At 37.0% G+C, this 70315-nt stretch overlaps 2 protein-coding genes across 2 annotated transcripts; one reads left to right on the top strand and one right to left on the bottom strand.

Moving 5' to 3' along the window:
- The first annotated feature begins 16131 nt into the window (after window positions 1-16131).
- Window positions 16132-22805, top strand: LOC104084536 (sugar transporter ERD6-like 4). The gene is made up of 18 exons (XM_009588421.4): window positions 16132-16596; window positions 17418-17480; window positions 17558-17647; window positions 17744-17803; window positions 17921-17986; window positions 18093-18158; window positions 18236-18311; window positions 19916-19980; window positions 20063-20155; window positions 20342-20422; window positions 20513-20597; window positions 20914-20960; window positions 21164-21226; window positions 21306-21365; window positions 21468-21533; window positions 21630-21689; window positions 21895-22009; window positions 22364-22805. The coding sequence occupies exons 1-18, from the start codon at window positions 16384-16386 to the stop codon at window positions 22477-22479; spliced, it is 1485 nt and encodes a 494-aa protein (XP_009586716.1). The 5' UTR covers window positions 16132-16383; the 3' UTR covers window positions 22480-22805.
- A 12889-nt stretch (window positions 22806-35694) lies between these two features.
- LOC104084537 (protein RADIALIS-like 4) lies at window positions 35695-37014 on the bottom strand. The gene is made up of 2 exons (XM_009588422.4): window positions 36665-37014; window positions 35695-35941 (listed from the first exon to the last, which is right to left on the bottom strand). Exons 1-2 carry the CDS (start codon window positions 36931-36933, stop codon window positions 35917-35919), a joined length of 294 nt encoding a protein of 97 aa, XP_009586717.1. The 5' UTR covers window positions 36934-37014; the 3' UTR covers window positions 35695-35916.
- Between the last annotated feature and the right edge of the window lie 33301 nt (window positions 37015-70315).

The raw sequence follows: 70315 nt of genomic DNA on the forward strand, positions 1-70315 counted from the left end.
CGGGGGCCTTTGAAATCCCGACCCCCAATTTCCTTGGTTATTGTTCCACCCCCCTTGGTTGTTACCTTCCCAATATATTTGACTATTGCCACTCCAATTGCCTTGGTTATTTTGATCATTCCAATTTCCTTGATTGTTTTGATTCTTCCAATTCCCTTGGTTGTTTTGATTGTTCCAATTCCCTTGATTACCATGAGGTTGCCATTGTTGTTGATTTGGGCCTTGAGAGTTAATTCTTTGCCCTTGGAAGCTGTTCACATATTGTACTTCCTCCTCTTGGTCATTGTAAGATTCATCTTAATCAACCCACTATCTTCTTGCACATAATGTTCCGCACAGTTTTGCACTTGAGGACCCTTTTTCCTTCTCCTGTTTACCATTATATTAACTCCCTCCATTGCATTTACTTGCTTAGGACCTTGAACTTGTTTAAGTTGGGCTTTGGCTAATTGATTCATTGTGGTGGTCAACTCGGCAATTGCTTGCCCATGATCATGCAATTCTTTTTGTAGGTGAATCACGTTTGGATCATCGTGAGGAACATTTGCTATACTTTTCCATGCCAATGAAGTATCCGACATTTCATCTAAGATTTCACAAGCTTCCGCATATGGCGTTGTCATAAAATTTTCACCGGCAAGTTGGTTGACCACGCATTGATTTGTAGTATTGACCCCCCTATAGAAAGTTTGTTGAATCATAGCCTCCATCATGTCATTGTTTGGGCACTCTTTCACCATAGTTCGTTACCTCTCCCATATCTCATGCAAAGGCTCATTGGGTTCTTGTTTGAATGCTAGAATCTCGTCTTTGAGAGTAGCCATATGCTCGGGAGAAAAGAACTTGGAAATAAATTTCTCCGTCAATTCATCCCATGTATGGATGGAATGGTTTGGCAACCTTTCTAACTAATACAAGGCTTTCCCCCATAGAGAGAAAGGAAATATCCTCAACCTTAAAGCATCCTCGGAGACGTTTGTCTGTTTACTCCCCCAGCAAGTGTCCACAAACCCTTTCAAGTGTTTGTACGCATTTTTATTCAGAGCCCCGGTGAAGAATCCACGTTGCTCTAGCAATGTGAGCATAACATTTGTGATTTGAAAGTTGCATGCCCTAATGCAGGGTGGGACTATGGCACTTGCATACCCTTCATTCGACAACAGCCAGTGTGGAGCCGCTCTTGGTGGAATTGGGGGTGGAACGGGAATGTTATCTAGAGGCGGTCGGCCTCGTCTATTTGCTTAAGGTTCAAGAAGAACCTCTTCAACTTGGTCATCTTCCACGTCCACATCCCCCAAAGGCATGTTTCCGAGAGGATCATTGTTGTTGATAGCCATTTTTTCACCTACAACTGTTTCACCAAAAAGATTAGTAAAACTGAAGGAAAAGAATACAATTCACACATAAAACCAAATATATAGCTAAATCTGTTTTTATGCTCCCCGACAACGGCGCCAAAAATTGATCTCGTCCAAGTCACACCTCTATTCGGGGTTGTTAAATGGTCGATTGCAATAATAATACCCAACAAAGAGTCGGGATTGAATCCACATGGTGCTTAGATGGGATTAGTGGTATATATTTGGATAAAGCACGTGAAGTATCTTGGTTGTACTTCCACAAATAGGGTTTTGTTTTTACTTTTAAAATTACGTTAAGGATTACAATTCTAAAGATATAAAACTAGAGAATATTGTTTTTGGATGATTTTTTAAATATATAAAAAAATCCTAGGGGTATGACCTTCACCTAGGTGTTTGCTTAACGGGTTGTAAACTTTAAAGCTTGTTTTGTTGGTCGGGGTGTATTATAGCAATCACCACTCAAATACCCACTTAATACCTCTCGGTAAGAGAGTGATTTTGTCCAATTTGGCTTTCTCAAGCACAAATGGGTATTGAACAAAACAGTTGATAAAATGCTCAAGTCGGGTTTTACTATCTTTAGGTTCAACCCTTTAACTGGGACTATCAATCTCTTGATTTTATCCCAAATTCTTGTTAGCCAAGTTTTCCTAGACTAAGTCTCTCTTTCTCAAGCAGAGACCAAGTTAAATAGGCATAAACTAATGTTTGCAACCATTAATTCTATAATTAAAGGCAAGAGCAAGGCTAAATAATAAACACACAACCATAAACAAGACATAAATCAAACACCCATTAGGTTTTCACACTAGGGTTGGGTCACAACCCTAGCTAAAAATTTAGCTACTCATAATGGGTATAGAGGAAAATAGAGAAGAAAAAAATGATAAAACTCATATTGCAAGATTAAAAGATATAATTCCAATGTTAAATCACCAAAATAAGCTAAAGTTGCCTAAAGGGGTAAAGAAAAAGGGCTACAAAACTTTCAATATTCAAAAACTTTGACCTAATTTTGTGAAAGTAGTTTATTTATACAAAGCTAGAATTTTCGAACAAAATTGCCATTTCGGAAGTTCTACGGCCGCACAATTATATGTGCGGTCCACACTTCTCTTCATATCTTGACAAGAGTTGATTCTGCGGCCGCCCAATCCTGGATTGCGGCTGCATCTCTCATGTTCTGTGGTCCGCACAATTCTGGGTGTGGCCGCACTGGGCTCTTCTGCGAACCGCATATTTCGTGAGTGTGGTCGCATAGCTGTTTCTGCGGCCGCACAATTATTGTGCAGTCCGCATTTCTTCTTGAGCTTGAAATGAAACTCTCTAAACTTTGGCTCTTACATAGCTTCTACTGCCGCACAATAATTGTGTGGTCCGCACTTTGCACTGAGGCTCTGTTGATTTTCCTTCATATTCTGCGGCCGCATATAGAAATCTGCGGTCCGCACTTGAGCTTCTATGCCTGATTTTTGTCCTTGTTCAAATTACTCCTCTTTGAGTTGGATTTCATCGTAGTGACTCATTTTCTAAGTGGTCAAAATTTCCACTTATCAATGACCACACATCCATCTCAACATCCTCTTTTCAGCTATATTCAGCATCTAGACATGAAAATTCTTAACCAGCACTCCTGTAATGACATGATCGGTCGTTTCGAGATCTAGTGCATCATTCAGTGGTTTGAGTCCATGAGTAGCTTCACTTCGGGTATTATGACTTGTACGTGTGGTCGGAATTGAAATTAGGTAAATTCGGAGTTGATTTGGAGAGAAAATTCTAATTTCAGAAGCTTTAAGTTGGAGGAGTTGACTAAGGGTTGATTTTTGAGTAAACGGCATTGGAATCAGGATTTGAAGATTCCAACAGGTTTGTATGATGAATTTGGACTTGGGCGTATTTCCGGATCGGGTTTGGGATGACCCGGGAGCATTTCAGCGCATATTGTGGAAAGTTGGCATTTTGAAGAATTTCATAAATTTGGGTCGAAGTGCATTTCAATGTTATTGATGTCTGTTTGGGATTCCAAGTCTGGGAATAGCTCCGCATAATGATTCTGGCCTTAGAGGCACGTCCGGAAGTGGATTTGGAGGTCCGTAGGTCATTTTGGGGTCATTTGACGAGGGTTGGCAATTTAAAGGTTTTTGGGAAAGTTTGACAAGGAGTGGATTTCTTGATATCGGGGTCAGATTCCGATTCCAAAATATGAAATAGGTCCATAATGTGAATTATGACTTGTGTGCAAAATTTAAGGACAATCAGACATGATTTAATCGGTTTCGGCATCGAATGTAGAAGTTTGAAGTTATAAAGTTCATTAAGCTTGAATTGGGATGCGATTCATGGTTTTGGCATTATTTGATGTGATTTAAGGCCTCGAGCAAGTTCGTGTCATATTTTGGGACGTGTTGGTTTATTTGGTTGAGGTCCTGAGGGCCTCGAGTGGATTCCGGATGGTTAACGGGTCAACTTTTGGACTAAAGGAATGATGATGCAGCTGGTATCTGGTGTAACCACACCTGCGGGGTTTTGTCTGCAGGTGCGAAGCAGCAAAAGCGGCCAAGAGGAGGCGCAGAAGCGGAATTGGCCCATTTTCTTACATTCTCTCTTGGTTCGGCGATTTTTGGAGAGCTTCAAGTGGGGGGTTTTCATCATCTATGTCAAGGTAAGTTATTCCCACCTATTGTAAGTTAAATACATAGTTTTTATACGGATTTAAGCATGAAAATTTTGTAGAAATTTGGAATTTTGAATAAAAACTTAGAAATTGGTATTTTTGGATTTTGACCACGAAATTTGACATGGAATTGGGAACAAATTATATATTTGAGTTCGTGGTCTTATGGGTAGAGTATATCTTCCAAAACTTTTGAAATTCGGGCATGTGGGCCCGAGGGTTGACTTTACCGACTTTTCGAGCGAAGTGCGAAATTGTTATAAATTGATTTATTATGAGTATTAGAGTATATATTTATGGATTTGCACATTTATTGACTAGTTCTGGAGCGACGAACATCGGTTTAGGGTGTTAGAGTGGTGCTGGAGCTGGATTATGGAACTTCGGGGCAGGGTAAGTCTCATGTCTAACTCTATGAGGGGGAAACTACCCCTAGGAGTTGTAATTGGTAACTTCTACTTGTTACGGGAGCTACGTACGTACGAGGTGACGAGAGTCCGTACATAGCTAGATTCATGTTATTGTACGGGTCGAATTAGGTTCACACCATATTGTACTTGCACTATAGAGATTATCTTTGCTCGTTTAATTCTTTTTTTTTTCGCATTATGACTTGAGACTAGACATGCGTAGAGTGATAGACTCGTTGTTGTAGAGACTTCACGAGTTTCATGATTAGTCATGAAATAATTGTACTCCTCTTATGAAATTGTGTCCGCGATATATATATATATATATATATATATATATATTGTATATTTCATTGAAAGGTTTTTCTTTAAAGAAATTATAACTCACACGTTTATTCGTGAGTGTGGTCAAGGACCCGTTAAAGTTTCTTATTCTAATGGTATCAGGTCGTTCGCCTCGGCAGGATTTATGTATCACACTCTTATGGAAGCGGGTCGTTAGCCTCTGCAGGTTAATAGATGCATCTATGGTTCGTGTCGTTCGTCCCTCGCCAGTGCACAAATTATGATGGGATCGAGCCGTATGCCTCGGCATTTCTATAAAATATTCTCATGAAATCGTGCGTAACATTTGGCAAGAAGACATTGTATCTGTGAGTTCTTCCTGATTTGAAGTATAACGACCCATTTTGGTGAGATCTACTATATATTTATATATATGCTCCGGTTGAGGAGGAAATTTGCTAATTTAGAGTTTGAGCCTATTGTAAAGAGGAGAATTGTACCATGTATTTATACTTGTTTATTTTATTTATTTAATCTGCCTCATATTTATTCACCTCTTTACTGTACTTGATATTATTGGACCACTAGTGAGTGTCGATGTCGACCCCATCACTACTCCTCTAGGGTTAGGTTAGATACTTACCGGGTACAAGTTGATTTACGTACTCATACTACACTTGCTGCACATTTTTGTGCAGGTACTTTTATGTCTGGTGGTCCTTTGGACATGGAGGCGCGGATGATGCGGGGACTTGCCATGAGCTGCATTTCATGTTACGATCCGCAGCCAGCAGGGTCTCCTTCAGAGTTATTTATATTCCCCTGTCCAATTTATTTTTCGGACATATGTTGTATTTTATTTTACTTCCTAGTAAATGCTCAGGCACTTGTGACACCAGATTTTGGGGATAATTATGGGTTGTTCCGTATTGTTATTGTGAATATATTATCATTTACTCTGAAAAATTTTATCTCTTACTATTTAATTGAAGGAAATTCACGATTTCAAAAATACTAAAATGAGTAATTAAGTTAAACTTTTATTGTTGGCTTGCCGGACAGTGGTGTTAGGCGTCATCACGACCTTTGATGGATTTTGGGTCATGACAGCATGGTATTAGAGCGTTAGGTTCACTTAGGTCTCACGAGTCATGAGCAAGTCTAGTAGAGTCTCGCAGATCGGTACAGAGACGTGTGCATTTATTTTCGAGAGGCTACAGGCTGTTAGGAGCACTTCCCTTCTTGATTCCTCTTCGTGCGGTTTGATTTCCTTTGAGGCTTATGCCTTTATTTTCTTTCTACTTGATCCTATACGACGTGAAACGCTTGTTAGCAATTATGAATCGGGTAATTTTAATGGCACCTGTAGTGCAGCATATTTCTCCCTGCATATTCGATTGGGCTAATGTCGTCGCCTTGCGGAAAGATATTCTTTTGTTCCAGCTCAGTATCGGTATTTTCTATGGTTTTGAGACTGTGCACGGGTTGCTACGATGTCTATGAGTTGTTATAGCACAATATTGATGTAATGGTAGGATACTTGTCTACATGTCGGGGCACTGAATGATTCGAAAGGAGGTTTTTCTCAATGCATGATTCAGAGGTTCAGTGTTTTATTTTCGGTGGAGGAAAGGCAATCGGACTACGAATGCTCAGGTTTGGGTCGATGGGGTAACGAGACTTGGTATTTTCGAGCGTGGTGGAATCTTCACCCGTGATGTGGTGTCGTCATCATTGATTTAATGTGTTAAGCTCGCCGGTGTTTTGGCCTTCTTCAAAATCGCCTTTGGGTATAGTAATGTGAATGGTGCCGGGGAAGCGGCTATCAGAGATCGCGGTGTGCTGGGGTTCAAAATTGAATCGGTGTTCCTCGTGTTGATGGCTCAAGAAGGATGATCTTCGGAGAGGTTTAGAATGGTAGCAATCTATTGGTTCAAGTGCTACAGAGATGGATTTGATTTACGGCAACAACTGGGCATCTATGAGGAAGGACATGTAGGAGGTATCTTGCGGTGGTTAAACAAAAGTGGAAGAGTGGCAAAGTAGCATATGGGTTCTGTGGTAGGATAGCTACACGCCTTGAGGAAAGTTTAGAATGATTTGGGATTCATGGTGGACAGTGACTAGGTCTACGAGCTTAATTTGGAATTTTGGCTGCTAGATATAGGAAGGTTGGATACGACAGAAATGAGTTGCTTGATATAAAGAAGGATACAACATGACTTTGGATTGGAATGTATTGTCGCACCTTTAGTTGGTGTCCATGATGAGTGAACGGACTTGTACAACCGGTGAATGAGCACGGACTCCGGATGGTTTAAGGATTTCATAGTAATTGTACTCAGCGCAGCGTCATTGGAAGGTGTCGGCATGGACTTTCCATATGTGGGTTATCTCTTGTGAGCATGCTAGTGGTTGTGTGGTGTTGATGAAGCTTCTACAAAGAATTTTACTGGCTATCCAGTAAGCGGTCGAATATGTGAATATGGCCAGTGATTCAGAATGTTCATGAAATGTTTAACAGGAAGATTCCGAGGAATTTGGCGGGGTTAATTTTGCGAGATCGTGTTAATAAGGAAGAAGGAATTTTGGTGGGTTCCGGGGTTATGCAATTGTAGCTTCAAGCTAAGTGGGAGATTCCCACCGTCTACGATTGGATTGCATGGTTGTCTACTTGTCTGGTTATCAGCATATTAGCGGGTTATTACGACTAAAGTAAGAAAATATTAGTGGTAATTTGAGCAAAGGATTTGGGGGAATGTGTGCTATATTTGGCCTTGTTGATTCGTGTTCAGGCTTTGGGAAGACTTAAAGTTTATGCTTCGTGTAGATGTGATGTACAAGTAAAGTGATTCAGTTGGGTGCTTCCTTGAGAGGGTGTTCATGTGCTAGCAGAGCCTTGGAGTTTGATCATATTTGGGAACAAGTCAGAGTGGGTAACTCTCAACAACAGTCCTAGTGGATTCAAAAATTTAAAGTCCGGTGCCTAAGGATTTCGAGTCCGTAGTATGGTTAAGTATCGAGCATTGCAGCGGATTACAAAAAAAAGGCTTGGAGTGTTCTGTGTTATCATCGATCTACGGTGTAGCACTGGAGGAATGGGAGAAAATAACTTTGGATTCATAAAGGAAATATCAGAATGGGTGTACCAGTTGAAGATGAGAATGTGCGCACAAGGAGGGTATGAGATGGTTTGTGGGTTTTGAGACAACGTGATCTCGTGAAATAGGGTCCTTTTGGATGAGTGCGAATTGGGTTCGTCATGTTTTGAATGGAGCTATTATTATTACTAAGGCAAGTCCGGAGTAAATTAGAAGAAGTCAGATCGGTTAAAAATGGTTGAATCGGCATGATGGTGGCAATGATCAGTTCCTTGAACGTGTTAAGTTTTACAGGTAGTTGTGGCGGTACGTGCGAGGCTTGACGACCATTGTAATTGATTTTACTTGGAGGCATTCGAGTTATTATGGCCTGTTATGTGTAGATGGATCTCGGAAGAGCCATGGTGGTTTAGACCACTACTTGGGGTTGCATTTTCTGCGGTTATGAGAATTCGGTCGCGTGTTGCAATGGTTCTCTTAAAATGAGTTAAGTGAAAGGTTGCTATATGATGGGGTGTTTACCCTATTGGTGGGTCAGGGATTATTATGGAATTCTTGTACTCTCACGTATTGGCATGTTAGGTGCAGTGAGAGGCATGGAAATTAGAAGCTGGGCATCGAGGTTGCGGTTCGGTGTTTACAAGAATGTCACGAGCTCAGACTAGCAGGGAGGAATTCAGATGGTTAGAAAAAGATGGTATTGTCTTTAGCGTCAACTGAGATTAGTGTCCTGTGTAAGAGACCTTGTGTACTGATTTGTGAACCCTTGAGAGGTTAATTGCCCAAGCACGGTAAGATCAGAATCGGTTTGAGGTCCGTTGATGGGTCCAAATGTGGATGTGTACTCTACACTAGCCTGGGTGTGTTCGTTCAGCATAGCATTCCTTATGGAAGAGTATTCGGGCGTGGGATGTTAATTTCGTTGCCAGCTATTTCATGTAATACTCTATTGTGACATGTGGGTTGTGAAACGACTTGGTTATTTGTACAATGTGTTGAGGTCATGCGTAGCGGTGGTGTTATGTGAGCAGGATAGCCCTTGAGATGCAGATCATATATTGCACCTTAGTTGTGTTGGAGTTTTATAGTGTATGATGCTACCCATCTCCCCAGGATTTGTATTATGCACTTAACGTGCTTATGGTTGATATTCGGGCATTTCGTGATTATAAGCGTTACAGCTCGATGTGTGTTTTCTTTAGATTATTATGTGTGAATCGGTTGGCACACCGCCATGGGTATGTTGTTTGGATCGGGTGGCATGCCGCCACGGGTATGTTGTTTGGATCGGGTGGCACACCACCACGGGTATCATGATTGGATCGGGTTGCACACCGCAACGGTGTCATATATGGATTGGGTTGTACGCCGCAACAATGGGAGGTGGAGTACAGTTCCCTATATCTATTCGCGTGTGTTTTGTCCCTCATTTTCTGAGGAAGGTTCATGACATATTTTCAGTTGTTTAATTAGTTATGTAGGTTGAGTAGTTTTTTCCAGATTTCGCTTTCCTTATGTATCACATTCGAGTTTGTAGCTTGTGGGCACATTGTGGCATCATATGAGATTTTGGCAGTATCTGAGGTAGCTTATTGCATGAGCAGCTTATATTGGGCGAGACAAGATTATTGGACCTGGGATCAGTGCGATCAAATTTATATGAAGCATATTAAAGATAAAATATCGTTATTTGGTTCATAATGAGGTAATGGTTCTTGTCAAGAGGAGAAACTCAATAATTTGTTGACTCGACAGTTGGTTATGAATTTTTACACATCTCTTCCTTTGTGCCAGCATTGCAAGAGTTGGAACAAGACTTATATGTGTCATGAGGTGTGTTGTGGGCATCAGATTCATGGAATTTTGGCTATTGTTATCGGATAATATTATTATGGTCATGTGAATTATGCAGTGCATGGTGTGAATTCAACAAAGGTATGCAATCATGTATTGGTGCATCGTGTAGTGATTTATACGGTGTTCGTATGTTGGAAATAGGCCTGGTGGAGAATTTCAGATGTTGGAATTTGGCTCTAAGGCTTATTTGACTAAATAAAAGGGAGGACTTTTCAGACTGGCTCAAGCTAATGTTCTCAACTGGGTTGTGGTAGCACGGTTAGGTGCACGAGGTGTTAAACAGTAATTTTGGATAACTCCAGAGCAGTTCTTAGCACGTTCGAGGACGAACGTATGTTTAAGTGGGAGAGAATGTAGAGACCCGACCGGTAGTTTTAAGCTCTAGCGCGTCATTCAGCAGTTTAAGTCCATGAGTAGCTTCACTTCGGGTATTATGACTTGTACATGTGGTTGGAATTGAAATTCGGAGTTGATTTAGAGAGAAAATTCTAATTTCAGAAGCTTTAAGTTGGAGGAGTTGGCTAAGGGTTGATTTTTGAGTAAACGACCTCGCAATCGGGATTTGAAGGTTCCAACAGGTTCGTATGATGATTTTTGACTTGGGCGTATGACCGAATCAGGTTTTGGATGACCCGGAAGCATTTCGGCGCCTATTGTGAAAAGTTGGCATTTGGAAGAATTTCATAAATTTGGGTCGAAGTGCATTTCAATGTTATTGATGTCCGTTTGGGATTCCGAGTCTATGAATAGCTCTGCATGATGATTCTGGCCTTAGGGGAGTGTCTGTGGGTGGATTTGGAGGTCCGTAGGTCATTTTGGGGTCATTTGGCGAAAGTTGGGAATTCAAAGGTTTTTGGGAAAGTTTAACCGAAAGTGGACTTTTTGATATCAGGGTCGGATTCCGATTCTGGAAGTTGGAGTAGGCCCGTAATGTCAATTATGACGTGTGTGCAAAATTTGAGGACAATCGGACATGATTTGATAGGGTTCAGCATTAAATGTAGACGTTTGAAGTTCTAAAGTTCATTAGGCTTGAATTGGGATACGATTCATGGTTTTGGCATTGTTTGATGTGATTTGAGGCCACTAGCAAGTTCGTGTCATGTTTTGGGACGTGTTGATATATTTGGTTGAGGTCCCGAGGGCTTCAGGTGGATTCTGGATGGTTAACGGATCAACTTTTGGACTAAAGGAATGATGAGGCAGCTAGTATCTGGTGTAACCGCACCTGCGAGGTTTTGGCCGTGGGTGCGGAGCCGCAGAAGCGGACAAGAGGGGGCATAGAAGCGGAATTGGATGGGGAATGCTGGGACCATAGATGCGGTCAAGTTCCGCAGAAGCGGGACCACACCTGCGCACGAAGAGCTACAAAAGCGTGGGCGCAGATGCGCATGAGGGCCGTAGAAACGGCCAGCGACCTTGGCTTGGTTTCTTGCAGGTGCGAGACTTGGAGCCGCAGCTGTCGCAGAACCGACCTTCGCACCGCACAAGTGGAATTCGTTTCTTTAAAATGGGGTTTTGGCCTATTTTCTTCCATTCTCTCTTGGTTGGGCGATTTTTGGAGAGTTTCAAGTAGGGGGTTATCATTATCTATGTCAAGGTAAGTTATTCCCACCTACTGTAAGTTAAATACATAGTTTTTATACGGATTTAAGCATGAAAATTTCGTAGAAATTTGGAATTTTGAATAAAAACTTAGAAATTGGTATTTTTGGATTTTGACCACGAAATTTGACATGGAATTGGGAACAAATTATATATTTGAGTTCGTGGTCTTATGGGTAGAGTATATCTTCCAAAATTTTCGAAATTCGGGCATATGGGCCCGAGGGTTGACTTTATCGACTTTTTGAGCGAAGTGGAAAATTGTTATAAATTGATTTATTATGAGTATTAGAGTATATATTTATAGATTTGCAAATTTATTGACTAGTTTTGGAGCGACGAGCATCGATTTGGGGGTGTTAGAGTGGTGTTGGAGCCGGATTATGGAACTTCGAGGCAAGGTAAGTCTCATGTCTAACTCTTTGAGGGGAAAACTACCCCTAGGAGTTGTAATTGATAACTGCTACTTATTGCGGGGCTACGTAGTACGAGGTGACGAGAGTCCGTATGTAGCTAGATTCATGTTATTGTCCGGATAGACTTAGGTTCACACCATGTTGTACTTGCACTATAGAGATTATCTTTGCTCGTTTAATTCTTTTATTTCACATTATGACTTGAGACTAGACATTCGTAGAGTGATAGACTCGTTGTTGTAGAGACTTCACGAGTTTCATGATTAGTCATGAAACAATTGTACTCCTCTTATGAAATTGTGTCCGCAATTTTATATATATATATATATATATATATATATATATATATATATATAATGAAAGATTTTTTGTTAAAGAAATTATAACTCACACGTTTATTCGTGAGTGTGGTCAAGGACCCGTCAAAGTTTCTTATTCTAATGGGATCGGGTCGTTCGTCTCGGCAGGATTTATGTATCATACTCTCATGGAAGCAGGCCGTTAGCCTCTGCAGGTTAATAGATGCATCTATAGTTCGTGTCGTTCGACCCTCGCCAGTGCATAAATTATGATGGGATCGGGCCGTACGCCTCGGCATTTCTACAAAATATCCTCATGAAATCGTGTGTAACATTTGGCAAGAAGCCAGTGTATCTGTGAGTTCTTCCTGATTTGAAGTATGACGACCCATTTTGGTGAGATCCACTATATATTTATATATATACTCTGATTGAGAGTTTGAGCCTATTGTAAAGAGGAGAATTGTACCATGTATTTATACTTTTTTATTTTATTTATTTACTCTACCTCATATTTGTTCACCTCTTTACTGTACTTGATATTATTGGAACACTAGTGAGTGTCGATGTCGACCCCTCGTCACTACTCCTACGGGGTTAGGCTAGATACTTATTGGGTACACGTTGATTTACGTACTCATACTACACTTGCTGAACATTTTTGTGCAGGTACTTTTATGTCTGGTGGTCCTTTGGGCGCGGAGGCGCGGATGATGCGGGGACTTACCGTGAGCTGCATTTCATGTTACGATCCGTAGCTAGCAGGGTCTCCTTCAAAGTTATTTATATTTTTCTGTCCAATTTGTATTCCGGACAGATGCTATATTTTATTTTACTTCCTACTAAATGCTCATGCACTTATGACACCAAAATTTGGGGATGATTATGGGTTGTTCTGCATTATTGATGTGGAGATATTATCATTTACTCTGTAAAATTTTAACTCTTACTATTTAATTGAAGGAAATTCATGATTTCAAAATTACTAAAATGAGTAATTAAGTTAAAGTTTTATTGTTGGCTTGCCTGACAGTGGTGTTAGGTGCCATCACGACCTTTAATGAATTTTGGGTCGTGACAACTCCGTTTCATACAACATAGTCGGTCTAACCACCACTCTATAAAACTTGCCTTTAAGTCTTGGTGGCATATTCTTATCACACAGAACCCCAAAAGCTGAGCCTGCATTTCATCCACCCTGATCCAATTCGATGAGTAACATCCTGATCAATCTCCCTGTTGCCTTGGATTACAGACCCAAGATATTTGAAACTATCCCTTTTGGGTTGACTTGTGTATCAATCTTCACTTCCCCTTTTGTTTCAGGCATCCCATCACTGAACTTGTATTCCAAGTATTCTATTTTCGACCTACTCAACTTGAAACGTTTAGACTCCAGCGTCTGTCTCCAAACCTCAAACCTTGCGTTATCTCTCCCCCCCCCCCCCCGCATCTCTTCAATCAGTACTATGTCATCAGCAAATACACCATGGCACCTCCCCTAGTATGCATTGCGTCAGCACATCCAACGTCAGGGCAAACAAAAACGGGCTGAGAGTCGACCCCTGATGTAACCTCGTCTCCACAGGAAAATGTTTCGAGTCACCACCCGCACTCCTCACCCGAGTCTTAGCTCCCTCGTACATATCCTTAATCACCCTTACTGACGAGGCCAATGTGTATTGGAATTTCCTGCTCGTACTCTGTCAAATTCTAGTATAGTTTAAGATATCGTCTCACAGAGACTGAATAATCTATAGTACAGAGTCGTAATATTTTAACTACTATTTGAGAGAATCAAATTGATGAAAAGTGAGAGAAGTTTAAAACTTGTTAATTACTTAAACAAAACAAATAACTTTTGAAAGATTTATAATATTAAAAAAGAGTTGGGAGTCATTGAATTCACTTGATAATATTACTATAATAAAATTTCAATTTCTACATTTATTTCTCTAAAGAGTAATTGCTTATTTCTAATACAATTATATTTTGCTCACTAAAAAAATTACCAATTAATAACACTCTGTGAGAATTATGTTAATTAATCAACTTAAGACTAGTGACGTTTACACCGAAATATTTTTCTTGCTTGACTTGTGCTAAAAGAAAGTAAAAACTTCGTAAGAATATTTTTATTAAATATCAATAATATTGCCTACAATAATTCTTCTGTGAGAATTAAAACTGAGGCAAGCAAGATTACTGACTTGAAATAATAGTTTACTGAAAAATTACTTTCACTCTACTATTTTATTCATCAGTTATTATATATTAATTTTGCTCCGCGAGAATTACAAAATTAATATATGAATAACTTAGAGATAAAATATATAGAAGTGATAATAGAGTAATTAAAAACCATCATTTCAGCACAGTATGTAATGTAAATAAAAAGTTTCAAGCCAAGAATATATAAAAACTGAGATAGTATTATAAAATATATCAAGTTTCATCAACTATCCCAACGAAAAGAGATTACTCCATTATGGAGTAAGAAAAACTAAAAATGATATTTAGAAGATTAGAAATATTTAAAAGACTAAGTATTTTTACTACAAAGAAAGAAAACCAAGATTAGTTCTTGTCTTGCAAAAGATTGGATATCCTTATACAAAGAGAGCTTGCTATTTATAGGAAAAGATGAGTAGTTTTGTCGTGTTCTAATTTTGTAAATGTGAAATCCATATATGCGAAGTGACCTTTGAGTACGTAGATTCCACACATGCATCTATGACTCTTTTTCTTCCCTTATTGACTTTATGAGTTAGACTTGCAAATATAGGTTCCATGTATGCAAATGTGACCTTTGCGTATATAGATTCCACATATGCATCTATAGTTCTTTTGCTTCCATTCTTGATTTCATGGGTTAGACTTGCAAATATAGGTTCCATGTATGCGAATGTGATCTTTGCAAATATAGATTCCACACATGCATCTATGACTCTTTTGCTTCTCTTCTTGACTTCATGAGTTAAACTTGCAAATGTAGGTTCTATGTATGCAAATGTAACATTTGCGTGTATAGATTCCACATATGTATCTGTAGCTCTTTTTCATCTCTAATTATCTCTTTCCAAGCCCATATGTATATTCCACATTTGCGAATATGAAGATGATGTGTGCAACAGTGGCTTTGCTTCATTCTCTTGTCTTTTAGCCTTTTTTCTTTTTCATAATTTCTTCTTCCTACAAGATTTGTTAGAAAATAAGCGAGGATAGGATATCATTATTCATATTTTATTTTAATAACTTATTTTTTTTACATATGAAATTACATGAATAATTTATATTCATCACTTACGCTATTGGAACAACGCTAACCTCCAAACATCTCCATAGGACCTCCATCGAGACTTTGTCGTAGCCTTTTTCTCTAGATCAATAAACATCATATGCAAATCTTTTTTTTCTTTTCCGGTACTGCTCCACCAATGTCCGCACAAGGTCAATAACTTCGATAGTTGACCGCCCTGTACATCAAGTTGTATATGAAAGAGAATAAGAAATTACTACTACCAATGAATGTAGTACTATGAATAGGATCATAGTATAGAAAGTTACCTCTCCTCTTGCATTCTAACTTCAAGAATGCAACTTGTACAATTAATTGATCTAATTTTCACTCAGTTATTAACTCAGATTATTACTATTATTTTTGTTCAAACTTGACCTGAACAACTAAATAATCAAGTTTTTATTCACGAAAAATTTGATAGTACAAACTGTTCCTCACTCGTACGATGAACAAAAAATGATAATCGCGTAAAGGAACATACAGGATGAACAAAAATGTAAAATAGGGAAAAGGATCAAAATTATACTTTTACTATATAAAACATTTCGATTTTACCTACCGATGTATTTGAGGCCGTTCATAATTTCAAACTCAATAGCCAATCGTCCCTTATTTGTTACTGACTTTAAGAGCTCCTACTTGAAATATAAGGTAGTATAATTTTAGATCATAGTCAAAGCAAATAGTTAAATTTGGACTTTTCTCTCAAAATATCTTGACACGAAATGAATTTATCTAGCTGGCTAAATATTTTTTTAAAAGTTGTGAATTCATTCAGATCATTAGCTTATTACAGCCTAAATATAGTCCTATAGTATGCAAGATTTTTGCAATATCATCTCTCTGTCTCTCTCTGTCTCTGTCTCTGTCTCGTCATCTTCAGCAATATCTGGCACCTTTAAACGACAAACACCAAGAAAATTTTCTAATCTCCACATTGTGATGAACAACATTAGTTGTCTAAATACTAAGAACTTACTGCGTCTGATCTACTACTACTAGTCAAATACAATCTTGGGGGGTATTAAATTTCAAGAACTATAGCAAAAAGGGTCTCCAAAGAAAAAGATGAGTTTTAGAGAAGAGAATAATGAAGATGGAAGAGGAGGAGGAGGGGATCTGAGGAAGCCATTTTTGCATACTGGAAGTTGGTATCGTATGGGTTCAGCACAGACCTCTAGCATGATGATGGGTTCTTCTCAAGTCATTCGTGATAGCTCAATCTCAGTTCTTGCTTGTGTTATGATTGTTGCTTTGGGTCCACTCCAGTTTGGTTTCACTGTAATACCCATTCTTTATTCCCTTACTCCTTTTTGCATTCAAGTTATTTCCTTTGCTTTGATACTAAATGTCTGATTATCTGTTGATAAATTGCAATTTCCATAAAGATGATAACTTTGAATGACAGTGAAGTGTTTTGGATCAATTTGGATAGAAGGTTGAATATTTAATGATATTCTTGTAACTTGAATCTGTAGTAATTCTAGAGATTGAAGTTTCCCTTATATATTCTGCACTTTCTTGAAGTGTTTTACCTTTATTTTTTAGTGGTAAAAGGATCAATTTTGGCTAAAAGGTGGAGTCTTTATTGAGATTTCTATTGATTCTTGTAACCTAAATCTGTAGTAATTTTAGAGATTGAAGTTTCCATTATGTAGTCTGCAATTTCTTGGCTGGTATGAAAATGAAAATTGAAGTTTGTACCTTGCTTTTAAGTCATAAAGGGATCACTTGGCAGAAAGGTTGAACATTTATTGGGAATACAATTTCTTTTCTGGGATTACAATTTGTTATGGCAATTTTCTGCCTAAATGTGTAGTAATTCTAAAGGTTGAAGTGTCCCTGTCTGCACTTTCTTGGATGGATACCAGTTTTATATTGCTGCTATGTATGTATCATTTGTATCTATGTATGTAGATGTGTCTGTGTGCTTTTAAGTCATAAAGGGATCACTTGGCAGAAAGGTTGAACATTTATTGGGAATACAATTTCTATTTATATTGCTGCTAAATATGTATGTATGTATGTAGATGTGTCTGTGTGCGTGTATGTCTCTGTTTGATCAATTGTTTTCCTTTTTTTTTTGGTTGTTGTTACTGTAGTCTGGTTATTCTTCGCCTACACAAACTGCTATTACCAAAGATCTGAAGCTCACTGTTTCTGAGGTAATGAGTCATTCTTGCTTTATATGTTTCGATTCATTTGCTTGTGAGCAATTGCTGACTAAAGTTAATCTTTTCAGTTCTCTTTGTTCGGTTCTCTATCTAATGTGGGAGCTATGGTCGGGGCAATATCTAGTGGTCAAATTGCCGAGTACATTGGGCGAAAAGGGGTAAGATAATGGCATCAATAGGAATTCTGATTCCAATTTTCTTTTGCTTGCCTATTTTGTACAAGTGGATACTCAAATTTCTTGTCCTACTTGCAGTCTTTAATGATAGCTGCTATACCTAACATCATTGGTTGGCTTTCCATCTCATTTGCCAATGTAAGTCAATTCTGCTTTGATGCGAATGAAAAAAATACTACTGGTCATCATACGATGCGTCAAACCTACACTATTGCAATATTTCTACATCCCTTTCTGACTCAAATATTGATCCAGGATCTGTCCTTCTTATACATGGGAAGATTATTGGAAGGTTTTGGAGTCGGCATAATTTCTTACACGGTAAACATTAAGTTTGTTAATTCTCTTCTCTGTTACATTGTATAAGTTATTGGAGATGTTTAAAGTGTCAAAAATTTGCTGCTTCCCATGGTCATGCTTATTTCAGGTTCCTGTATATATTGCCGAGATAGCACCTCAAAACCTGAGAGGGGCCCTGGGGTCAGTTAACCAGGTATGCGTAGTGGCTTCATTCTCTTTAACCAAGGTTATGCCTGTTAAGTAAATCATGCTAACTGTTCTATCATATAGCTCTCTGTTACAGTTGGGATCATGTTATCCTATTTGCTGGGACTTTTCGTTAATTGGAGGCTGCTTGCCGTTCTTGGTAATGATCAGTTCTCTTTACTCTTTTAAGATCTATAGTTTATAGATGTAAGTTTCATTTCATTTCCTGATGAATGGTATTCTTTGACTTAACTTCCTCGCATCTGCGATGAAAGCTCTTTCCTTCACACAAAGATGTGTTTTATGAAGGAGAGCCTTGGCGTAACTTGTAAAGTTGCTGCCATGTGACCAGGAGGTCATGGTTTCGAACCGTGGAAACAGCCTCTTGCAGAAATGCAGGGTAAGGCTGCGTACAATAGACCCTTGTGCTCTTCCCGGGACCCCGTGCATAGCGGGAGCATAGTGCACCGGGCTGCCCTTTTTTTTAGAGATTTGTTTTATACTGCTCATGATGGTAGCTAAAATTTCCTTCATTTAATGATGTGTTTTATAGTACTAAAAGGTCTATAGCAACTGAGAGCAAATATTTAGGATGTTCAATCTTGTCTTGACTCGGAAATGAGCATTAAAGTGGTTTGCTTGGTCTTGCCAAACTCAGACTAGTTCAGTTGAGCCAATTATGAGTCGACCTCAAGTGGTTATCCTGTGTATTCAGTACATCTATCGGTTGTTGAGTCAAGCTCTAACTGAGCATAATAAATTAAGAAAACACACCCATGGAAAAGAAAAAGAAAAGGAAGAGTGTGTTCAAGCTTGACTACTTATTAAAAGAAAAAGTGTTCAAGTTTGGTTTGATGGGTTAATCAGATTAGCTAAGTTGAAGTGCCGGCTAATCAGCTAGTGACGATTTGGGAATTGACTCATTCTGAATTAAAAGCCACCTCTCTCTTGTCTAGTAGTTTGGAGACAGGAAAATGAAGCACTTTCTGTTTCACATATACTACTTTTGTTGCTTGCATACTGTTTAGTTTGAGAACATTTTCTATTTCAAAATGACCGTCTGTTTGCCTTTTGCTAGAGCAACGAATCGTAAGCAGTTTCTAATGGGATAAATGCATACTAATAAACAAACAAAAACCTGCTTACTAGTGCATTTCTTATGGAGAAAAAATGTGCAGACCTAAAGATCTGGAGGGTGTTTAATGTATCTCTCTAAAGCGCATGTTAACTTCCATCGAGATTTGCACCAGTTCATTGGGTGATCTCTGCTCCTACCAAACTAAGAGGAAAAGCAGAACATAGTAGCTCTTCATCCAATTATTGTCATCCATGCTAACTGGCTTAGCATATTTTTTCGGGAAAACTGGTATTACTGGTTGTGTTGTGATAGAACAAAACAAAGATCAAAGATATATCGTAGTAGATAAGGGAGGGATAGCCTAGTGGAAGGAGTCCTCCACCTTCAAGCTTGAGGTTGGGGCTTTGACTCACCAAGAAAGGAAAGTGGGAAAGGGCGACGTTTTCCCCTCGCAGTGGACTTTGGTGGTTTAGGTTTACCTTATCAAAACAAAAAAAAAAAAATCAAAGTTATGTCCTAGTAAAGTAAAGCTAGTCTGGATTTGTTTTGAAGTGCAAGATAAAGCACCCAGAATGTGTTAAGCTTTTCAAACAGGAAAGAATCCAAAGTGCTTAGTTTTGCTGGAATCATGTGTAGGAAGCCCTTCCTTCTTGGGCTTGTGAACTAACTGTTATTTTACGCCACAGGGACGCTGCCCTGCCTAGCACTGATACCTGGACTATTTTTCATCCCGGAATCTCCTCGGTGGTTGGTGAGTATCATAATTTAATTTTCCATGGTTCCTTGAAGGTTCTAGTTGCAGTATCTCATGTAAATTTCTTGGTGAGACATAGGCCAAGATGGGTTTGACAGAAGATTTTGAAACTTCCTTGCAAGTTCTTCGAGGGTTTGATGCTGACATTTCCATTGAAGTAAATGAAATTAAGGTAATCCAGTTGCTTGAATGGCCGTGAATCAAAAGGACTACTGACATGCAATTCCTGGCAAAATGTTGTCTTTGAATCTACCATTAGAACTGCAGTTCCATGGGACAATTTTGTAATTTTTTGTTTTTTTGCTGTCAGCAATATGGATTTTACTGGTTTCCCTTTCATATCTCTGTTTTTGTGTAGAGGTCTGTAGCATCCACCAGCCGAAAGTCAGCAATACGTTTTGCAGATCTCAAACAAAGAAGATATTGGTTGCCTCTCATGGTAATTTTTTGTTTGGTACTGTTTTCAGAAGATGACCATCTTTACATTTGCCATTCTTTTGATCAGATCTTTTAATTTCTTATCCTGTAGATTGGAATTGGACTGCTTGTCCTGCAACAATTAGGAGGAACCAATGGCGTGATCTTCTATTCCAGTAACATTTTCCTGTCTGCAGGTATGGGGATAGCCTTAATGAAATGAAGTTATCTGCCTTTTGTAGAATGATGGAAGTACCTAGTATTCTTCCTTTCTGTCAAAAAGCAACAAAAGTCATGAAGTATGTAGCGTCTTTAGTTTGCTTGCATCCCCAGCTGGCTAAACGCAATAGTGGGAAGCATTATAACCTACTTTTAACAAATTATTTCTTGGTGTGATAAGAACATTGACTAAAATTATTGAACAGGCTTAACAATTTTATCTTTAAATATCTTATTGATTGACATGTTTATTCACATGATACAGACCATCTAATTTAGTTGTATATTTAACAGGGATTTCTTCAAGTAATGTTGCAACCTTTGGCGTTGGTGCTATCCAGGTCCAGCTGTCCAGATCAAATTTTAGTTGGATACTTGTTTGCTTTTTCTGATATAATTTCCAAATTCTGCATATTACAGAAAAAGGATGCAGAAAGATCACTTCTTTTTTCCCCCATTTGGCAGTTAATTCAATTATTTCTTAGTCGTATATTGATCTATTTCCCGCATAGCTAACAACTGAAGAAGATTTTTCAATGTTTAGGTTGTTGCCACTGCTGTTGCTACATGGCTGGTGGATAAAACTGGGCGTAGGCTTTTACTGATTGTAAGTTCTGGCAAAACGTAGTAACTTACATGCATACTTTTCTAACTTTTTCTAACACAGAAGAAGTGCATTTTTACAGATCTCCTCTGCTGGAATGGCTGTTAGTCTCCTTATTGTTGCTGTCGCATTCTTTCTGAAGGTATATTAGCTCAAGGAATAATTACCTGCTTCTGAATTAGTAAAAGAATGAGGGGTCGTGGCACTAACATATTTCCCTTATTTGTGCGTCATTATTTAACAGGGATTCGTAGATAAGGATTCTACCCTTTATGACATGTTGGGAATATTATCAGTGGTTGGTGTTGTGGTATGTCCTCAACTTGATGCAGACGTCTTTGTGACTCTTGGAAAAACACGGCTTCTGAATAATTAACTTTTTTATCTAACCAACTTTTCTTTTCAGTTGATGATTATTGCTTTCTCACTTGGAATGGGGCCCATTCCGTGGCTTATAATGTCTGAGGTACTAACTTGTTGATTTATCAGAACAAATTGCTACTGCATTTTCTTTTACTTGATCTGATTGTCCAAGAATCTACGCGTGAGCATAAATATGTAGATGCCATTTTGTAATCTGGAATCGTAGAGGCATCTTTTGATGAAGTTTCTTATACTTGCTATTTCTTGCACGCAAATTTTGACTTAATTCCTTGAATCTGGCATTATAGATTCTTCCAGTTAAGATCAAAGGCCTTGCTGGAAGTGTAGCAACATTAGCCAATTGGTTCTGTTCCTGGGTAATTACAGCAACTGCACCGTTGCTATTGGCTTGGAGCAGTGGAGGTATCTCTCTCTCTCTCTCTCTGTCTCTCTCTCTCTCTCTCTCTCTCTCTCTCTCTCTCTCTCACACACACACACACACACACAAAACCTAGACCATGTAAACCCATCCAAAAACCCACGAGTATAACATGCAACAATATGAGCTAATTGATATATAGCCTCATGCGTAAAAGGATACATGTCTTGGCCCGTGTTTGCTTACCCTGTGAAGATTATGCACCCTCCACCTCCTACCGGATCTGCATTTTTATTTAATGCTCACGAGCACTTCAGTGTCACTTTGTTGTTGCAAAATTGTTGGTCATGGTCATGTTTACACAGTTGATCTGACATGGTGTGCCTACATCTTACCAGGAACCTTCACTCTTTACACACTTGTGTGTGCATTCACCGTGGTATTTGTGACAATTTGGGTACCTGAGACGAAAGGGAAAACGCTGGAAGAAATACAGTTCTCCTTTAGACGATAAAATTCTGAATTTTTGCTTTTCTACTCCCTGGTTCCTCTTTGTTCTTTCTACAATAATTCTTTGCCCTTCTGCAAAAGTTTCAATACCTTGTTAGAAAGAAAATTTGTAAAATTTACTTTTTAATTTATTCATCATCTTAGAAAAGAGAGAATCATACTGCTGCTGCTGCTTTGAAGAGTCAGGACCTTAAGTGTTTCCAGTGGTATTTGAGTTCACCATGCCTTTGTGCATTTTTGTTTCTGTATACTATGTTCAGGAGAATTTGTTGTTGTAACTGTAATATACTTGCATTTATTGAACATTGTGAGGGTTGCTTAAGAAGGAAATCCATGGTACTGATCCGGTAGTCTCCAAATTTCTGGTCAAAATAGCACGGGCCAGCCATTTTTCGGATTGGTAATTGAAAAATAGCCCAGCGTTTGTGAAGTTATTGAAAAATAGCCATTGTTTTGCTGAAACACGGAAAGTTCCAGCATTATATGCGGGATTATGGAGCTCCTGCGTATAAACTTCCAGCATATTATGTTGGAACTCCAGGACACGGAAAGTTCCAGCATAATATGCGGGATTATGGATTTCCTGTATATAAACTTCCAGCATATTATGATGGAACTCCAGCACATTATAAAATTCCGGCATATTATGCTGGAAGCTTATATGTAAAATATTCGAACTCCAACATATTATCCTGGAATATTTTCGAATTTTTAACAGTGTTTTTGTTCAGATTTTATCTTTACATGAAAAGTGGCTAAATTTCGATTACTTTTAAAACTGTGGTTGTTTTTCAATTATCAGTTGTAAATCTAGCTATTTTTGAATTTGACCCAAATTTTTGCTATTGTCGCTTCACAAGTTCTTTGGTCTAATTTCTTGCTATGAATGTATAAGATGGTAATAAAGAAAATCTAGCATGTCCGGGATGCTTTCTGCACCGGGCTACATATGGGACATAAAACTCTTAAAATATATGATAAAATGGGAGAATATTTATCATAAGCTAGAATATTCCAGATTGGTTGTATAAGAGTAAATAATTTTTTGCAGAAATGTAAGGTAAGACTGCGTACAATAGATCAATATGGTCCGGCACTTCCCATGATTGGGTTGCCCCTTTAGGATATTCCAGATAGACAAACACAAATCAAATGGTGCCTTGATAGATGCTTTCCAGAGATTCTTGTCCTGAAAGAAGCTGATGTGCTCATTAGTACTACAGGAAAACTGCTTTATACTTTCAAAAAGGGTGTTTTGGCATAAACTGAAGTTGAGAGAAAAAAGTAGCTTTAGCACAGAAAAGATCTTTTTAAGTGTTTGCTGAATAATGAAAAAAGAAACTTGTAGTTGGTCTACTTTCTACCACAAAGCCACTTTCAGCTTGAGCTTCTGGAACTGCTCCACAATTTTTTAGGCTTTAAACCATGTCAGGATAACTTGCTTGAAAAGACATCCTTTTTACTTGATTTTCCCAACTACTAAAAGTCCTTCGTAAGAGGGGCAATGCAAGACTGACATTGATACTTGTGCGATCTTATTATATAAAATATATACATGTTAAGTATAGAAACGTTATACTTCAGTATAGTACTTTTTCTAAAGCACATATGGCACCCCTCTAAAGCTCTCAAAGAAAGACTAGAAAAGGGATTCTCTTGAATGACTTGAATTTTCAGTTGTGGTTCCACCAATTTTTGCATGTTTAATATAAGATCTTATAAGTTTGATGTACCGGATTGCTACATAAATACGCATAGTAGCTAATAATCCACTGCTATTCTTTTCATTCGAGGGTGTGACCTAACGATAAAGGAAGCTGGTGAAAATAACGAGAAACAAGTATTTAAATTCCAATAGAAACAAAAAAAACGATAAGTGAAATTTAGACTTACTATGAACTTATGCTTGTGAATGATAACAGGTAGTCGGTAAATAATCAAGATGGCTCAAGCTGACTTGGACGCACTTATAAAAAAAAATCCATAACTATTTTTAAACCCATATGTCCTCTCATTATAGATGCCAATAATATGTAGGAATATATTTTACAATGCATTGGCTGTAGAAAGTAGGGATGAGGGACTATGAGGTTCGCATTACGGTCAGACTTCTCTATAACAACATTCTTATATAATAACACTTCACTATAAAAGTCAAACTTTTTCTGGAACTAAATTTAATACTCTGTTATATATATATATATATATATATATATATATATATATATATATATATATATATATATATATATATATATATTCTCTATAGCAACAATTCGCTATAACATCCAAAAATATCCGGAACAAACGAGACTGTTATAGAAAGGTTTGACGGTATTAGCCGATATAGTTGCACTACAAATTTGACAAAGTTCTTCAATTTCTCATCGGAGCAAAAAATAACTTAATATCAACCATAACCTGTTAGAAGTTAGATTTGAAAACTATTTTGCATATTAGTTTCTTCTTTAGATACTCCTATCTGAAAGTACAAGAAGGGGGGGGGGGGGGTGAATTGTGATATATTAAAACTTGATTGACTAAGTTTGAGTTTAGTCGACTAGTTTTCGTACAACACACAGATAAGATAGAGATGAACCAAATGAATTGAAAGCAAAACAAGGCACATCAGTTTTTATACTGGTTCGGTACCGGTGTGGTACTTACGTCTAATTTTCCTTGGGTCACAAGGGTTCTCTTAGATCTTGATAAAGAATTACAACAATGATGATTTTAGTTCGTTCACCACCAACGATGTTTAGCAACAATAATTTTTGTATGTTGACACAACTCTCTTTTGTGTTCTAACTCTTCCTATCTTTTATGATACTTGTAGAATCAAGAATACAGTGTTTGTATTAAGAACTAGAGAGACTTAGAAGACAGTGTTTGTAGTTGCGTATTCAATCCTTGAGTTTGCCAGTGTTCTTATAGGCGAGTTTTGAGAGTTGTTGTGGATTGGTCTTTGATTGATGCCCACAATATTTTACTGATATTTGATTCAAGAAAGGTGTCTCTGATTCCTTCAAGAGAGATGGGCAAGATTAATTAATCCAAGGAGTGCCCTGTTCCATGCCGAAATGCTCCATGCTTTATTGAGAAAATGAGCAGCACTTTAAATTGTCTCCATTTGATGGGGTGGATTAATTAATCCAAGGAGTACTTCATGTTTTATTGAAGAAATGACCAACACTTCAAATCGTCTCCCATTATGTTGTGTTTCCAACTCATATTGTCTCTCATTGCTTTCATCATTTCTTCTTGGTTTGAGCTTCTGCTGAATCTTCCGTGATTTGCTCATGTAAGGTAATGGTTCAAGATACATAGATGTCGAGTGGATCTGCATGCCTTTTAGCAATGTTGTTGCTCACTAGAATAAGACAGTCTCAATATCCTTATATTGAGACTGAGATGGAGAGACTGATTTGGTTTCCTTTTTGATTGCTTCTTGTCCTTTGATCTAGCATCATCTCCTTTGATTTAGCATCACCAACTTCTCTTCGATCTCATTTCCTTTTATTGGTGCCTTGATTCCTGCAATCAAAGTAGATAGGATTTAGTTTTGCACAATTGTCATCATTGAAACTTAGATGTAACAATCTTTCCCCTTTTTAATGATGACAATAAAGAAAGAGTAAACAAGTATACTTCCCTTTAATAACTTGAGATGCCTTCTCCCCCTGAGTTATTACAAGATGTACTCATTACTTCTCCCCCTGAGTTATTGATTTACTTCTCTATAATGTTCTCCCCCTTTGACATCAATCAAAAAGGAAAGAAAATGCAAGCTAAGTATATATAACATAGGAAATAATATGCATACTAGTTAGGGTAGCAAAAGTAATGCCTTTAGCAGTATACTTTCCTTTCATCACTTGAGATGCCTGCTCCCCCTGAGTTATTACAAAATGTACTCATTACTGCTCCCCCTGAGTTGTTGATTTACTTCTCTATAATGTTCTCCCCATTTGACATCAATCAAAAAGGAAAGAAAATGCAAGCCAAGTATATATAACATAGGAAATAATATACAGATAATATGCATACTAGTTAGGGCAGCAGAAGTAATGCCTTCAGCAGAGGCATAGAGTGATGGTTCATACATACCCCAATGCAAAACTAAGTCTTAAAACAAAAGCAAGCACAAAAAAATTATTTTTAACACACACAAACACGCCTTAATTTCTCCCCAGGAAGTACTTGAGGGAATTGATCACTTTGGTGCAGAAGGAGTCATACAAGGTTTCAACATCTTTGACGAGCTTGTCCATCTTTTCTGTCATGAAGTTGAGTGCCCTGGTTCCTTGTCTACGTGTGGCTCCCATATCCATCCTAAGCTTGGCCACATCTGTACCTGTTTCCTTGGTGACTTTCCTGATTTTGTCCACTTGTTCTTTCATCTCAATGAGCAGGAGTTTTACACTATCAAGATATTGCTGAATCTGCCAAAGATTTTTAGAGGAAGTCGACTGAGACTCTGGTGGTTCAGTGTGAGCTTCAACCTGAGCTGGGACTCTTTCAACTTTGGCGCGCTTGACCCATCCATCATCACTTAAATTGTAACCCATTATAGAAAATGTTGTCTTATCATATGTACTGGTAATATGCTTGGGTGTGAAAAGTACCAAATCAACCTTCATAACTTCAAGAATGTGTGAGATAAGTAGGCAATAGAGTAGACATGCAGCAGACGAATCCATACAAACCAGTCAAGTCTTTTATTATTCACAAGACAGTAAAGAACAAAGATATCTCTGGTAGATAAAGTGTTGAGGGACCAGTTCTAGGAAGTAAAGTGCTGGCTATCATGTGGGCCAAAACACAGTGTTTAAACTTTAGATTTTTGGGACCAATGTCGGGAGGATTATCAGACAGGAAGGATTTTGCTTCTTCTGAGGAAACTTCAAAATCTTTTGGCCAGGAATTTTGGACAAAAACATCATACCCGTTAAACTTAGCAGAAAAAATCTTCTCAAATTGATAAGAATCAAGAACAATTCGAGTGCCTAAAACCATGGACTCTAAGTCATCTTTATCATTCACAAACAAATTTTCATAGAACATTCTCACAGTCTCTTCATACACAAAGTTTCCAATAGTATAGAACAAATAGGAAAGACGTTGGAAATCAAAAATAGCAATCACATCACAATGCAGATTTTTCATAAGAGAGAGAATTATAGTGCATATAGATTTTGACTTATAAGACTCAAACCTTGATTTCTCACTTGGTCCATAGAAGATTAATTTGTCCTCTGACCCAAATTTCGTACTCTCCACTTTTCCTTTCTTGCATGCAGGCTTTTTGGGGGTTTGCTCTATGGGCCTCTTTTCTGTCTTTTTCTGGCTAATGGGAAGGTCCTCCGAAGATTCACTGTTTTCATTATCGTTTTTGAGAAAATCTGAGTCAATGGATGATTCTAAGTCTACAGCTTCTTCAGGGTTGAGGGTTTTCTGAAACCGTCTACTTCGTCTGGTGGCAGTGGAAGATGAGAGGTTTCTTTTTGCCATGGTGAGAATTTCTTTAAAAAGGATGGAGAGTGAAAGGGGAAGAAAAGGGTTCTTATCTAGGCGTTGGGAAGGTTGAGGAGTTGCATTGGTTAAAGGAAATGACAGATTCAGAAGGAAGTGACTCTTTTGAGGAGATGTTTCGGCGGTACTGATGGAGATGTAATAATTATACTTACATCAAAGTAAAAGTAAACACACATAAGAAAGGAAATACAATATTTTAAACATATACAAAAGATTTGTTTTACAAAATAGACATAATGCCAATCTTTTTTCGTAGTAAACAAAATCTTTCTTCTAAAAGAGGTTTTGTAAAAACATCAGCAAGTTGAGATTTAGTACTAATGAATTCTAATACAATATCACTTTTAGCAACATGATCACGAATAAAATGATGCTTGATTTCTATATGCTTTGCTCTAGAGTGGTGCACATAATTTTTTTCCAAACATATAGTACTAGTATTATCACAAAATATAGGAGTAGAGGTAAGAGATAAATCATAGTCGAGAAGTTGATGCATGATCCAAAAAACTTGTGTACAGCAACTTCCAATAACTAAATATTCTGCTTCAGTTGTTGACAAGGAAACACAATTTTGTTTCTTGCTATGTCGGGAAACTAGTGCATTTCCCAACAGTTGGCATGTGCCACTAGTACTTTTCCTGTCGATCTTATCACCTGCAAAATATGCATCTGAAAAACTTTTTAAAACAAAATTGTTAGAATGAGCATACCATAATCCTAATTCAGAGGGCCCAATAAGATATCTTATAATGCGTTTAACAACAGTAAGATGGGATTCCTTTGGAGCCGATTGAAACCTTATACATTTACACACACTGAACATTATGTCTGGTCGACTAGCAATGATATATAATAAGGATCCAATCATTCCTCTATACATAGTTTCATCAACACTTTTTCCATTGTTATCTTCATCAATAGTAGTTGTTGGACTCGTTGGAGTCCCAATGGACTTTGCATTCTCCATGCCAAACTTTTTTTTAAGTTCCTTGATGTACTAGGTTTGGCTGATAAAGATCCCTTTGGAAGACTGTTTGATTTGTAGTCCAAAAAAGTAAGTTAGCTCTCCCATCATGCTCATTTCGAATTCTCCTTTTATAGAATGAGAAAATTCTTCACATAGAACAGAGTTAGGACTTCCAAAATAATATCTCAACATAAATTTGAGTAATAAGATTACCTAAATTTGAGTGCTTAATAAACAGAGTTGTATCGATATTACCTCGTTTGAAACCTTGATTTAGAAGGAATAAACTTAATCTTTCATACTAGGCTCGGGGAGCTTGCTTGAGTCCGTATAGAGCTTTAGTCAATTTGTATACATGATCTGGGAGGGTATCATTTACAAATCCAGGAGGTTGCTTCATGTAAACTTCTTCAGAGATGTATCCATTTAGGAAAGCACTTTTTACATCCATTTGGAATAGTTTGAATCATTTATGAGCAGCAAAGACAAGTAATATTCGAATAGATTCCATTCTTTCTACATGTGCAAATATTTCATCGTAGTCGATTCCTTCTTGCGGATAATAACCTTGCACAACTAGCCGTACTTTATTTCGTACCACTTTTCCGGATTCATTCAATTTATTTCTAAAAATCCATTTGGTTCCTACAATAGAAGCATTTGAAGGTTTTGGAACCAGTTTTTACACTGTATTTCTTTCAAATTGATCAAGTTCATCTTTCATTGATTTGATCCAGTAAATATCTTTCAGTGCTTCTTCCACTTTCTTTGGCTTAAGTTGAGAAATTAGAGCCATGTGCGAGTTGAGCTTTTGAGATCTTCTGGTATTGATTCCTTCTTGTGGATTTCCGATAATAAATTTGTGAGGATATCCAGGTTCACTTTTCTACTCATTTGGGATGTTTGTGGTTGGTTCCCTTTCCTCAGTAGTCGACTGTTCTATTGAAGAAGATTCCTGGATTTCAATGTGTTCCTCAGTTAACTGATTCTACTGACCAGTTGACTCATCTTGACAGTCTTCTCTTACAACAACAGACTTTGGAACAATAGAAATTTCCTCATCTTCAGGAAGTTTTTCATTCCTTGAGTGAGGTTAGTATCAACAAAAACAACATGAATTGATTCTTCAATGCATAAGGTTCTTTTATTGTAAATTCTATATGCTCTTCTTGAGGGACAATATCCAAGAAATATACCTTCGTCACTTTTTGGATCAAACTTACCCAGATTGTCCTTTCCATTATTGTGAATGAAGCATTTGCATCCAAAAGGGTGAAAGTAATTGATGTTGGGTTTCTTACCATTCCATAGCTCATATGGAATCTTTTTAAGAATGGGTCAAATTAAACACCTGTTGATAATATGACATGTTGTGCTCACAACTTCTTCCCATAAGTGGTGGGGTAGAGAGTTTTTCACAATCATGGTTCTTTCCATGTCCTGTAAGGTTCTATTTTTATGTTCTACCACTCCATTCTATTAAGGCGACCTTGGTGAAGAGAAGTTGTGAGAGATTCCTTGGTCATTGCAAAAGTTTTCAAAGAATCTGCTTTCATATTCTCCTTCGTGATCACTTCTGATAGTGGAAATGTAGTATTCTTTTTCACGTTGAACTTTCTTATAGAAAACTTTAAAATTCCTTAGAGCTTCATCTTTATGACTTTGAAAAATAACCCCCGTAAATCGACAAAAATTATCCACAATTACAAAAGCATATTTTCTACCATGTATACTAGCAGTTCTAGTTGGACCAAACAAATTCATATGCAATAGTTGAAGTGGTTTAGTAGAAGAAATAATGTTTTTAATTTTGAAAGATGAGCAAATTTGTTTTCCTAGTTGACATGCATCGCAAATATGATCTTTTGAAAATTCTAGTTTTGGAAGACCAATGACAAGATCATGTTTAGAAACTTTTTGAATATTATACATGCTAGCATGTCCAAGCTTTCTACGCTAAACCCAAGGGTCATCAATCATAGAAGCAAGACAAATTTGATCAGCAAGACTATCTACATTACTCATAGTATAGACATTCTTGTCTCTATTACCTAAAAGAATAACTTTACCTAATTTGTCTTCTATAAACCAGCCATGTTTCTTAAAATGAACCTCATAGTCATTATCACATAGTTGACTGATACTGAGAAGATTGTAACCGAGTTCATCAACCAGGTATACTTCGTCCATATCACATGTTGAGCTTAGAGGAACTTTTCCAACTCCAATTACGTTTCCTTTTGATTTACCTCCAAAGGTAACTGTTCCTCCATCTAGTTTGGCGACTGTTTTGAATAATTGTTTGTCACCAGACATATATTTGGAACACGAGCTATCAAGATACCATTTTCCTTTCAATTCTTCTTGCGTTGTTCCTGCAGAAATAAAATTACTTGTTTTTAGGTACCCAAGCCTGCTTGGGTCCTGAATGGTTAGATTTCTGAGTGTTAGCTTGACTAGAAGATTTAGGTCGCCAGACCCATCTCCTGTTGTCCTTGAAATGGTTAGAAGTGTGACCACGTTTTCCACAATAAAAACACGACAGATTATTGGGATTTTTAAAGCCTTTTTCTGCTCTAATTCTGTTCCTGCATTGGTTAGTGTTGTGACCATTTTTACCATAATAAGAGCATGCATGCGAGTTTCTAGTTCCAATCAAAGAATTATGAGGAGTAGTCTGATTTGATTTGACAAAACTATGACTAGTGGATTTTTGTAATCCATTCAGTTGAAGCTCATTTACTTCATCTTGAAGCATGTCACACTAAATTTCACAAACTTCCAGCTTCAAGGCCCAGTCTTTCTTATCTCTTTGGATTTTTCTGAGTTCATTTAGAACTCTTTCAATATCTGCAAGAGTAATATCAACAAATTCTTGAAGTTCAAAACCATTGGGACATGTAAGAAGACGTACCTCACTGGTTCCCTCGTCTGTCATAAGACCAAGTTCACATGAGTCTTCTTATTCATCTGCTCCTTCATCTGCCATAATCCCAAGCTCACCCGAGTCCTCATTTCTATCTTCTTTTATGGCCATGAAACATATATTTGAAATTTCTTCATGGTCAGATTCTTCTTCATCACTCCAGGCTCCAAAAGACTTCTTTTTTTGAAGGTTCCCGCTGATCTTCTTATTCAGTACGAGACAATCAGCTTGAATGTGTCCATGTTTTACACCTTCATAGCATATTCTATCATTTTTATCAATTTCATTATTTGTCCTTCCTTTTCTGAAGTTTGATTTCCCTCTTATGTTATATCTATTTTCCCTCATCATGCTTGTTAAAACTTGGGAAAGCATGGCTATGTTTTCATCCTGTTCTCATCCTTCATCTTCATCTTTCTCTTCATTTTCTGGTTCAGCCACAGTTGCTTTAAAGGCTACTATTTTCTTTTTTTCTTGTTGAATTTTTCTGTCCAAGTGAGTTTCCTCAAAGACAATTAGATCACCTCTAAGTTCATCATAAGACATTTTGTCAAGGTCCTGACATTCCAGAGCAATAACCTTGGGCTGCCAAATTGTGGTAGACTTCTAAGCATTTTTCTGACATGTTCTCCGCTCTTTATTAGTCTACCAAAAGATTTTAGATGTCCAAGGATTTTGCTGAACCTGGAAAATATTTCCTCCACAGATTCTCCATCCTTCATTTGAAATAGCTCATAGTCTCGAACTAGAAAATTGATCCTTGTTTCTTTCACCTTGTTGGTTCCTTCATATGTGATCTCCAATTTATCCCACATTTCCTTGGCAGTTTCACTTGAAATCTTTTTATACTATTCTCCACTGATAGCATTATATAATAGATTTTTTTCTTTGACATTCATAGTTATAACATCAGCTGGTTCATCAGTGTAGTCATCTAAGTCAAGTGGATCAGTTGATACAATGACTTGACCATTCGCATCCTTTTTTGGCGGAATTGGAAGATTTTCCTTTCTGATCACACGCCAAACTTTGATGTCATATGACATAGTGTATGTTTTCATACGAACTTTCCAGTGAGAAAAATATTGTCCGTTGAAATATGGAGGTCGTACTTGAGAGGTTCCTTCTTGAAATAATGCACCGACGACTATTTTTGATCCCATGATCTTTTCCTCACTAGCTGTTAAGCAAGGTTTGTGGGCGTTGCTCTGATACCAATTGAAAGTACAGGGGGGAGGGGGGGTGAATTGTGATCTATTAAAACTTGGTTGACTAAGTTTGAGTTTAGTTGACTAGTTTTCGTACAACACACAAATAAGATAGAGATGAACCAAATAAATTAAAAGCAAAACAAGGCACAACAATTTTTATACTGGTTCGGTACCGGTGTGGTACTTACGTCTAGTTTCCCTTAGGTCACAAGGGTTCTCTTAGATCTTGATAAAGAATTACAACAGCAATGGTTTTAGCTTGTTCACCACCAACGATGTTTAGCAACAATAATTTCTGTGTTCTAACTCTTCCTATGTTTTATGATACTTATAGACTCAACAATACAGTGTTTGTATTAAGAACTAGAGAGACTTAGAAGACAATGTTTGTAGTTGCGTATTCAATCCTTGAGTTTGCTAGTGTTCTTATAGGCGAGTTTTGAGAGTTGTTGTGGATTGGTCTTTGATTGATGCCCACAATATTTTACTGATATTTTATTCAAGAAAGGTGTGTATGATTCCTTTAAGAGAGATGGACAAGATTAATTAATCCAAGGAGTGCTCTGTTCCATGCTGAAATGCTCCATGCTTTATTGAGAAAATAAGCAGCACTTCAAATTGTCTCCATTTGATGGGGTGGATTAATTAATCCAAGGAGTGATTCATGTTTTATTGAAGAAAGGAGCAACACTTCAAATTGTCTCCCATTATGTTGTGTTTCCGACTCAAATTGTCTCCCATTGCTTTCATCATTCCTTCTTGGTTTTCTTGGCTTGAGCTTCTACTGAATTTTCCGTGATTTGCTCATGTAAGGCAATGGTTCAAGATACATAGTTGTTGAGTGGATCTTCATTCCTTTTAGCAATGTTGTTGCTCACTAGAATAAGACAGTCTCAATATCCTTTGATTGAGACTGAGATGGCGAGACTGATTTGGTTTCCTTTTTGATGGCTTCTTGTCCTTTGATCTAGCATCGTCTCCTTTGATTTAGCATTACCAACTTCTCTTCGATCTCATTTTCTTTTATTGGTTCCTTGATTCCTGCAATCAAAGTAGATAGAATTTAGTTTTGCACAATTGTCATCATTGAAACTTAGATATAACACTATCTTCTAAAACTTGGATTGTCTCTGAATTTTCCAGCTTGCCACATTTCAAGGTTTTCTAAAACCCCCCTTCACTAATTTTCCCTAGTCAGCTTTTTTTCTTGTGACAGATCAGGAAATATTTTCAGTTGAGTAGAATCTGTTACTTAAAATTAACGAGATCTTGTGAAAATGTATTAGAATTTTGAAATATGTATTTTGTACCTTGCTAATAAACTAATTCCCACTCATACGTACCTCAAAAATGGATTAACCTTTGGTCTGATTCATTTTCAACTTTGCTACTTTCTAATCGAGTGAAAAAGGATTTTGATGTCATTTAGGAAGAATATAAGAAAGTGCCCGAGTCTTCTATCAATGCGTTTCACAGAACAGTTAAAAATCTGCTTAAATAAGACATTAATTTCATTCAGCCAATTGGATAGCACGATCTTCCATTCGGCCAATTGGACAAATAATATATCAACTGGTGTATTAAATTATATCGGGATTAATTGTATATGATTCAAAACACAAACTAAATATTGAAAAGAGTAATACCAAATTCTAAATACCATGATTAATTATTTCATTCTATTCCCCAATTCAAATGAGTCTATATATATATATATATATATATATATTCTTTTAATTTCTTTATTTCCTAAAAACTTTTGGAGCTTGGTCGAACAGTCATATTGTTTGCGAGAAGTAGCTTCTCATTCAGCATAATAATTTGAAAGTGACTATATCAAGTAATTAGGGCTTCTTCATATCGTCATGTAGTATATTTTTTTTTAAAAAAAAGAATAAATTGCATGCCAAAAGAAGAATATCAATTTGTGTTGTCATATTCAAAGCTGCCTACAAGCCTTTGCATTTCCCGTTCCATTTTATTTGGCACATTTTGTTTCTTTATGATCAGTTTCACAAATTCTCAGACTAATCACACTAGATCAATTCATATTTTTTTCAAAACTAATAATTCAGATATTCAAAAGTTACAAAAAAGATGCTATAAGTTACAATTGTTATCATATGATCAAAGTGACGAAAGAACAATTTTAAAATGTAGTGAATGTTCGCTTAGCTCGAATCTTGATAAATAAAAGTGTTAAACAGTTTGCCATGAAGACGTGAAATTTATATTAACAACAAATGTAAGAGATAAAGTCATAGTGACATTTTCAACTCTCCTAGCAAACTTTTTCTCAAAGTAAGATACGAAATTATAAAAAAGGATATACTTACTACTTTCAACAAGCGAATTTACACATTCAGGCGCAAACCGAAATTAGTCGATCGTTCATCGTATTCATAATTTTGAATGGTCTTTGCTTAAAAACAATAAGTAAATAAATAAATGGTCTTTGTTTTTGTGTTGCTCTTAGCTCGTTCGTCTTCTCTAGTTTGACGTTGATTTCGTTCTGTACTTTCGAATGAATATGTTATCTGCTTAAGCTAAGTAAGATAATAATTAATACAGAAGACATTGTACGATAATTCATTAAGATATGATTGATTTGAACATGAAAGACCAGAGGTATTGCTTATAGGAAATATCCATTGAAAAACTAAAATGTAAAATGGTGTAGAAAAGAAAGTCATATTCAGCTAATATCCTTCTTTTGTTATTTGTTTGCTGCATTTGAGTTTCATACTTCAACATAAATAATAGGCTCCATCTGCTTTTTTACTTTGCCATTTCTTGCTTCTATTGGAGCTTGAAATACCTCAGCCTGTCAATAAAAACAAGTCCAATCCAAACAAATGAGATAAAAGATAATGAGATATTTAATTGGATTTAAGTTATATCTACTCAAAGTGTGAAAGAATTTACTATCAGTATAATTTAGCATATAATAGTAAATTAGTTATTATTTTTATCAGGTTATCAGTTAATACTTTATCAAGATTTACTTATAATTTCTTATTAATATCTTGATTCCGTAAATATTTTTATACCGTTATTGCAAAAATTCAATGTCTATTCATTACACTAGGCAAATGGATATTGTCAAAATCCTTTCACGTGCTTAGCTTATCGAAATAGTTTAAAAAGTATTTGATTCTCTGGATACTGAAGAATCAGTAAAATGTGGAAGGTTAGTGCAAATACAGCTAGCAGTATATATCTAGAACAAGATGATTAATAGTCAAATTAAAATCAATGGAATTTTTACTTCCCAATCTTTTAAAGTTTTTGACATTCCTTTATAAAAAAGACGTTTAATAGCACTAGTCTAAAGAGTATATGTATAATCTATCCTTTGTCTCTTCTTAAACATTTCACTGAGTGAACACTCCATATTAATTAATTGGAGCTAGTAACAAGAATAGATTAGGAAAAAAAAAGTAATAAATAACTTCTTGTTTTTCTAAAACATCAAATATTTTGAAACATATTAAAGTTTGATTATCCAAACGACTAATATTTGAAACGGAATGGAGTATAATTTTACCTTTGTTCTTCATCGTTGAACGTGTAGCCTTTGTTGTTATGGCCACCATTTGCCTTATTGTATTTAGGCAAAGGAACTTGACCAGACTCAATGCGTTTGATATCTTCCACAAGTTTTTCATAGTGAATTTTCACGTCTTCCTCTGTCTTACCACCACCAACTGCCTTAGCCAAATTACGCCACCGATCTGGTGTGTCTTTGTCATAAATGGCCAATGCATTCTCAAACTTCTTGTTTTGCTGAGGAGTCCAAGTTGAATTTGAGGCCATTTTTGCAACAAGAAAATAAAAGGATTAAAGGCCACTCAAGAACGATAAAGGAGAGTAGATGATGTTTTGATACAAAAAAGGTTAACATGGATACTCTATATATATAGCAATGGAGAGACACAAATAGACAAAAGTATGGTGGGCCTGTGAGGATTCTTTTTCTTCTTTTTTTCTGCTGCTAAAACCAGGGAAAATATGTGAAAGCAACATGTTTTTTTTTCTTCCAAATCATAATTACAACTAAGCATGGAATTTTTGTGGATAAGAAATTTAAGTTTAATACACAAAATTAGTAGTCCAGATCGGAAAATTTGTTAGAAATTAATGTTTCTTTCAGAGATATAGATTTATCACACGTAAGAAATCTTAGTTTAAATATACAAAATTAGTAGTCCAGATCGGAAAATTTGTTAAATATCTCTTTTAGAGACATATGTTTAAGATACAAAATTAGTAGTCCAGATCGGAGAAATATGTTAGAAATTAACATCTCTTTTAGTGACTTTTAATGTTGTTATTAGGTAAGTACTTAACTATATTGATCTCCCACCTGAATATTAAGCCAAATAATATTATATAATGTTTCAATGGCCTGTGCTTGATTTAATTCAACATCAAGACACAAAATGAATAGGGGAAATTATTCCAAGAAAAGTTGTTCCCTATCTGCACCTTCTTGGTGTAACTTTAATATTTTGCTTTCAAATTTCTGAGTATTTTCTTAGTTGTAACGTAGAATACCTCCATTAATCTAATGAGTCCAAAAGAGGAATGTGAAATCAATTTCAAGTGGCTAAAAGTGAAAAAGATTTTTTGCATTCACGGGGACAATGTGGCCCCAGTTTTCGTTTTTCATGTTTTTTGGCTTATGATTTTTTTTTATTAAGAGTGAATAATGCATGAGAGTGAAATCAAGCTGTGCATGGCAATCCAAAAGCAACTTTTTCCCTGTTGGTTGTTTTTCTTTGTTGGGGAAAATCATAAACGTGATAATGCCTGTACTTTCCTCACTTTCTTCTGCATGATTTAGCAAAGATCCATTTCAGTTTTAGCTGGCTAAGTTTCTTCCAGCAGTCAGTACATCTATCACTAAGACTAGTCTTTTTCTCATAATGAAAGCCCTCTCTATTTTACATTGTCTAAATTGACCTACGATAACATTTAATTCCTCGTTAAATTGCACTGATAATGTATTACAGTACTATTAATGTATATAACCTAAACTCAATAAAATTATTTTTCCGTGCTAAGAGTGTACATTTTTGCTTGACGCTTGTGGTCCGACCCTTCCCCGGACCCCGTGCATAGCGGGAGTTTAGTGCATCGAACTGTCTTTTTATAGAATTTGTACTAATCGTGGCCAGGCCCGTATATTTCAGTCTCTCTTGTTTTTTATCAATTGATCGCTATCCCCAACTATCCTTGAGCATGCCAATTGCCAAGTTTGGGTTTTGCATTTTTCTCGCATACGTAAGCTTAAAGTTGAATCGAACAAAGATTACTTTTAGTCCGCGTCGAAACTATTTACATCGGTATAAAATTAGCCGCAAAAATATATAAAATTTATATATTTTTTATATATATAACATACATAAATATGTATATATACAAAAGCATACCTTTTATCGCGTGATTATTATTTTGAGAAAGAATATACAGTGTTATTTTTCCAATCATATTTAATTAGAAAACACAATTTCAAGATTTGCCCGTAACTAGGTTAGCTAAGTTTACTATTGCTAAAAAAATGGATAGTTCCTTGAACATATATATGAGCTAATTAAAACCAAACATTGTAAGCATATGATGCCCCTTGGAGCACGTACTAGAACTTTATGGATTCAAGTTAAAATTTTACGACATTCCATTTGATTTACTTATTTCGGAAATCTGTCTTTATAATATAATGTAGTAACTTTTAATATATATATATATATATATATATATATATATATATATATATATATATATATATATATAGTGTTTGAACAAAAACTATTAAATTTGAACGAATCATAGCTAATACACTAGATTTGTGATGGTGGAGATAGAATTTATCAAGGGGATTTGGAATATTAAAAAGTAACCACACGAGCATCCCAAGAAGATTCAGTATCTACTATATTTATGCAGACCATATATATACAATGTAAGTTTTCGATAAAGATGTTCGTCCCTACTGATACTATGGCAGCCTTCCAAGTTGCTATCGGTTATTTAATCTTATCTTATAACAGCAATTATTTTTTCTTTTCTAGATAGTGAGATACTGAAGATGATTGTGTGGCATCTATTTTAAGCAATTAACATAAAGTTAAGTCTAGGTTAGTGACCCCTTCACATGGTATTCTTCTTTTGTTTCTTTATGGTAACTTCCCCCGTAACGAATGGCATGATGATCATAACTGTGTAATGAAGAATCCAGAAAAGGGTTAATTGATTATAAGGTGAAAACATCTGCCAAGCATACTATTAAACTCTATCCTTAAGTCTTTCCACTTATCTTTTTAAATTTAAACGACCTAGGTGAAAAATAACACAATGATTAAGACATTTAATTGTATAGCCAAAAAGGACAACATGCAAGAAGCACCTCGTCTGGGAGTAGCATTATGTATTCTCATCATGCTAAAGCTCTAATAAACAGTCTGTTTACCTTAGAAATTAGATAACAATTGAATTTGTACGTAATTTTAAAGATACGGAATATAATTTGATACAAAGTGATAAATCGGATCAGTTACGGAAATAAAAGATAAAAAGGTAAATGCAAACCACGCAAGTCTGAGCAATCCTAGCATGTGAGATTAATCTTCCCCGAGCTGAAAATAATATAATTGATAATATTGTTGATGCTCCAGTGCAATGAACTATGACAAAGATAGAAATAACAGCATATAGCCTTTTGATATAAGTTACAATGTGTCCTATGAATTATCAAGTCCTCCTTATATATTAGGGGAGAACTACCTTTTGAGATATTATTTTATTGCTCTATCAAAGGCAAAATTTCTTGATTTGCTGACCGTTGGTTCCCTTTTTGAGTCATTCCATAATTTCCGCCACAATGATTGGTTAATGGCGAGAATTACGGACCCCTGTCTGATGAGTTGGCAAAGCTTTCTTCGAGACCGTTAGAAACAGGACCGGTCACGCCTTCGACAAACTCGAGGGCAAATCTGATGGTTTCGATGGCTAATTTTGATAGTGCTTTGGGTTCGATCATAATTACCATGTGCCGATCTTAGTTAGTGGTGTTAGTCGTCAGATCGATCTTTGAGCTCGATCTCACCCGATCACAGATATTTCGGCCCTCGCCTAATCAAGGATTTTGGAAGCTCGATCGAATATTGAGCTCGGTTTTACCTGTATACAGATAGTCCTCTCATTTTTCGGAGAGTAGATGACGAGAAACGATATGAGCCTCAGATTCTCACTTCGATATATCATGACGCAAGTGACAAACTATGTTGTCAAAATCCCCTTATTTTTCGGAAAGCAAATGATGGGAAACGGTTCGAGCTTTCGATTCTTACTTCGATAAAATATGATGATGAATTCATAAGTAAGTGATAAGAATAGTGGAAACATCCCGTCGGTCCAGTCTTCGGGGCATTAAATGTGTGTCAGTCAATGGTCGGCCATCTTGGGATATGAACATCGGTGATATGAACCGCCGTTTGGGAATACTATAAATACCCTTCAACCCATTCATTAGAACATTTTCCATTCCAACTCTTGCTCTTGCGTTTTAAGAGAATTTCATCATCCTCGCCTTCTGGTTTTCTGGTTTTAAACTTAAGAACTTCCTTCCTTGTGAGGTTTTTTGAAATTTCTTCATAAGTTACCTGCTAGTTATAACTCCTCTTTTACCAACATCTTCTTCTTTCCTCTATTTTAGAAGAAATGGCAAAGACTTCAAAATATGTTCTTAAAAAAGAGACCCCTTCTTCCTCGAAGCCATCGAAAAATGTTTCACCTGCTGCTATTGAGGAACCAATACCGGAACCCCTCTAAAGTTATTTGTCCCTTCGGCGTGCCCAACCGGGGCTGACTTCAAGATCGAGCAAACCCCCTTGGTACCGGGTCGGTGCGAGCCGGTCTCGAGGTACATATGTACTATTACAACAGATATCCTCGATAAGGTCAAAAAGGACTGCAACTGGGAAGATAAACTCGTAGTGGTCCCTACCCCCGAGGAATCGATCACCACCTACGTGGAGGGTTTTTTAAGTGTTTACACTTAGTCTTTCACGTTGGGTCCTTTAGACCCAGTTATCATAGCTTTTTGCAAAAGGTATGAGGTGCCGCTCGGGTAGATCCATCCTTCATTTTGGAGGATCGTTATTCTGCTTCGTTTCTTTGTGAGCAAGCTCGAGGGATATCCATTTACCCTCGACCACCTCATACATCTGTATAGCCCTCGACTTTACCGAGGGGGATTAATCAAGCTCGCACGTCGAGCCACTAAGGCCATATTCTCGAGCATCGACGAGGATCGGGACCGGGGCTGGTTAGGCCGATTCGTTGGAGTGAGGACCTCGGACTTGATCCCGACTATGGATATGCCATTTTCTGAGAAATAGAATAGGAAATGTAAGTATAACTTCGCCTTCAAGATTTCATTTATTTCTTTTCTTTTTCATCCCTTCTCATCGATGTTATATGATGATACAGTTGTTACCCAGATGTCGGATGTTATTCCTCGACTCAAGGAGTAGGTCGAGGGAATTTTGACATAGAGACCTTATTTCGAGCGCTTATGGCGTGAGCTCTCGAAGGGCCGATGGGAGGCTCGTAATCATGGTGAGAATTTCTCCTCTAAGTTATATTTGATCTTACTTTCACATCATCGATCTCTAAATCATTTTACTCTTTTTTTGTAGGTTTACCAAAAGAGGTCGAAATGAGTCCCCCATCAGCCGATGGCGATATATACGTCGATCCCCCTGCTCTGAAGTAGGATAAAGAGAAGAAAAGGAAAAAGGCTCCAAGTTACCCTGGCCCTGAGAAGAAAAGGCCAAAGAGAAGATTGGCTCATAATCCAAGGGAAGCACAAGTGGTCGAGCATTGTCCCCGAATTCACTCCATCGACTGAGGGATGAATCCGAGGGGGAAGGTGAGGCTTTTGATCTTGTGGCCAGTATGTCGTCGCAGCTCGAAAGGCAAGGGGCCTCCGAGCCAGGGAGAGGCGAGGCCGAATTTCATCATGTCGGGGAGACTGAGGTGAAGGCAGGAGTTGAGGCTCCCCGAGATTATGGAAAAGACCTACAAGAAGCACTCGGCCCGATAGAGATTATCGACTTGACCTCTTTCACGAAGTCGATGTTTAGCAAGGCCTAGGTTGCAAAACAACGCCCCCTCGAGGGGGTCCATAGATCGAATGATACTTTTCGTGGTTTTTTTGACGGTGTGGATTCGACGGCTACGGAGGACGCCATTGGTTTGGCGATCTAGAGATACCAAGGAAGAGCTCTCCCTCAGAAGCAAGCGGGCCTTCCTTCAGCCCGAAATTAGTTGATCGATTCCCTGCTTCGAGTGTATATCTTGATTGGAAGCGCACCATTGTTTTTTCACTTCCGGAGGATGCCCGGGTCCTCTCTGCCCCCGTAGAGGTGGCTAGCTATCTTCGGTGCTTGGTAAACGAGGATGATTAAGCTAAGATAAATGAGGTGGACTCACCCTGCCTTTTCAGTAAAGCGCAACAATCGCTGAATCGGGTAACTTCTCGTTTTCCAAGTGAATTTTTGATTTATACTTAGACTATTTCGCAGATGTTTTAGTATTTCCCTTCTTGCTCATAGGCTTCGGTGCTTCATCACGTGGCTTTTTTTAGGTACCGGGATAACCTGAAGCAACTCGAAATCGGAGTTCGAGAGCTTACTGAGAAGAGAGACGCCTTTAAACTTCTTAGTGAGCAACTCGAAGGGGAGACTAAGAACCTTCTGCCGAGCTGGAAGTGGCCCGGAAGGATCATGCTAACTTGGTCGAGCAGGTAAAAGTTTTCAAAGTAAGTGATGATAAATTTGATTCAGTGACTGATGGTCAAAATTCGCACCAGCCAAAACTCGATCGGATTGCTTAGCTCCGAGCTGAAATGGACATAATCAAAACTGAGACCGATGAATGGAGAGGCAAAATGGATCGTTTGGCCTCGGAAAAAGAGGCTTTTCGGGCACAACTATCTTCGGCCGAAATTCAGCTGAGAGCGGCAAGGAAAGGGCCAAGGTTCAGTCAAAAAGGGTTGAGGAGCTTCAATCTCGGCTCGGTTTGGCTGTCTCAGATCGAGATAATCTGGTCAAGGAGCTCAAAATGGCCAAGTCAAAGATCATCGTGGCTAAGTCCGAAGCCACTGAAATGGTTTCCCAATACAAGGCTGATGCCGAAGCTGCTCAAGACCAATCGAAAAATATAGTCGAGCATACGAAGTGGCAATCTCGAAGGGAGGCCCTTGAGTAAATTCACGCTCGAGGTTTTGACTTATCGGCCGAGATCAAGGATGCCAAAGTGCTCGAAGCCGAGGCCAGGAAGCTGGATTATCCTGAGGAGGAGGATTCTGAGGAATTAAGCGGATCCGAGGATGGAGAAGACCCTGGGAATCCAGATGACGAGGCAGGCTCCGGCCAAGATCAGGCGGCCTTTGTTTGATTTTGTTTCTTTTTGTACTTAGTATTTTGTGTCGAGGTTGCTCGGCCTTTGTAAAGACAACATTTTGTAAATATAAATTCTCTATTTTTGATAATTTCTCGAGTTCTTTCTTTGCTTTTCACTTTACGTTTTTGCAAATTGAAATGCCTTAGCATTAAATAGTCATGTTCGAACAGGCTTTGCCTTTGATTTTATTATCTCTAGAGCATCATAGGATCTAGTATGTCCGGGAACTCTCCCCTAATACTCATATTTTTTAGGATATGACTCGCCGAGAGCGAATTTTGTTCAGGTCTTCGTAAGATTTTGCAACCTCGGGTTTTGTTAACTCAGAACGGCCTTAACCTTTAAATTCAGGCAATGCCAAATAAGCTTCATGCCCTCGAGTTTTGTTAACTCGGAACGGCCTTAGCCTTTTAATTTGGGCAATGTCAAATAAGCTTCATGCCTTCGAGTTTTATTGACTCGGAACAGCCTTAGCCTTTTAATTCGGGCAATGCCAAATAAGCTTCATGCCCTCGAGTTTTATTGACTCGGAACGGCCTTAGACTTTTAATTCGGGCAATGCTAAATAAGCTTTATGCCCTCGAGTTTTATTGACTCGGAACGGCCTTAGCCTTTTAATTCGGGCAATACCAAATAAGCTTCATGCTCTCGAGTTTTATTGACTTGGAACGGCCTTAGCCTTTTAAGTTAGGCAATGCCTGCGGTCCCCAAGTGAAGTGAATGTTCAAACTCGTATTAAGGTGGCCCTTGGGCTTGATATCTTTAGGGGATGAGGTGTAGGAAATTCCTTGAAAATGCAAGTAACGTTTTTTAGGACAAGATGTTTATATGCAAAGAAGAGTTTTCTTTTTTATTCTTGCACATAATAGTTGTACATGTATACACGTTTTGTGTCAGGGCTCGAGTGATTTGAACGGGCACGATTCATTTGACCGTTTGGACCTTACAATAAATCCTGTTGATCGAGCTTTTCAATCACGAAGTCGAAATGCCTTGTTAAATATGATATCCGAGGATATTGCCCCCACTGTTCGAGGTTGACTGAAGAGAGGCCTCGAATGCTGTTGTGATCATCATTACCGATTCGTAGCCAGCCTTCGATTCTAAGTTAGCATGATTACTTGTTGCCTCATTAAAAACCTTACTGGAAAACCCATTTGGGACAAAGTCGGTTCAAGGGAAAAAGAGTGCAACGCGTGCTTTCATACCTAGGACCTCGTATCATCCTTTGTTGGTCACCTGCTAGTGTTAGTTTGAAATGTAAAAATAAAAGAAATGATCAGGGTCGTCCCTTAGCAGTAATATCGCTTTAAATGAGTTATATTCCAGTTGTTCGGTAATTGCTCGTCGTTCATTGTTCTGAGCTTGTAGGACCCTTTTCCGGTGATCTCGATAATTTTGTACGGTCCTTCCTAGTTTGGTCCTAATTTCCCTTCGTTCGGGTTTCGGGTGTTCAGTGTAATTTTTCTTAGTACTAAGTCCCCGATATTGAAGTACCGAAGGTTGGCCCTTCGATTATAATATCTCTCGATTCGCTGTTTTTGGGCGGCCAACCGGACAAGGGCGGCTTCGCACCTTTCATCTAATAGTTCCAGGCTGGTACTCATAGCCTCATCGTTTGATTCCTTTGTTGCATGTTGGAATTTGATGCTCGGTTCTCTGACCTCGACCGGTATTAAAGCTTAGATTCCATAAACCAAATAAAAAGGGGTGGCCCCGGTACTGGACTTCGAGGTTGTACGGTATGCCCACAGGACCTCAGGTAGCATTTCCTTCCATTTTCCTTTGGCATCGATCAACCTCTTTATGAGGTTTTGGATTATGGTTTTATTGGTGGATTCTGCTTGTCCATTCCCACTAGGGTGGTAAGGAGTGGATAAGATTCTTTTGATCTTATGGTTTTCGAGAAACTCGCTTACTTTGCTGCTAATAAACTGTTTCCCGTTGTCGCACACAATTTCGGCCGGTATTCTGAATCGACATACGATATGGTCCCAGATAAAAGCAATGACTTATTATTATCTGACCTTTTCATATGTCTGTGCTTCCACCCATTTAGAAAAATAGTCAGTCATAAATAAAATAAATTGAGCCTAACCGGGTGCCCGGGGGAGGGGGCCGACGATGTCCATCCCCCATTTCATGAAAGGCCATGGTGACAAAACCGATTGCAGTAGCTCCCCAGGTTGATGAATCATCAGAGCGTGCCTTTGGCATTCATCACATTTTCGAACAAATTCCTTTGCATCTTTTTCCATGTCGATCCAGTAGTAACCGGCTCTGATTATTTTTTAGACCATTGATTCGATGCCCGAATGATTCCACAAATGCCTTCGTGGATTTCCCTCAGAACGTACTCAGTATCCCCCGGCCCTAGACATATTACAAGTGGACCATCGAATGTTCTTTTGAACATGGTTTCGTCTTTGGACAGGCTAAATCAGGCTACTTTTGTACGCATGGCCCTCGATTCTTTTGGGTCTGAGGGCAAATTTCTAGTCCTGAGATATTCCATGTACTTGCTCCTCCAGTCCCAAGTTAGGCTCATCTAGTTGATCTCGTTGTGGCCTTCTTCTACCACCGATCTCATAAGCTGCACGACTTCTCCTGAATTGAACTCGTTGTCTTCTACCGACGATCCCTAGTTAGAAAGGGTATTGGCTTCTCTGTTTTGATCTCAAGGTACATGTTATAAAGTCCATTCTTTTAACCGATGTAATGTCACCTGTAAATTGTCCAAGTACCTTTGCATTCATTCCTCTCTGACCTCGAGTGTTCCATTAACTTAGTTTCCCACAGGGTAGGAGTCGCACTTGGCTTCGATCACCTCTACCCCTAAGCTTTTGGCTAATTCAAGGCTTGCAATCATGGCCTCATATTCGGCCTCATTGTTAGTCAATTTCACAGTCTTAATAGATTGTCTAATTATATTACTTGTTGGTTGCTTTAGTACGATACCAAGTCCGGACCCTTTTGCGTTCGAGGCCCCGTCTGTAAAGAGGGTCCAGATTCTCGAAGATGTCCCTGAGTTAACCAATAACTCTCTTTCGACCTCGGGTATTAGGGCCGGCATGAAGTCAGCCACGAAGTCTACCAATATTTGGGACTTAATGGCAGTCCGAGGTGGGTACTCAATATCGTACCCACTTACTTCCACGGCCCATTTGGCCAATCGGCCCGAGAGTTCGGGTTTATGAATAATGTTCCTTAATGGGTAAGTAGTTAAGACACATATGGGGTGACATTGGAAGTATGGTTTTAGCTTCCTAGAGGCACTTAGCAAAGCGAGCGCCAGTTTTTCTAGGTGAGGGTACCTGGTTTTGGACTCACATAAGGTCCTGCTAACATAATAAATTGGGAACTGCGTACCTTGGTCTTCCCAAACCAAGACTCTTACCGCTACCTCCGAGACCGATAAGTACAAATATAGTTGTTCGTTTGCCTTTGGTGTGTGAAGCAGCAGTGGGCTCGATAAGTATCTTTTGAGCTCCTCCAGAGCTCGTTGGCATTCCAGAGTCCATGAGAAGTTATTCTTCTTTTTTAACAATGTGAATAATCGGTGTCTCTTATCGGACGACCTCGAAATAAATCGCCCCAGAGCAGTTATGCGCCCGGTTAGCCTTTACACGGCCTTTACGTTGTCAATGATCGTGATATCCTTTATGGCTTTGATCTTGTCAGGGTTAATCTCAATTCCTCGGTTGGATACCATGAACCCGAGGAATTTACCCGATCCAACTCCGAACGCATATTTTTCCGGGCTTAGCTTCATATTGCACTTCTTCAATATGCTGAAGGTTTCCTCGTCCTTGATGAAAGCATGTTTGACCTCGGACTGGGGCCTCCTCTTCTGCTTGACCAGATTAATTTTTGGGTCCATGCTTAGTTTGTGAGTGGTTATTTCTGTTGGGATCCCTGTCATATCAAGATAGGACCAAGCACAACAATCTATGTTAACTATAAGAAATCGAATAGTGTTTTCCCTGAGCTTGGAAGCTAACCCCGTGCCCAGGTATACCTTCCGATCGGGCAAATGCTCGATCAATATGACCTGTTCCAGCTCTTCGACCGTTGATTTGGTTACGTCGGAGTCATCGGGGATTATAAAAGATCGGGGAACCCCGTAATCATCGTCTTCATAAGTCCCTGTTTATCTGATTGGGTCGTGGCCAGTGTCGGTGACTGCTATTTGGCCTCTTAGTTTTTGTCCGAATTTAGTTCCTTCGATGTTACGAGTATTGATATTGGAACCAGTTCTTCGACCGCAAACATCTCTTTGGCGGTCGGTTGTTCCCTGTAGATTGTCCTAATCCCCTCCGGAGTTGGGAATTTTTATACTTGGTGAAGAGTCGAAGGTACTGCCTTCATGTGGTGGATCCACGGCCTTCCGAGAAGGGCGTTGTACCTCATGTCCCCTTCGATTACATAAAACTTGGCCTCTCGTATAATTCCGACGTTATTGACCGATAATGTTATCTCTCCCTTGGTGGTTTCACATGCCATGTTGAACCCGTTTAGGACTCGGACTGCTAGCACAATCCTATTTTGTAGACCGGGCTGTTCTATGACCTTCGACCGAATAATGTTGGCCGAGCTACCTGGATCAATTAATACACGTTTAATTCTAATTTTATTTATGAGTATAGATATTACCAGCGCATCATTGTGGGGTTGTATGATCCCTTTCGCATCCTCGTCGCTGAAGGATATGACTCCTTCTGGTATGTAGTCTCGAGTTCGTTTCTCCCTGATGATGGAGATTCTGGTGCATTTCAACATTGGCTCCTGTGGGATATCTACTCCACCGTTGATCATATTAATTACACGTTGAGGTTCAGTATCTTCTTGTTCCGTCTGTCTGTTAGAATCCCTGTTTCTGAAATGATTCTTGGCCCAGTCTTTCAAGAATTCTCGAAGGTGACCATTGTTGAATAATTGGGCTACTTCTTCTCTCAATTGTCGATAATCTTCCGTTCTATGACCGTGAGTTCCATGATATTTGTACATATGGTTGGGATCCCTTTGATCTGGATCGGATTATAGAGGTCGGGCCATTTGGTCTCCTTGATGCGTTCGATAGCTGATACGATGGCGGCGACATCGATATTAAAGTTGTACTCTGTTAGCCTCGGCGCTTCTTTAGGCCCGATGGACCTGTCGAAGTTGTTTTTGGTCATGAGTCCCCGGTTGATTCGACATTGTTTGTTTCTCCTTTCACTTCTTATGGGGTTCCGCCTGGCAAACTGCTCCTTCGATATCCATTATATGGCTGATACTGATCCATGTTTGATCTTTGTTCACGATCGATGTCTCTCTTGACTCTATCGAGGGTTCTGGCGGGATAAATAGACTCTGAAGGTGCCCCGAGTTGATCATCTCCGACTCTGATTTTCGATTGATACCGGTTATGTACATCGGCCCAGGGAACGACAGGGTATTCTATCAGATTTTTCTTTAATTTCTGTGAAGCCACCGAGCTTCAAATATTTAGTCCCTGAGTGAAAGCCTGAACAACCCAATCATCAGCGACCAGCGGCAGATCCATTCATTCCATTTGAAAACGGGACACAAACTCCCTGAGCATCTCGTTATCCTTCTGTTTAACTTTGAAAAGGCCCGATTTCCTGGTTTTGACCTTGATGGCACCAGCATGCACTTTTACGAAAGTGTCTGCAAGCATAGCAAATGAATCAATAGAATTAGGAGGTAAGTTGTGATACCATCTCATGGCTCCCTTTGACAGGGTCTCCCCAAATGTTTCCAATAAAACAGACTCGATCTCGTCGTCTTCCAAGTCGTTTCTTTTGATGGCACATGTATAAGAAGTCACATGCTCGTTTGGATCGGTCGTTCTGTTGTACTTAGGTATTTTGGGCATACGAAATTTCTTGGGGATCAGTTTTGGGGTCGCGCTTGGAGGAAAAAGGTTTTTGCACGAACTTCCTGGAATCCAGTCCCTTCAATATCGACGGCGCTCCTGGGATTTGATCTACCCTGGAATTATAGGTTTCGACCTTTTTATCGTTCGCTTCGATCTTCTTTTCCCCTTATTCTACCCGCTTTGTCAGCTCATCGAGAATTTTTATAATTTTGGGGTTAGCCCTCGACTCTTGCTCATTCGATCTTACCACAGGTGTTTCCATTCTGCGAGTGACTTCTTGGGGCGGATCGGGTTCAACCCTGCTCGGTGCCTGGGTTTGGCTCTGCAACTAAGTTATCGCTACCTATTGAGCTTGCAGTATTTTGAAGATCATGCGTAGGTTGATCCCGTCTTCTTTAATGTTTTGTGTGTTTCGAGCTGCTGATCGGGCTCCACCACGGATACTATTTTCAAGGTCGGTGGGCAAGTTCGCGTTGATGTCCACATGTGAATTTATATCAATCGGATCCGCGGTCCGAATTCCAATGACATCAGCAGGTGGCCCTGCGTTACCAGGCGCCATGTTGTTATTCTCATCTTGATGACCGGACTCGTTGTCGATATGTAGGGGTGCTAATTGAGAGTTTGTCATTTTTAGCATGAAATCAAAGACACTTCAAAGAGCAAGTGTAAAGCAGTGTGTGTTATGGAAATTTGTATCAAATAACTACTATTATCCTTAGCCCCACGGTGGGCGCTAAACTGTTTAACCTAGAAATCGGATAACAATTGAATTTGTACGTAGTTTTAAGGACACGTGATACAATTTGATACAGAGTGATAAATCAGATCAGTTACAAAAATAAAGATAAAAAGGTAAATGTAAACCACGCAAGTTTGAGCAATCCTAGCCTGTGAGATTAATCTTCCCCGAGCTGGAAATAATATAATTGATAATATTGTTGATGCTGCAGTACATTGAACTATAGCAAAGATAGAAATAACAGTATATAGCCTTTTGATATAAGTTACAATGTGTCCTATAAATTATCAAGTCCCCCTTATATATTACCTTTTGAGGTATTATTTTATTGTTCTATCAAAGGCAAAAGTCCTTGATTTGCTGACCGTTAGTTCCCTTTTTGAGTCATTCCGTGATTTCTGCCACAATGATTGGTTAATGGAGAGAATTACGGACCCTTGTCTGATGAGTTGGCAAAGCTTTCTTCGAGACCGTTAGAAACAGGACCGGTCACGCCTTCGACAAACTCGAGGGCAAATCTGATGGTTTCGATGGCTAATTTTGATAGTGCTTTGAGTTCGATCATAATTACCATGTGCCGATTTTGGTTAGTGGTGTTAGTCGTCAGATTGATCTTTGAGCTTGATCTCATCCGATCATAGATATTTAGGCCTTGGCCTAATCAAGGATTTTGGAAGCTCGATCGAATATCGAGCTCGGTTTACCCGTATACACAGTCCAAGTTGATCTTTTTATGGTTGACTTACACTAATTTTATAGGGAAAATGAGCTAATTAATTTGTTCTTCTAATAATGTATACTTGTGTAATAAAGTGGAAGGCTGGAAGCTGATCCCCATCAAATATGAACTTGTTAGTAACAAGAACAAAGAGGAGAAACCCGAGTTGTAGCATATTATAACGTGGTGGGTTAATTCTTGAAACTGAATTTAACTTAAGTGACCAATAGAGGTCGACCCAGGATTTGAAAGTGGTGAGGGCACCACTGTCAAATAAAAATTGAGCAAATGCTAGAGTCGGAATCAAACTCAGGCACCGCACTAAAAGTCAAATTGTACCCCTAAATCAACCAATGCAGCTGGTCAAAATTTAAATCTTAGGATGCCACCCAAAATATACCGTACATATTATACACACACAAGTGTGTTTGGAGGGGGGGGATGTCTCCTCTGTCCGAAGGGTAGGTCCGCCTCTGTTGACAATGTAAATATATTTACACTATCGGTGTGTGTGTAACTTTGATTTGTTATAATAGGTTGTTTAACTTGCTGTTTAATTAGTTTGGGGAAATAGACATACTATAAATACTTGCCTATTGACAGTTGTTACAAGTCACATTAACCTAGTAGTGTAAAAAATTTATATCGAACAGACTTTAAACTCATTGAAAATAACTTGGCAGTAAGAGAGGAAATAAAAAGTACAAACTGATCCATTGAAGTTACAAAGATAATTTAGCAGATATATGGACGGGGAATCCTTATCATCCACGTTGGTGTCCAGTAAAATTTCATATTTGTGGATACTTGTCACGTCCCTCTCACGAGCTTTTAAGATCATCAATTTTATCCTTCTTTTTCTTTTCTCCTTAACCCCAAAATTTGCAACTTGAAGTAGGGCTTCTTATTCTACATACTGGAATAAGTGTTGTTGAATGGATTCTTTATCTTGAATAAGACTATATTGACATTTTCAGCTTAATTGATTAAGACAGGGAATCACTCACTTTTACGTGAATATAAAAAAAAAAGCAGCCCTCCAATTAATCAGTTTTAATTTTGCCTGTTCAAATTTCTTAAGTCACTATCGCAAATTATGATAAAGATGCTCAATGTTGAATGCAGTGATCATTTGATGGGAAATGAGCTTTGCAACTTTCTTGGGAACCTTTTCAAAAGTTGATACTCACACACGGGGTTGAGTTTGAGTATTCCGTCCGAACCTAATTTTTGCTGAGACCTTATATTTGTATTAGAAAATTAATTAAATATATCTAAATATTTAATTATCAACTCAGTAATTAATTAAAGACGAATCATGTGTTTGATAGCAAATTTAGAACTCATAATTTGATACAGGATGTGATAATTGGATTCCTTATCATCCTTGTCTAGTTTGGACTTTGGAGTAAAAGCTTCCCATGGTTATCGCACCAATTTATATCTCTTTCATAACATTTGAAGCACGTCCAGCAATTTTAGCCCATCACTTTCTATGCTTTTAGGGTCCCAGGAAGTACATTTATTCAGAATTTTATATTAATGGATGAAAAATTATCATTGCACGCACCGTAAAATATTTGCAGATATACATTATAGATACTTATTTATTTAAATTAATAATTTACTTTTTTTATATAGTTTAAGTCGAAGACAAAGGATGTGTTCGCCCCGACTATTGAAAATATGGATCCACTCTGTATGTACTCTACTCATAACTCAAAGGCTGAGATCTTTTTAATATATACTCCATGAGAGAAAGAAAGAAAAAGGGAAGTGTGAGAATTTCTTTGGAAAAGTTACTCATTTGGCCGCTCAACCAAAAATATTTATTTCTCCTAGTCAATATACGTTTATATATGATTTATATTTTGAGTAAGCGGCTATTTAACTTAATTTCCCAATTTCTTATACTTGCAAAAGAAGGAAAGGATCTGCCTTTGGTTCTTTTCTATGACAAAACAAGCATAAAGTGATGATCCATCCATATTTGATGGGGGTGTCCAACGAATTAAATTAGTGCTGAAGTAGAATCTTACTTCGTCCTAGGCCTTAAATTAGTGATGTTTAACAATTATGCTTCTAGCTAATTTAAGGAAATTCCAATATTCTCAACACTCAACAAGACACTTATAGATGCCTTTTAACACTTCGGTTAAAAATAATTACAATCGCTAGCTAAATATATAAACTATAAAGATTATACACTAATTAATGTGTAAAATATGATTGGTTTATATATGTTATATATTAATATATAAGAAATATATATATTTGGAGGGCGGCTATAAAGTATAGATTTCCCTAGATTTTTTATGGGGTTATTAAAAGTGACTTAGGCCTAGTTGAAGGTAGGGTGGACGTTCGGGCAGTTCTGATTGGATATGAAAATTTTGGTTTGGATTTTCAGTTTTCAGATTGAAGAAATGACAATACAAATCCAATCCAAATTAAATAAGCTCGGATTGGATCGTAAAATAAGAGCACCTGGCTTTGCCCATTCACAAGGACTCGTTTCTATGTCCAAACATCATAGAAACGAGTAATCAGTTTAGACATTTTGGATTTTCGGTTTAGAGCTTATAAGTTGAGATGTTTCTTCTTTTTACAAAAATAAATATTTAAATGAAGTACATGTTAAATTGCCTGAAAAGATCATTATCACCGCAATCATCGAAATAAAATATTCAAGTAATGAAATTATTATCAAGGAAATGTAATAGAGACATTAATACGGCCGATAAGAAGTAGCAATAGCAAAACCGTATCCAAATAGAAAATATTATGACAGTAACTTTGTAATTAATGTTGAATAAATGAGATAATATCTAATGAGTAGGATATTTGAACTTATTACTACTGACATATGGATAATAGACTAAATATAAAGTATAAAAATTTCTGATTTTTTGATATCCAAAATTCTGAAGTACCAAATCCAAAAAATTTAAAAAATTAAACCCCAAAATCCAATCCGTAATTTGAAAATCCAAACAAAAATCCAAAAAATTAGGATTTGGAGTTGCCCAAACTATGCCCACCCTACTAATACACAATTGAGATTTAATTCCTTCAAACTGTTGTTTTTCGCCAAACAAACAGAACACAATTTTCAGAGCAGTCTTCTCAAACAATATACGTAACTTAATTTGATTTTTCAAAAGACATTTTGGTCTTGCCGATTAATTGTATTCGAACTTGTAGTTCAAATTTTGATATTTTGACCTTGGTAAAGGCCCATATGCCTTTTCTTTTAACAGTTAACCTAGTCAACAATTTAAGATAGGGAAGATAGGGCAAAATATAAATTGGCCGGTTGGTCAAAACTAATTACATACGCTAACCAAAAAAAGTATAAAATAATATATATTATATGTATATAATACATACTAGTATCTATGAACATGTTTTGCACGTTAATAATGACACATGATAATAGAAATATTTATTTATATGAAGGAACAATAAAATTTAATTAATAAGAGGAATTTTATGTATAATAATACAACAATCATCTAAATGCCAAAAAATATATATTATTATATTAGAATAATACATGAATTTAAAATAAAATGACATCATCAAAACTTACACAAATGATCATTTTTGTCATGTTAGTTAGATAATTATGTATTATAGTTTAAAAGTATTTAATATGATGGTATCTTAAGAACACTTCTTTGTGGACAACTATTTTTTGTGTATGTTTCCTCCTAATGCCCTAATGCTTTGATTGCTCTTCCTTAACCAGAACTATTGTTGTCGATCTTGATATCCCTTTTAAAAGTGCAACATACAGTTGTTCGTGCAAGAAAATATATTGCGGTAAATATACTCCAATATTTAGGATGTTTGTCCTTGTGCTTTATTTATTATATTTGCAAAATATAAACATACTAAAAATTATTCACACAAATTTAAAAGGATATTCCTTAGTTTCGGAAGACGAAAGTTGAATTCAGGGATAAGAATATACTTAGAAGCACATTGACCAGTATCATAATTTTTGCATGTGTGACGTTATTCTCAAAATTTCTATATACCATCTGTGTGCTATTATATAAGCTATTCGGCGTATTTGAGTTTTTCAGTAGCATGACATGCATATTTTTCTTCAAAACCAACCTATATACAATGGAAGATCAACTCAGTCTATGATATATACGGTGACACTAACATACGTAAGACATAATAAATTTGACAACAAACATGTATGGTAGAAGGCTGTTTGGTATTAAAGTATTTAAGTATTCTTCTTAGTAGTAATTATTGGTATCATTTTCTATTGAGCCAAAAACAGAAAAATATTTTGTTTTTACTATAAAATTTTGCAATCAACCTTTTATATAGTTGATCAACATATTCATTTCTGCTAGCTAAGATATCTTTTTAATTCTATCTAGCGATTTGCATAAATTGCGTTTTACTCTAATGATAGAAATATTTCTCTTATTAAATGCACTACTATTACTATTGGGATTGATAACCAAGTGTTCAGGAAGAACCAAATCATCTTTTATTGGATGCTCTTATTTGTTTTCAACACGAAACAAGAAGACACTAAATATTGGATCTGTTCTTACTTTATATTTTTTGTCAGTTGAATCTTTTTCATTTGAGGCCAGAAGTATAACTTTGGCAAGCTAGCTTTTACAGTCTCTACTTTTATCGATTTTGGATCTACTTGACATAAATTACCTCCAAAACCATTAATTTTTCACCAAATGGTTCATTAATATCCAATATATTTTTAGAACTCCGTTTGACACTTATCCATAAGTGCTTCATCCCATATTATCAATTTTGCTTTCTTTATAAATTTAGCACCATTGCTCTACTTTGATATATTTTGTGATGGTTATTTAAATTATTTGAAGAGGTATTTCAAATCTAAAGTGGGTGGCCTAACAATAAAATCGTTGTTGGTACACCACTTGCTATTATTGCTAACAGTGTCATACCTCTTGATATGATATTTGCAAGTAATACATGACATAAATATATTATTAATTCCGCCAGAGGCATCTACAAAGAATAATCTCGTTATAGCAGAGTCGACTCTTTATAATAAAGTTTTGAATGCTTGTTCTTGTTTAGGATTTAGCTTTGATTGTGCTTTCTCAGACACTTGTATAGCATTTTGATTCTTAATAATATATTAATTACTTTGTGTTCTAACTCTTTTTTTATTGAATAAATTTATATAACATAAGATGTTTTTTTAAACTTGAATAAGAATTTTACTCATATGATGAATTTTAAAAATAATTGAATTGGATTCTCTTGCTAAATAATTAATTAAAAGATTTAATTATTTGAGTTTAACATAAAAAATAATTTATTCTATGTTGATTCAGATCTTAATATTAGTTCATCTCTTATTTTGAATATTTAATCTTAATTATAATTTTATCCACCATAAATTTTATTTTTAAAGAGTAAAAGATTGATATGACATTTCAATTTTAGATCTTTATGTCTGTAGAATCATTAGTGGTATTGACTCTTACCTACCATTTTTTTCTCTTTCTACCACTTTTATATTCTTAAATATTTTCTTAGTTGTTATTTAATAACTGGGTATTTTTTAATATTACATGAAAAATTGATTAAAAAAATATTATTTGAAAAATATTTCAAATATAATATAAAAATATATTATCGTGGACGTATATTTTTTCTCAATTTCAACTCTTTACGCAGTCCATTTAATATTTGTTTTTTGGTATTGGACATTATGGAGTGGTAATGTATTGTCAATGCGGAGGATTCTGATGAAATTGATTTTATTAAACCTTCCTACATATTTTTAATAAGAATTTAATAGACAAATTTTATTAATTTTAAAATCTTAAATATTAAAAATTAGCATAGAAGATATTGTAGTCCAAAAAATAAGTTATTGCAGTTATGCTCTTTCCCTATGAGTTCTTCCGTTTAATATTTTAGGGCTATTTTGGTATATTAATATTGTATTTATGTTTTTATAATAATATAGGCTCTCCTTTTTTCTAAATGGATTCAGACTGTCCGATATAATACATTCTCAAATTAAATTAGTAATAGGACATTATAATACGTTTTTAAATTAAATTAGTAATAGAAATTTTTAAGAAGTATATCTTAAAAGTAATATGATTACATGACTAAAAATATTTACTTGTTCAATTTTATATGAATGAGATAGCCGGAAAGTAGTTATACTAATAGGATTCTTAAAGGTAATCATATAGGATTCCTAATGTGTAGTATTATGTCCTAAAACTAATAGGATTATAAGGCTAATATCTAGAATTTCGGTTATGTCGTTTTATTATAACTTTTTATGTTTAATATTATAAGGTTATTTTTGTAAAACGATATTTTATTCATGCTTTTATAATAATATAGATATAGATATAGATATACAAAAAATATAAATTTTGTCGATTATTATTTCTAGAAGAGACTAAAAATATATATTTCTCTTTAAGTTTACGGTGTTTAGGAGTCCAGAAATTGGTAATTATTTTTTGTTCCATGGAATATACGAGGTCTTGGATATCTGCAAGCAGTTCCTTGGGACATGGTTTGTTAGAGACTGATCAAATCACAATGGCACTAAACAAGAAAGAAGCCCAAAACCTTGATTTAGCCATGAAAGACAAAAAAAAAAAAATGAAAATAGCAAGATTTACAATTGCTAATTAAAGATTAGTCATAATTTCAAAACTAATTGACATGTAGCAAATTTTTTATGTAAAATAAAATCTGAACAAAAACACCTTGAAATTTCGGAAAAATTCCAGCATAACATGCTTAAGTTCAAATTCTTTACATATGAGATTCCAACATAATATGTTGGAGTTCCAACATAATATAGTGGAAGTTTATAAGCAGGAGTTTTATAATCCATCATATCATGCTGGAACTTTTTGTGTTTCAGATAGGGGCGGAGCTAGCATACGACTTATGGATTCGGCCGAACTCAGTAACTTTGGTCCGAATCTTATATTTATCTTAAGAAATCTATTAAACATGTTAAATTATTGATCTAGAACCCAATAACTTAAAAAAATTAAAATTCCGAACCCATAAATTTTAAATCTTGGCTCTGTCTGCGATTTCAGTTAGGGTACTTTTGTCCAGATTTTATCTTTGTATTAAATAGTGGCTACTTTTCAATAACTTTGTAAACATTTGCTATTTTTTAATAACTACCCGTAAAAATGGTTATGCCACGCCATTTTGACCAAAGGACTGCACTGATTTGGGCCGAATTGCAAGTCAATTTTTATGGGGTGTTTTTCACTTTTAGCCCGCACCAAAAACTATTTACATTCGGTAGTCAAAAAAGTAGATAAAATTTGTATAATTTTTGTATATAACATACATAATATATATATATATATATATATATATATATATATATATATATATATATATATTTTTTCGGATATTATTTTAAGAGTGGCTATACAGTGTAATTTTTCCATTTTTTTAATTTTATTATTTTATGCATATTCCTCATCTAGTGATCTAGCTTCGTTTAACGGATTCTAGCTAAGTAAAATGATCTTCTCATCAATCCAAAGATCATTTCAATGCCAATTAAGTCATCATATAGGTACTGGCTACAATCACATAATTTCCTATCACAAGTTTTAAGAAACTAGCGTTTTAATTTTTGACCCAAATCCATCAATTTGACGAACTGTGTGCGAGACCTGGTATATCTTATATGTGCGGAACCTGATCTTTTCCTATTTCAGCCTCTTTGTTATGTGTTCCAACTCGCTCAATAATTGGTGTTACTGTTATTCGATTTAGGTTGACAAACAATGCTAGAGTTGAAACCACTTATTATCTCCTGTTTAGTGAAAGGGATTTTGGAATGATAATTTACACCTACTATTTGAAAATTTTAAAAAGGGATTTGAGATGTCAGACATGATATTGAAAAAAGTAATTGGGAATAGGATTACACGGAATCCCTGATCCCACGTCATTTTTGTTGTGTATTAACCTGATCTGATACTTGTGAACCATTGAACTTTTTTATCGGTTACTTTAAGTTTTTTCTAATCTATATTTATCTATCTATCTATCTATACTATATTAAAAACATAAAAATTCTTAACGAAATGTCGTTCGTCTTTTTTATCCTTTTAAAATAATATTCATACTGGACAAAATAGTTATTTATTTATTTTTTCTAATATTGAGGAATAGTCATTAATTATTTTTCTAATGTTTAGGACTTTAAAATCAACTAAAATTTGTATATTAAATTATACCTTATTTGAATTATAGATTTGTAAAAGAAAAATAATACTGCAATTTAACCCATTAATTCTTTCTAAATATTTTAAGTAATATTTTCGAACACCTTCATTTCCTTTTAGGTTTAGGGCTCTTTATATACATATTTTAGGTCAAAATCTAAAAGTATTTTAGGTCAAAATTCGAGAGCTTTCAAATCGTTTTAGGTTTAGGAGTATCTCTTTCTTCTGTTATGAAAATCTAGGTTTAGGAGTTCTAAACATATAAAGAGTAAAAACAACAAGCTATTCACACTTTCTTCTAATTGAAATTTATCAACTCTAAATATTATAACAAAGGTTTGTGATATTTATTTATTTATTTTTCAATTGCTATTGATAATATCTTGAATGGTTCCATTTATCTTTCTAATCATTGTTTATTATGAATGTGTTAGAAGGAAGTTTGTTATAGATCCAAAGAAAGTTAAGCAATTTAGCTGTAATTCTACAAGAAAAACAAAGTTGTAATTATATCATAAGTACTTTTAAGCCATTTAAACCCTGGTACTTGAAAAATATCAGTACAAAATGTAAACAAAATTTCTATACATACTGAAATTTCTGCCTATAACCGAAAGAAAAATTGTTATGTAAAAACAGAAGCATGATTAAACAAATGGGTTTCTCATTGGCTCATTCTAAAATATTATTACTGCAGAAATCATGATTTAAGATAAAATATTCTTGGAATCTAAAGGACCCTTTTATTTTTAAAATTTAATAGTATACGTCATTCAAAAAACGTAAGTGATACAATAATAGAGGTAATTCGATATTTTCCTTTATCTATATTGTTTTAAAGTATTTTTCCTACAGTTAAAAAAGGTTAAGGCGGATTTATACTTTTTGGTAACTACTTTAAGCTATATTTTATACTTAATAATGCTGAAATTTAAACTTCAAATGAATTAAATATTTTGGATTTTGAAGTTAATTGTAAATTATCAAGCCTATATTGACGTTAAAGAATAGGAGTGGGCATAATACCGACCGAACCGAAAATTTCGATTTTTTCAGTTTTAGTTTTTCGGTTTATTCGATCGGTTTGTGGTTTATAGTTTTAAAAAGTTCGGTGTTCAGTTAGGTGATCGGTTTTAATGGTTCGGTTTTCGGTTAAACCGAAAAACCAAATTTTTTTACCAGTTTTGTTACTCTTAGTCCCTTATATTGTTACTCTTTCTTAGCCTTAAAGCCCAAAACTAATTCTCAACCTATAGAAGCCCAATCCATTGGATATTCTAATACAAACACAACTCCAATAATATATTAGTCCACTTTTGAATTCTCCTTGATTATTTCTTTCTTCCATCCAAAAAGTACTTAATATGTTTGTTTGAAGCACCAAATTGAAAAAGATAGAAAAAATTTAAGATAATTAATTCATACTATTGAAGTTGCTGACTTGCTGTTATGGTAATTTGGTTGGATCTCCACTCTATACATTAGTTAGATATAGAGTTTTAAATTTTCTTCCTTCCCTTGTTTTCCCTCCTCTTCACTTATTCACGGCCCCATCCATAATTCAAAAACTTTTAAGAAAAAAGAAACTAAAAATAAATCAAAAGGAAGAGAGTAAAGGAAAAGACCAAAATAAAAAAAGGAAGAACATTCATAAAGCATTGCATCAGTTGTTGATTAATAACACTATTTCGTAAATGAAGTATATATATATTGCCGAAAACTTTTAAATTCTATATATGGACAAATATAAATGAAGTTTACTTTATATTGGATCATCCATAATAAATAAAATTAATTAGTAACCCAAAAAAATAAATCATGTCTCAAACTCTTTAGTTAAGTTGGGCTTCCATAACTCTCGCATAAAGATTCTTATCTTTTTAGTGTATTTAATGGAATTTCTTATTTCTTTTATCTTTTTCTGTCAATAAGTAATCTATTTTCGTTGTTTCGTATTAATTTTGCCATAGTTTGAAACCGAAAAACTGAACCGATTAAACCGAATCGAACATGAATAAATTGAACCGAACCGAAATTATTATGATTCGATTTTGGTTATTAAAATCAGAAACCGAAAATCGAAAAAACTGAACCGAAATTCTACAAAACCGAACCGAACCGACCGGTGCCCACCCCTAAAAGAAGTACATTTATTGTAAAAAAGTCCTTGTTGCCGGTTGCAAAATTTTAATTTTGATATGATACTTTTAAAGGAACTATATTATCTCATTTTTTCTATATTCGTAATGCTATGTGCACATATAAATTCATAATTTTAGCACACTTTTGTTTGAATTATTTATAAGGGATGACACGTGTGAAATGTGCTTACGCTAAAGCTAGTATTTTTATTATTGTGAAACCTTTTTTCCCTCTTTTAAGTGACAAAGTGGATTACACTTCTAAAAATGAAATTGATTTCTGTAGCTTTTCAAATCACCTCAAAATTGTATCACTTTGATAAGTTATAAGGTGTTGTTTTCTGTCACTTCTTGTACTGGGGGAGCACCTACTTGGTTCAATGTTTTTGCTCCTTCTCAAAAGGATGAATAGAAAACCCTTCTTTTCTAGTGAATTGGACATAATTGTGGAAAATTCTCTTCTTCTTATTTTTTGGTGTTTTGTGGGTAAGTTTTCCTGTTGCAGTGTCTCAAATAAGTCCTCTTATCCACCAAACATTGGTCCAAATTATTTTTCTTCATTTTCTCTCCTAATATAATATTCACCTATTAAAAGGATGCAACAACAATTAAAACAAAGAATCACACCACAATTTCAAGCAAATCGAAATCGACTATATGAATTCTCTGCATTTTTTTTTTTTGTCATTTCATCATAAGGCTGTAGATTGGTTGCTTCAGGTACTTTTATTTTTATTTTTAATATTTGTATACGGTCAAAATCGATTCTGCCCTTCATATAATTAGTCAAAATTGAAACATGATGGACCGAGGGTCGTTTTCATAATACCGAGATGAGATCTGAAGCCAGGTTACCAAGCTCAAGATTCAGGGACCGATCAATACCGAGCTCAAAGTCATTATCGAGCTCGAATCCAAATCGAACTATGATGTGAAGTAGCGTTATCGAACTCAAGATCCCAGCCCGAGTCAATATCGAGCTCGAGTCAGTATCGAGCTAGAAATCTGGAGATCGGCCAATATCAAGGCTGACCAAGATCGAGCTAAGAGACAAGAGCCGTTGTAGCCACACTTGGGGAGAAAATCTCGGCGGGAATTAAGGAAAAGATAAATTAACTAATCTATCATGGGATCCCCACTATGTATTTTTTATTATATCCAAAAGTAGGATCCCTCCACTATAAAAGAGTGGCTATCGTTTCTGTAAGAGACAATTGAACATTAAGACATCTACACACTCCCTTATTGAAAAGATTATTGATATTCACATATAGATACAGAAGAAATTATCCTTTTCTGAGCCTTGTACATTGATTTTTCTCGCTTGTTCATAAATCGTTTTCTACTCAATTTGGTTTGTATTTCATTATTTTTTTACGGTCAATATTCGATATTTTTCTACATACTTTTTCAATTTGTGCCAAGCTATACCACGTATTCTTAGAACTACATATAAATTCAACTCTATCCATTTTTCGGGTAAGCAATATTAAAGCTAGATTCACCTCATGCTATAGGTTGCTTTCGGGTATATATTCATGTCCCTTGGGCTCTAGTGTCCTCGCACGGTCTTGTGAGATATATTTCTTTTAAAGTTTTTTTAACGTTTCCTTTTCGACCAAGCCCTCTTGGGCTCTAGATTGTTCTCTGTATCCAACTTTGGTCGAGTAAGATCAATTATTCTGCAAATTTTTCAACTTCAAATTTGATAGGCTATGAGCTGGATTGACTAGCTGATAAGATTGAACGATTCAGTATATAGCCTTCTAGTTACGGCCCTACTTTTTGGGAATATTTGCACTTTAATGTGGTGAGTTTTCTAATGTCATTTTCATTTTTCTTGAAATCTAATAGAATTTAGTTTCTCTTGTGAAATGTCATTTTTCTACATTGCATAATTGTTTACGTGCAGTACTTGCAAACTCTTAACTATCGAAAAAAATCTGGTTCCAAAACTAATAATCTAGTCCATTCCAAAAAGAATGACATATTTTTATATTCGGAAACAGTTTAACTTTAAAATTTTTATTTTATCCATATTATTGTTAATGGAAAATTTTTATGGCGACACAAATATTATGATACTACAAAGCTTTTACCTCTTAAACTTTTAGGACCACAAATTTTAAAATTCTTTATTTTCTTTTTTTAAACATTGTACAAAGTCAAATTAACTAATTTAAATTGAGTCGATGTAGTAGTATTGATAGCTGCCGACCTGAAGATCTTTTCCCTTTGTCATCAAAACTTTTGCTATATGATGATAAACGATATACCTTTGCATACCCGGTCCAAAGCCAGAAGAAAGGAGAGGTGTTGTAAGTTGACAACCAATGTAAAAGTAATTTAATCAATAATGAATCTTTTAAACATTATTGGAAAGAAATAAATCCAAATAAACTAAAGTACATATAGATGATTTATATAACAGATTTTGTGGAATTTAATATTGAGATGCAATTTAATGATTCTTTTTATTTTTTCGTGTTCGGTATTCATTTTGGTACCTAACTAATTTAGATTCTTGCGGAGAAATTACATTTTGGGAGATACAATTGAATGATTGATTGATGATCGAAAGCAACATGGGACGTGAACATTGAATAATTGCTCTAGTACTCAAAATAGTGTGAAGAAGAAAAGAGGGGAAATGGGAATGGTCTGCGCTTGTTGATAATGAAACTTTAACCCAATGATGAATAATGGTAAGAGGGTTGATTGTGCATATTCTTGGATTTGTCTATGACCAAGTCAAATAACACCCCACAGTGTCTTGTTATTATGTCTCTGAAAACTATAGAAGCTGTAAGTTCATTTATAATGACAAGAAAATATGGACATGGTTCTGACCTACTACATTAGCAAACCCTTCACCTCCTCCACACACATACACATGTACAGACAGACACATCATATTTCAAATTTTTGTATTCAAGACACGTATACGTAGTGACAAATTTAACAATGAGTTCATGATTTTTACAGAATTCAGTGTTATTTTGTCAAATCCTATATACTTGCGTGTCTGTGCAAAAAAGCATATATATATATATATATATATATATATATATATATATATATATATATATTTAGGACCACGTTCTTAATTCAGATTTCATAGCATCTAAATTGTAGGCCACTGCATATACGGTATACCCATTGTTTGTAAGTTAAATTTACCCTTTCGTTCATATTGGGAAATGTGATAAGCAAAGGGGAAAAAAAGAAGAGAAAATTAAAGAAAGTGCAAGTAAGTTTGGTCATGTAGTGACGACAATTGCGTGTTAATGCACTCCACCTTAGCAGTCTTTTCTTAATCAGTTGTCACATGGGGAAAAGGTCCGTTTCGTGAGAAGATAGTCTTACCCTAATACAAATATTAATAATTGTTTTACACAATTTGAATTTGTGACCTATAAATCACATAAAAATAATTTTACCGTTGTTTCAAGACTCCCCTTTCACAGAGGGATACTTCTCATTTTGAATATTGTGTACGGGTGAAACCGAGCCCATGGGAAACCTCGATTTTCGATGAAGTAAATAGAGGAAGAGACGTGATTGTAAGGAATCAGAATCGAGGCAAGGAGCCCCTCGAGCCGGGGTCCAAGCAAAACGTCTGTCCTCGGGAGTATCGAGGCCACGATCCCCATGATCGGTTCGAACCCCAAAAATCATGGAGGGCATTACCAGATAATCGAGCATGACCAACAAAAGGTCGTGATATCCGTGACCAGCCGGATGTCACAGCGTGCATCTCGGCACGTATCGGCAGAAAACCGGCGATTAGTTAAACGGAAGATTTTTACCTTTTGTGAAATTACACTTAGGGTAAGATTCCCCTACTACATAAAGGGGGTCTGATTATTCATTAGACACACTGTAACACGCATATCAAGGCAATATATTCTTATTTTCTCTGTTATTCAAAGTTCTTACTTTTGTTCATCAATTCCTCAATAACGTGAGCCCGGAATCGAATGCAGGCATTTCATTAAGCTATTACTAAGTGCGAGATCACTCCTTTTAATTGGTTTGATAATTTATTACGTCATTTATCTGTTTAATCTAACTTAATTTATCATTTGTATTGAATTAACCCACGTATCCTTAAAACCACTTACAAATTTAATTGTTATCCATTTTTTAAGGTAAACGGTTTGGCGCCCACCGTGGGGCTAAGGATAATAGTGGCAATTTGATACAAATTTTTATAACATACTCTATTTTACACTTGTTCTTTGAGCTTTTAATTTCAGGTCAAATTAAAAATGTCGAACTCCCAATCTGCCCATTTGAACGTGGATGATGAGTCCGGCCACCATGGCGAAAACAACAATGTGGTACCCAGTAACGAGGTGCCCCCTTCTGACCCCAACAGAGTCCCAGTTGCTTATCCGATCGATACCAACTCACACATGGCTATCGAAGCAAACTTTCCCACTGACCCCGAAAACAGCATTCGCGTGGGAGTCCGGTCAATAGCCCGGAGTATATACGACAGCGAAGGTGATGGGATCAACTTGCGTGTGATCTTCAAAATGTTACAGGCTCAATAGGAAGTGATAGCCCAGTTGCAGAACCAAAGCCGAGCCCTCAGCATAGTTGAGCCCGAATCGTCCCGGAAAAATGCTCGCATAAATGAACCAGCCACAAAAAGGTAGAGTGAAGCAGAACCCGGGATGAACCCCGAGATAATGAAGATGCTTGAGAAACTGACAAAACGGGTAGAATCGGGAGAAAACAAAATCGAAACAACCGACAATGGAGATTGAAGGGGTAATGGGTCCGGACGTAACACTGAGTGAAGTGAAAGAAGAAGCGACCGAGGTCATAATAACCGGGGACTCATAAGCAAAAACGGTTTTGACAGACCCATCGGGTCTAAGGAAGCACCAAGGTTATCGGAGTAAAATTTCAACGTCGATGCTGCTGGCATCGTATCAGCCATCAGACGCATCAAAGATACTAAGTGGCCTCGACCGTTATAATCCGATCCTGCCCAAAGGGATCCCAACCTAATGTGTAAATATCATGGCACTCACGACCACAAAACCGAAGATTGCCGACAACTGAGAGAAGAAGTAGCCCGGTTATTCAATAACGGACACCTCCGAGAATTTTTGAGTGATCGAGCCAAAAATTACTTCAGGAACAGAGACTCCAACAAGCAGATTGAGCAAGAGGAGCCTCAGCACGTCATCAATATGATCATTGGTGGAGTTGACGTACCCCAAGGGCTGATGTTAAAGCGCACTAAAGTGTCTATTACAAGAGAAAAATGGACTCGAGATTATGTACCGGAGGGAACCGTATCTTTCAACGATGAGGATGCTGAAGGCATCGTGCAACCACAAAATGATGCACTGGTAATATCTGTACTCATAAATAAATCTCAAGTTAAGCGTGTATTAATAAATCCAGGTAGCTCGGCCAATATTATCAGATCGAGGGTCGTGGAATAGCTGGGTCTACAAGACCAAATTGTGCCTGCAGTCCGAGTTTTAAATGGGTTTAACATGGCATGTGAGACCACTAAAGGGAGATAACTCTGCCGGTAAACACTGCTAGAACTGTTCAAGAAATAAAGTTCTATGTGATCGAAGGAGATATGAGATACAATGCTCTGTTCAGGAGGCCTTGGGTTCACAACATGAGGGCAATACCCTCGACACTACATCAGGCATTGAAATTCCCCACACCGGGAGGGATCAAAATAGTTTACGGAGAGCAACCGACTGCAAAAGAGGTATTTGTGGTCGATGAGGTGGTCCCGATATCCGCTCTCTCGACATTAATGAACCCGAGTTTGGTCATCAAGGAAGAAACCAAATAGAAATCATCGACACCGGCCCCGACCGAATCAAAAAAGTAGGGGCCGGGTGAGGAGGACAATTACGAAGTCCTTAGGTCTTTCATAACCCCTGACAATTCCGATGCCACCAAGTCAACAGTTGAGGAGCTGGAACAAGTCATATTGATCGAGAACCTATCCGATCGGAAGGTATACATGGGCACGGGGCTTACTCCCATGCTCAAGAAAAAATCATTGAATTCCTTATAGCTAAAATAGATTATTTCGCTTGGTCCCATCTTGACATGATAGGGATCCCGCAGGAAATAACTACTCACAAGTTGAGCTTAGATCCGAAGTTTCACCGGTTAAACAGAAAAGGAGGCCTCAGTCCGAAGTCAAGTACACATTCATCAAACAAGAGGCATCCAAACTCCTTAAAATAGTTTCCATTCTGGAAGTTAATTACTCAGACTGGTTAGCAAATGTAGTGGTAGTGCCTAAAAAGGTAAATACATTAAGAATGTGTGTAGACTATAAAGACTTGAACAAGGCATGTCCTAAGGACTCTTTTTCTTTGCCTAACATCGATCGCATGATCGATGCGACGGCCGGCCACGAGACACTCAGCTTTCTCGATGCCTATTCCGGGTACAACCAGATCCGGATAGATCCGGGCGACCAGGAAAAGACTTCCTTCATCACTAAATACGGCACCTACTGTTATAATGTAATGTCATTCGAACTAAAAAATGTTGGTGCCACTTACCAACTCCTAGTAAGTCGGATGTTCGAAGAGCAAATATGAAAATGAATGGAGGTTTATATTGACGACATGTTAGTTAAGTCCCTGCGAGCAGAGGACCATTTGAAACATTTGCAGGAAACCTTCAACATACTAAAGAAATATAATATGAAGCTAAACCCACAGAAATGCTCATTCGGAATTGGGTCCGGGAAGTTCCTTGGATTCATGTTGTCCAACCGGGCAATCGAGATCAATCCCGACATGATCAAGGCCATAGAAGACATCACCGCGGTGGACAATATCAAGGCCGTTCAAAGACTAACCGGGTACATAGCTGCCTTGTGTTGATTCATTTCAAGGTCCATCGATAAGAGCCATCGGTTCTTCTTGTTATTGAAGAAGAAGAATAACTTCTCGTGGACTCCGGAGTGCCAGCAAGATTTGGAAGAACTCAAACGGTATCTTTCGAGTCTGCCTTTACTTTATACTCCGAAGCCAGACGAGCAGGTGTACCTGTATTTAGCGGTATCCGAAATAGTGGCAAGTGGAGTCTTAGTTCGGGAAGAAGAAGGTACGCAATTCCCTATATATTATGTTAGCAGGAATCTAGGTGAGGCCGAAACGAGGTATCCTCACCTAGAGAAATTGGCGCTTGCTTTGCTAAGCGCCTCCAGGAAGTTAAGGCCATATTTTAAATACAATCCTATATGTGTCGTGACTACTTACCCATTTAGGAATACAATGCACAAACCCGAGCTCTCGAGACAATTGGCCAAATGGGCCGTGGAAATTAGTGGGTACGATATTGAATATCGATAGCGAACCATAATCAAATCTCAAATTTTGGCAGACTTCGTGGCTGATTTCTTGCTGGCCTTAATACCCGAAGTCGAAAAGGAATTATTGTTAACCTCGAGGACCTCTTTGGGGATCTGGACCCTCTTTATGGATGGTGTTTCGAACGCAAAGGGGTCCGGACTCGGTATCTTGTTGAAGCCGCCCACATGTAACGTGTTTAGGCAATCTATTAGAACTGTGAAATTGACTAACAATGAGGCCGAGTATGAGGCCATGATTGCAGGTCTCAAACTGGCTAAAAGCCTAGGGGCCGAGGTGATCGATGCTAAATGTGATTCCCTCCTTATGGTGAATTAAGTCAATGGGACGTTCGAAGTGAAAGAGGAACAAATGCGAAGATACCTGGATAAACTACAGGTAACACTACATCGATTCAAGGAGTGGACCCTGCAACATGTACCCCGGGATCAAACCAGCGAAGCCGATACTCTAGCTAACTTGGGGTTGTCGGTTTATGATGATGAATTCAACTCGAGAACGGTCGTACAACTCATAGAATCGGTAGTGGAAGAAGGCCACGCCGAGATAAACTCGACAAGCTTAACCTGGGACTGGAGAAACAAGTATAGAGATTGCCTGAAGATCGGGAAGCTGCCATCAGATCCTAAAGAATCGAGAGCTCTGCGCACGAAGGCGGCCAGGTTTAGCCTGTCCGAGGATAACACCCTATTTAGAAGAACGTTCGATGGCCCACTCGCCATATGTCTGGGACCGGGAGACATATGGCTGGTGAGCTACTGCATTCGGTCTTGTCACCTTGGCCATTCATGAAATGAGGAATGGACATTGTCGGTCCCCTGTCATGGGCACCCGGTAAGGCTCAATTTATATTATTTATGATTGACTATTTTTCTAAATGGGTTGAAGCTCAGGCATTTGAGAAAGTGAGTAAAAAAGAAGTCATTTATTTTATATGGGACCATATAATATGTAGGTTCGGAATGCCGGCCGAGATCATATGTGACAACGGGAAGCAGTTCATCGGCAGTAAGGTAAGCAAATATTTCGAGGACCATAAGATTAAAAGGATCCTTTCAACACCCTATAACCCTAGTGGGAACGGGCAGGCGGAATCTACAAACAAGACCATACTCCAAAACCTTAAGAAGAGATTGACCGACGCTAAAGGAAAATGGAAGGAAATTTTGCCCGAAGTCCTGTGGGCATACCGTATGACCTCAAAGTCTAGTACTGGGGCCACCCTATTTTTGTTGGTCTATGTTTCCGAAGTGCTAATATCGGTCGAGGTAGGAGAACTGAGTTTCAAGTTCTAATATACGACCGAAGAGTCAAACGGTGAGGCCATGAGCACGAGCTTGGAACTATTGGATGAGAGGCGCGAGGCCGCCTTCGTCCGGTTGGCCGCCCAGAAATAATGGATCGAAAGGTATTATAACCAGAGAGACAACCTCCAACACTTTAATATCGGAGACTTAGTGTTAAGAAATATGACACTAAACACCCGAAACCCGAACGAAGGAAAGCTGGGACCGAATTGGGAAAGCCCTTATCGAATTATCGAGATTACCGATAAAGGTTCGTACAAACTCGAAGCAGGGAACCGTGAGAAACTACCGAACAA

Source organism: Nicotiana tomentosiformis, chromosome 12, assembly GCF_000390325.3.
Source record: "Nicotiana tomentosiformis chromosome 12, ASM39032v3, whole genome shotgun sequence".
NCBI classification, from domain to species: Eukaryota; Viridiplantae; Streptophyta; class Magnoliopsida; order Solanales; family Solanaceae; genus Nicotiana; species Nicotiana tomentosiformis.

Excerpts from the sequence above, each read along its gene's own strand:
- LOC104084536 (XM_009588421.4), top strand. The coding sequence starts at position 16,384 with ATGAGTTTTAGAGAAGAGAATAATGAAGATGGAAGAGGAGGAGGAGGG. Across the intron at positions 17,648-17,743 it reads AGTACATTGGGCGAAAAGGG|TCTTTAATGATAGCTGCTAT; the intron begins GTAAGATAATGG and ends TCCTACTTGCAG. Across the intron at positions 20,423-20,512 it reads GATATTGGTTGCCTCTCATG|ATTGGAATTGGACTGCTTGT; the intron begins GTAATTTTTTGT and ends CTTATCCTGTAG.
- LOC104084537 (XM_009588422.4), bottom strand. The coding sequence starts at position 36,933 with ATGGCCTCAAATTCAACTTGGACTCCTCAGCAAAACAAGAAGTTTGAG. Across the intron at positions 35,942-36,664 it reads TTCAACGATGAAGAACAAAG|GCTGAGGTATTTCAAGCTCC; the intron begins GTAAAATTATAC and ends TTTTATTGACAG.